The sequence below is a fragment of the Castanea sativa genome, chromosome 5, assembly GCF_040712315.1.
Source record: "Castanea sativa cultivar Marrone di Chiusa Pesio chromosome 5, ASM4071231v1".
Taxonomy (NCBI): Eukaryota; Viridiplantae; Streptophyta; class Magnoliopsida; order Fagales; family Fagaceae; genus Castanea; species Castanea sativa.
The window spans coordinates 68538720-68589471 of NC_134017.1; the positions used below are offsets into that span (position 1 = coordinate 68538720).

Below are 50752 nucleotides of genomic sequence, written 5' to 3' on the forward strand. Positions count from 1 at the left end.
AAAGTTAAATTTTCCCAATATTTTTTTTTATCCTTCACACACAAAATTTCCCACACGCATTAACTTTTTTTTTTTTCCAAAATTTTCATTTGAAGCTCTTGCTCCTTTGACTTGTACATCGCCATGGCTTTTAGATAAAGAGAGTCAATCTTGTACCAGAGGCCATACCAGTTTGGCCAAAGAAACGGAATATTTCCGTATCGATTAATATCGCTGTACCATTTTAGATTTACCGCTATTATATATATATATATATATATATATATATATATATATATTCATAACCAAAACTCATACTTGTAATTTATTAAAAAGTTTAAATCTATAAATCTTTATTTCATTTAATATGTCAATCTCTAGTTAAAATTTCAACTAGGTAATATTTATAATAATGGGAAATTGATGCTCCTACTTCTTTAATAATAATAATAATAATAATAATAATAATAATATCACAGTCAGTAAAGTTTGATAGATAATTACAAAAACTTTTTTCACTTATTAAAAGTTAAAATGCTGTTTGAAACTTCTTTGTTGAAAAAAAAAAAATCAAATTTGAATTCTCAAAATTTTACAACAATTCACATGACTGTGTCAGGAGGGCACACCACCACAAGTCACAAACAAAAAGCAAACCTCCTTTACTTTTAGTTTTTTACTATTAAAAGTCACAACAAAACAAACAACTATAGCCTTTAGAAATAAAAAACTTAAAAACTAAGAGAGACAGACGGATGGAGGGATAGGCGTGAAGAAGAAGAAGAATGGCTGGTCACTCTTGGAACAGTGCTAGCAATGAAGGTATTATGGGTTTCATTTTTTTTTTCTTTTACCGTTGATCACTTAATTTACATTTTTCTTGTAGTCCCTAAAATTCATTATTTTACTACTTAAGCTTTATTATTATTATTATTATTAAAGAAAACTCTAATTATATAGTCTTATAAAAAAAAACTCTACAGAACAAGCTTTCCCCCTAGATTTTTTTTCTTCCCGCACAAATTTTCCCCCAATTTATCATTTCCCACTTTTTTTTTTTTTTTTCTCTCTTTTGTTCATTCAGCATGTTTCTTTTCCTTCTTTCTTTTCATTTCCCACGTCTCTCTCCCATCACAAATCTTCTCTCCCCTCACGCCACCACCCCTAACCATTGATTTGCTCTCTCTCCCCTCACGCCAGAGTCACAATCCCCAGCCACCACCAACTTGTAAAGCCCCTCATAGCCCAATTGATTTCAGGTTGTTCAGGTAAGCTGAAAAATAGTGTTTTCATCTTCTCTGAAACATACCCTAATACTTTTCATTTCAACTTTTGTTTATTCTCATGATCATTATCAACTATCAATTACCGTAGATTTATATGTTGTGCTTTTATTTTATTTTTATTATCAATGCCATAACATACAAAGTTTAACAATATTATCTTTTGTTGTTTGATGTTTAGAGTGCCCACATGTTGTTTGTCAAAAGTTCTGTGAATAAACCTATGCCGTTTACTTTCAAATGTACCGTGAATATTTTGCTTCTTGTAAGAACTTGTGATGGCAACTTTTTGACTTTACCATTTTTTACTACCTCACTCTGCCCGAGTACATTAAGTTTGGCAATAATTAAAGATGTTGAACAAGTTTGGAAAAAAAAAAAAAAAACTGAAGCTTGATCTATAATGGGATCGATTTCAATTGATACCTTAGGATACTAGCAGTATGCCTCATATATCAACTTCTCATTTTGGCAATGCCCAACAGGCAAATGCCCACTCTTTCCTCTTATTGATAATTCACTATTTCTCAAATTTGTAAAGAGTCTTAATAACTTCATCAATGTTTAATCATACTGTCAAAGAAAAGAAGCTTTGGATTTCAAACTTTATCAAAGTTTCAAAACTTTTTCAAAGTTCCAAACTTTATCAAGGTTTCAAGCTTTGCAAATCTCATCTTTAGCCTGATTTCAAAAGGAATGAAAGCAAATTTACACAAATAGCATTTTTTCCCCATAAGCACAAGCTTAAAGTCTTCGGTTCTTCCCAATTGTTTGTTACTTTCTGATCAGTTCAATAAATTGGATGAAAAGTGAGCAAGCTTTTTATGTATATTTGAATTTCATTAGCACTTGTCACTTTTAAAATCATGTAGACCATAAGGGTGATGTTTCCTTTTAGGAAATTGTATGTACTGTGAGCCCGGGCTTGTTGAGCTCTAGGCCTTGATCTTAAGGCACAATACATGATCATGCACCCGTTGGGCCTTAGGTCTTAATCTGAACACCCTTTCAGGCCTAACATTAGCCCAACTACCGAATCGGGCCCCTCCTTTCTTGAACATCAATGTGAGATCATGCTGATCAATTGCACATCGAATGGGAAATGCACTTACTGAGAATATCTTGTATTCTCGGCAGGCGCAGTATTGCCTTGGAGAATATCGCTGCCGGGCAACCTTTTGGTGGCTGGAACCAATTCCAATGCCACTACCACTGTTCTCAACAGAGCATCTTCTTATCAAAAGCGATGATACCTAACCCTACCCACACGAGTGAGGTCAGGAAGCAATCATAACCACCCTTACTCATCTGAGGCTATAAATAGAGGAACAGAAGGAGAGGAGAGGGTTGGCAAGTGGGAGGGGAGAATAGAGTGAAAAAGGGTGTGTTTCAAGAGAACTGAGGGACTGTGAGAAGGAAAGGGTTCATTTGAATTAGGAAGTGCTTTCGGGTTGCCTGGCAAAGTATCACTTGTAGTAGGAAACTCTCAAGCCCACTGCACAAATAAGTTGTAAGCCCGAATACAGGCCCGTCTAATTTAAAGCCTCTTTGGGTACGCACAATTGGTGCCATTTGTGGGAATCTCTTACGAAGCTGTGGTTCTGCCGAGACTCACGCAGGGAAAATGTCCAAAAGTCAGTCAGGAAGTTATGCTGAAAGTGGTTCTGGGAGATCTTCTCAGGGATCAACTTGGTGAGAAAGAAGGCAAAAGAGGCGTGAAGATAGGCAGCATGAGGAGAAGGGAGAGCAGTCTGGCCTTAAAGAAGGGTTGTTTCAAACGCATCAGACGTTGTTGCGTGCTTCGGGACATCATCGTTTTGACGAAAGGGACGAGGAGCTCAAACGCTTGTGTAGGATGGTGAAAGATTTGGAGTTGGAAGTAAGGGGTAGGTATTGGAGAAGAGAGGAGCTTGAGGAAGCGTCGGCCAGAGTGGGCGAACGCAATGTAGTAGGCTCCTACCAATCTGGTTCCCATCGACATCGGGATCGTTCATGGGAGTATGCGGATCGGGACTCAACTTCCCCAGAAGAGCAACGACCTTGGAATGTTGTTATGGATGCTATGAGCTAAGCGTTACGCAGAGTTGCTCGTTCACCGTTCTCGGGGGACATTGAACGGGGCCCCATGCCGAGTAGATTCGCACGGCCTTCGTTTAATTCTTATGACGAGAAAACAGACCCGGTGGAGTATGTAAGCCATTATATCCAGATGATGTCTTTGCACACTCATAATGATGCACTAATGTGTAAGGTATTTCCATCGAGTCTCAAGCCCACCACTCTGAGATGGTTCAATGGGTTGAGGAAAGACTCAATTCACAATTTCACCAAGCTGATTCAGGAGTTTGGCGTATGGTTATGACCTGCAGCTGGGTGCCGTAGCTAGTAGACATGCTGCTATCAACGAAAATGGGGGTCGGGGAAACCCTTCGCAATTACACTAGCCGGTATTGGGAGTTGTACAATGAGATCAGCGGGGGTAACGAAAAAATTGCCGCGAGTACTTTTCAATTAGGATTACCTGAGGACTTCGAGTTGCGAGATTCGTTGACAAGGAGACCTCCTGAGGATATAAGGCAATTGATGAGACACATTGAAGAATATAAGAGGTTAGAGGATGACCGACAGCAGAACAATGGCAAAGCTCTGATCATGAGTCAGCCTCGGCAGGGTGGTTTTCAATGAAGGCTCTGAAGGGATTTAATGGTTCGGGAGCCGGGTGCACAAGTAGGGGAAGTGAATGTGACATTCAAAGAGTCGATGCACAAAATTGTTGATTGAATAAAAAATGAGCCATACTTTCGGTGGTCGAACAAGATGGGAGGTGACCCGTCAAGGAGAAATCAAAACTTGTATTGCACTTACCATAAAGACAAGGGGCATACCACTGAACAATGCAGGGTGTTGAAAGATCATCTAGAGCAGCTGGTTAAAGCAGGTTATCTGAAAGAGTTTGTGGTAGACTCGAGAAATCAGGATGCCGGGCTGGGAACTCGACCTCGAGGAAATCCTCTCCCACCCCCATTAGGAGTAATAAAGGTCATCCACGCAGCTTCAAAGGGTACCGTGGTGTCTGGAAGGAGAGGGGTATTGATCGTGGTGCCGGTAGAAGGTTGCCCAAACAAGTGACCCTTTGAGAAAAAGATGAAACTCACTCGGGAACCCATTGCCTTCAATGACGATGACCTGGAAGGAACAATCTAGCCGCATGACGATGCTTTGGTGGTCACGGCTCAGATAAATGGCTTAATAGTGAAGAGGGTATTGATAGATCAAGGGAGTGGCGCTGAAGTGATGTATCCCGACCTATTCAAGGGGTTCAGATTAAAGAACGAAGATCTCTCTAAATATGACACACCCTTGGTGGGGTTTGATGGCCGGACGGTGACCCTAGATGGGTAGATTTCACTTCCCATAAATATGGAGGGCAAGGAAGTAATGGTGACATTCATAGTGGTCACCTCATTTTCACTATATACAGCAATTCTTGGAAGATCGTGGATTCATGCAATGGGGGTGGTTCCATCCACCCTGCATGTGAAGGTCAAGTTTCGCACCAAGCAAGGTATTGCCATAGTAAGGGGAAACCAGCAAATGGCCAGGTAGTGCTTGGTGGCCGCTATCAATCAGAGATCAAACAGAAGGAACCAGCTAAAGAGGCTCCCTCATAGCAATTACAAGAACCCTAGGAGGAGATAGGGGCTTATGGTGCCGAGGATCCAATAAAGGTAAAGATATTGTCAGACGATGACAAGAGTTTCCAGATATGAGCAAGTATGAAGGACAAGGATAGCGCGGGGATGCTATTGTTCCTTGTATAGAATGTGAATGTGTTTGCTTGGAGCCCATACGAGGTACCCAAGGTAGACTCTGAATTCATAGTCCACAAGCTTAACGTGGACCTGTTATTCCCTCCCAAGAAGCAGAAGCCGAGGAGATCAGCTAAGGAGCATGTCGAAGCCGTTAGGAAAGAGGTCAAGAAGTTAAAGGAGGCAAGGTCAATAAAGGAGGTTTTATTTCTGGAACGACTAGCAAATACCGTAGTGGTAAAGAAGAAGAATAGCAAATAGAGGGTGTGTGTCGATTTTACTGACCTAAACTGAGCATGCCCAAAAGATTCATTCCCTATGCTGAAGATTGATCAGCTGGTGGATGCCACGTATGGGCACTTGAGGATGAGCTTTTTGGATGCTTTCCAAGGTTACCATAAAATTGCCTTAGTGGTCGAGGACCAGGAGAAGACAACGTTTAATTCTTTTAATGTCTCCTGATGCCAATTACCACTATACAATGATGCCATTTGGGCTAAAGAATGCTAGAGTCACTTATCAACGGATGATGAAGAGAATGTTCAGAGATAAGATTGGGCATATGGTCGAGGTATACATTGATGATATGGTGGTTAAGAGCAAACAGGAGACACAACATATTAATGATCTTAACGAGGTGTTTATGGTGCTCCAACAACACAAGCTGCGCCTCAATGCTGACAAGTGCGCTTTTGGAGTGGGGGCTGGCAAATTCCTTGAGTATCTAATCACTAACCGAGGAATAGAAGTTAACCCTGATTAGATTAAAGCCGTGAAGTGTCTCAAGTCACCGGGCAACCTGAAGGAAGTCTAAGTATTGACCAGCATGTTAGCAGCCCTTAACTGATTTATTTCCAAGTTTACTGATCGTTGTCGTCCATTCTACCAGCTTTTGAAGAAGTGGAAGGGATTCTGGTGGAACAAGGATTGTGAAGAGGCTTTCCAATACCTAAAGGAATATCTAATATGAGCGCCTATGTTGACAGCCCCCGAACCTGGTAAAGACTTATTCATGTATCTCTCTGTGTCCGAACATGCCGTAAGTGCCGTGCTCCTTAGGAATCAGGGGGCTCAACAGCCAGTATACTATGTCAGCAAGACCTTGGTGGATGTCGAGACGAGGTACTTTCCTCTGGAGAAGTTGGTATTAGCACTAGTGCATGCCATAAGGAAGTTGCCCCATTATTTTCAAGCCTACACCATTTATGTGCTAACTGGATATCCTCTGCAGTCATTACTGAAGAGATCTGATTTTACGGGCAGAATAACTAAATGGGGGACTAGGCTAGGCTCTTTTGACATTAGGTATAGACCAAGAAGTTTGGTGAAGGGTCAAGTCCTAGCCGATTTTGTTGCAGAGTTCTCCCTGAGGAAGCAGACAGAACTGGTTTGCCATGTGGAGGTTCACCCATGGAAGGTGTTTATGGACGGTGCATCCAAAGCCATGGGAGCTGGAGCTGGAATTGTCATCATTACCCCGGAAGGTATAAGATTAGAACATTCCTTTAGGTTGGTTTTTAGGGCTTTTAACAACGAAGCCGAGTACGAAGCCCTAATTGCTGGGTTAAGAGGTGTACTAGATTTAGGTGCTCGGGAGGTTGAAGTCTACTCGGATTCTTGGTTGGTGGTTAATCAGGTACAAGGTAGTTTTGAAGCCAGGGATCCTCAGATGATGGAGTACTTACAGTTGGTAAAGCAAATTATGAATAAGTTTCTGAAAGCATAGGTGTTTCAAGTGGCTAGGGGGAAGAACCGACATGCTGACTCTTTGGTCACTTTGGCGTCATCATTAATCGAAGAAGTACCTCGATTAATCAAAATGGAGTTGGTGGCAGAATCGAGTATTAACGTGGGGGCAGGTGTTTCGATGATAGCTATATACAAGCCGTGCTGGATGGATCCAATTGTTAACTTTTTAGCCAAGGATCAAGTGCCAGTTGATGAAAAAGAAGCAGGCAAGGTGCGCAGGGTAGCTGCTCAGTATTGGTTATCAGCCGACCGAAAGTTGTACCGGAGGTCGACCAAAATTTGTACCGAAGGTCTTTCGAAGGGCCATATCTTCAGTGCTTGCATCCTGATAAAGTTGATGAGCTCCTGACCGAACTCCATGAAGGAGTGTGCGGCAGTCATGTTGAGGGACGTTCATTGGCACACCGAGCAATGACCTAGGGATTTTGGTGCCCACAAATGCAGAAGGATGCTGTTGAATATGTACGGAAGTGTGTGTAGTGTTAGAAACACGCCCCATTGATTCATCAGCCAGTAGGAAGTCTAAATCCTATCAGTAGTCCATGCTCCTTTACACAGTGAGGGCTGGACATTGTTGGCCCATTTCCCTGAGCAATAAGAAATCGCAGGTTTATTATAGTGGCCGTTGACTACATCACTAAGTGGGTGGAGGCTGAGGCATTAGCTAAAATTCAGGACGTAAATGTGAAGAAATTTGTTTGAAGAAGCATAGTGACAAGATTTGGGGTACCCGAATCCCTGGTATTTGATAATGAGCTGCAATTTGATAGCAAAGCTTTCCGCAAGTTCTGTAGTGATCTTGGTCTTAAAAATCGATATTTCATCCTCGCGTATCCGCACAGTAACGGTCAAGCTGAGGCCACTAACAAAGCAATCGTGAACGGGTTAAAGAAGAGATTGGAGGGCACTAAGGGTAAGTGGGTTGAAGAGTTGTGGGCATACCAGACAACTCCCAGAAGGTCCATGGGTGAAACTCCATTTTCTCTTACATATAGGGCGGAAGCAATCATACTGGCCGAAATGAATTTATGCAGTGCTTGGGCTAGAAGCTTTGTCCCCACCGAGAACGACGAATTGATGGCGGAGGACCCTACAGAATTACCGCCAGTGCCGGTGTGGGAGCGTACTATTTGGAAGACTTAGACGAAAGACCACTCCCCCAGCCATGGAACGTTCACAATTTGAAAAAGTTTTACCATTAACCACCAGCGCACAAGAGTATGAATTGAGTATTATGTCGTATATTCGCAATATTAAATATAAGGGCAGTATTTATTCATGCAAGTGTATTTTTACTATGGTTCTATTGTTATTAATTTGTTAACCCTGGCCAGGAAATGCAAAAAGGACTAAGTGTATCCACCCTAAGGACGGAAGCTTGTTCCTGGTTCGATCCTTATCATCGAACAAGTGGAAACCTTAATGCTAAAATTTCTCTAAGGACAAAAGCCTGCTCCCGGTTTAATTCTAATCACTAAGCAAGGCGGAAAACTTAAATCCAATATTCTAAGGACGGAAACCTGTTTCCGGTTCGATCCTTATCACCGAACAAGTGGAAACCTTAATGCTAAAATTTCTCTAAGGACAGAAGCTTGCTCCCGGTTTAATTCTAATCATCGAGCATGGCGAAAACCTTAAATCAAATATTCTAAGGATGGAAGCATGTTCCCAATTTGATCATTATCACCAAACAGGTGGAAACCTTAATGCTAAAATTTCTCTAAGGACAGAAGCCTAATCTCGGTTTTATTCTAATCATCGAGCTGGGTAAAAACCTTAAATCCAATATTCTAAGGATGGAAGCATGTTCCCAGTTCGATCATTATCACCAAACAGATGGAAATCTTAATGCTAAAATTTCTCTAATGATAGAAGCCTACTCCTGGTTTAATTCTAATCACAGAGCAGGGCGGAAATCTTAAATTCAAAATTCTAAGGATGGAAGCCTGTTCCTGGTTCGATCATTATCATCGAAGAGGTGGAAACCTTAATGCTAAAATTTCTCTAAGGACAGAAGCCTGCTCCCGGTTTATTTCTAATCACCGAGCAGGACGGAAACCTTAAATCCAATATTCTAAGGACAGAAGCTTGTTCCCGGTTTGATTATTATCACTGAACAGGTGGAAACCTTAATGCTAAAATTTCTCTAAGGACAGAAGCCTACTCCCGGTTTAATTATAATCACTGAGCATGGTGGAAACCTTAAATCCAGTATTCTAAGGACGAAAGCCTGTTCCCGGTTCGATCAATATCACTGAACAGGTGGAAACCTTAATACTAAAATTTCTCTAAGGACAGAAGCCTGATCCTAGTTTAATTCTAATCACCAAGCTTGGCAGAAACCTTAAATCCAATATTCTAAGGACGGAAGCCTGTTCTCGGTTTGATCATTATCACTGAGCAGGTGATAACCTTAATGCTAACATTTCTTTAAGGACAGAAACCTACTCCCGATTTAATTCTAATCACCGAGCAAGGCAGAAACCTTAAATCCAATATTTTAAGGACAGAAACCTACATTCGATTCGATCCTAATCACTGGGCAGGTAGAATCCACTATGCTAAAATTCACTAAGGGCAGAAATCTTACATTAAATCGCCACTGAGCAGCCGTCGAATGGATCGCGATAGCCCGCCTTTTCAAGGACAAGTGGAAGGGTACTGCCTGTCACCACTTATGGCAAAGTAATGTGACACAAGTAATCACAAAGACACACCAAGTTATTTATAAATGTAGCAAAAATAGATGTCCAGTCACCGTTCTAAGATGACTATCCAAACAAAGCCAAACAAACGCAAAGATAAAATGTAAATGAGTGTTTTGTCACCATACCCCAATGACCATAGGTAAATCCGAGAATAAGAAAAATAAACGATAAAAAAATAAAGTAGGAATCCAAAAACATGGTGAAAGAGTCAACATTCTTTAGGCTTGGGTGGCAGGGTCAGTGGACTGGGACAAGGCGGTGTCCTCGACAGTTCGGGGTGGGGCATCTTCAACTGGCTGGTTAACGGTGAATGATTGTGCTTGAATTTCATCGGCAAATGGAGTCCTGAGTTGCGCGGTGTTAGGGGTGCAAAAGATCTCAAGATCAACCAACTCCAAGTGAGTGTTGATCTTGCACACCAGCTCCCTCATACTCGGGGTGTCCTCCCCATCAGCGGCGCCAGACTGACTTTGGATGGGTGGAGGAGGTGGGGGGAAAGGAATCTATTCAGGAAGCCTCAACGGAGAATCATCGAGCACTCCTAGGGCTTGCAGCGTGGCCATCCATCCTTCCTCAAATCCATGCTACCAAGCCTCATGAACGATGGGCTCCACAGAATTCTCCGCGTCTGCAAAACCATTGTTATACCAATTTTCCTCACAAGCCTCCAAGGCCACCTTTAAGTCGGCAATCTCGTCAGCCTGCGCTAGGTTTAAGCTCTCTGCCTCAACCAGCTTGAGCCCCGTACCCCCCAGCTTGACATTCAACTCCGTCAACCTTTTTTTCGCTAGCGCTCAGGCCTTCTCGGACTCTTGGGCTCTCTTCTCGGCCGTTTCGGCCGCTTTGCCCTTGTCCTTAGTGATGGCAATAGCAACGTCTTTCAAGGCTTTCTCTCACTCAGCATCCTCGGCAGTTTCTTTTAGTCGCTCATCAAGAACGTAAGCCAGTTGCGCGGCGTGACAATGCAATAACAAACATAAAAACAAAGAAAGTAAACATAAAAACGAACAAAATATGAACGCATCTATGTGACGAGAGAAGGGTAAGGTGGTACATTACCGCTATAGTATGCCATTGCAGCCGGTTGGTAAGCGACTCGTCAGCCCTACCCGAGTAGAAATGTACATCCTCAGGCAGGAGGAGACCCTGTGCTAGGCTCCAAGCAACTCGTCCGCCTTCTCCTTGCGCCCATGTTTGGACGGTGGTGGTCACTAGAATGGGCTTGTTTCTGAGCCTGAAGACAGCTTGCCATCCCGCTTCTTGTCGGGAGGAGGATGCCATATGAGAGCCAATCTGAGTGGTCGACCGCGTGTCATTGGTTGGTTCCTGGATAGGAACTCTATCAGAGGGCCGTGGAGGTGTGGCTCGCAAGGGAGCCTCGCCTAAGACTCGGGGCTGTTGCTCAGTGGTTTGCTGCCTCTTACGTGAACAGACCGGAGGGGGAGGAGTTTGACTTCTACCTTATTGTTGCTGCGTGGCAAGACGAGCGCCGAGCAAGAAACGTCCAATGGTCAACGTTCGTCTTGACACCATCTTTGCTTCACCTTGGTCGGTCTTGGCTTCGGATGAATGAACGGACTTGGCTACTTGCTCGGCTGGACCACCTGGGACTTGGGCTGGAGGCTCTTCAACAGGTCTATGGACGACGCGATTTTGGGAGACTAGCTCCCTTGAAGCGTCCCTAATCGATTCCAAGGATTCAACTTTGACTAAGCGGGGATTGAGTTCCCGAGCTTCACCAACTGTTAGACAAGGGAGAAAGAGGTAGGGATGCTGTACGTCTATGTATGATAGCAAGGGGCTATCCACTAATAACGCTTGACCGAAGGGCTGCTAGGTAGTGTACCCGAGAGTACAACCGAGTATGAGATATGACTCTCGGAGTTGTCCGTCGGAGTGCACAAAAATCTCTGACCGAAGCACAAAGTTGAGGTCCTTCACGTGTACGACCCTGAGGTCTGGTCTAAATCTTTTACTGTCTGCATCAAAACATGAAAAAGGTTCATTAGTATAGGACTGGAAAAGCTAGTTTAAAGAAAACATAGGCTTTAAAACAATTAAGGGCATTTCAGTACCGACCAATGTCACTCGGCGAAGTTAGACAGGGGAGCTGCCTGGCAAGCCAATTACCGCTAACCTGAACAAACTCTCTCGCATAATTTCTGTTAGAATTGGGCAAGCATGATATAAGCTGTACCCGTACATCCCTAACTTTTAAATAATAATCCGACCTAATGTTACCACACAAACTATACATAAAGTTTATGTTGTGGTGGTTTAAGTGAAGCCCATAGATTTGGTTCAGTCTACTGACACAACTTACAACTCGATAAAAATTGGGGGGAAGCTGGTTGGGACATAAACCATAGAACCTAAGGGTGCTGATTATGAGAGGGTCTACAGGAAATCTGACCCATCCCTCTAGGATGGCCATTAAAGGGAAGAGCACAACATTAAGACTAGAGCGTCTGTGAAGAGCAATATCACTCTCATGACAATAGGCGATATCAACGTCTCTTGGGACATCGTCGACCGCTCTGAAGTTGGCCAAAGACGCTTCGGAGGTGAGAAGATATGAATAACCCATTCCTAATACTTGGGGGATGAAAAGAAATCTAAGAAAAGAATGAGGAAAGAGAGAGGAAGACTTACTGGGGCTCTAGGAGATAATGCTCTTGGAAGGAGTATCAACACACAGGAGGAATATGCTCGGCAAAGAGAAATTTAGAGAATAAGAGAAGAAAAAAGTACACTAAAGGAGAGAAAGAGAATATTTATAGTATGGGAGTATTTAATGAAGTCCATGTGAGAGAATCTTTCTAAATTCTCTTTGTAACCTCCACACGCGTGACCTCAGTTCACGAAACGTCAGGTTATTAAGACGGTTAGACATGAAAGCCTAGCGTAACGCACCTTTTAAGAAAGCATTAATGATCATCTCGTCCGCTCAAGAACTAACGGTTGGGATTCTCAAGAATTCACCAACGCCAGCCACGTAGTCCTTGATTCGTTCCCAATAGCTGGGCAAGAATCAAGGGGGGGCTATTGTACATACTGTGAGCCTGGGCTCGTTGAGCTTTGGGCCCTAACCTTAAGACACAATACACAATCATGCGCTCGTTGGGCCTTAGGTCTTAATTCGAACACCCTTTCAGGCCCAACAAGAGCCCAACTATCGAATCGGGCCCCTCCTTTCTTGAACATCAATGTGAGATCACATCGATCAGTTGCATATCGACCGGGAAATGCACTTGCCGAGAACATCCTGTGTTCTTGACACGCGCGGTATTGCCTTGGGGAATATAACTGCCGGGCAACCTTTTAGTGGCTGGAACCAATTCCAATGCCACTACCATTGTTCTCAATATAGCGTCTTCTTATCAAAAGCGATGATACCTGATGATGCAAAGAAAATCAGTAGGCTAGATGCTTCGGACTTGGAAGGACCACTTGCTTTCTTGATGGCCTGAAAGACAAAGAAAAAATGATCAAAGGTGACCGGGATCGCCGGCCAAGAACCCTCCGATGGAAAAGTTAGTTCTCTCCCTGTATTTTTGGAATTCCAACTTTTTGGGAATCATAAAAAACTTACCTTTCATTGGTCTAAACGGGTGTTTATATAGTGTCCTAAGAGCAGTTATTGGAATTGTAACCTCTCCTAGATTTGAGGAGGTCGGGGGTTCATGGATAACTCCCACAACTGTTTAGGAGTTACATCTTCTCATACAACGGTCACCGGAAGTTATGCGTAAATCACGGAGTGGAAAAATGTACTTAGTAAGTCTAAGTGTAAAGGTCTCGTCCAGGGGTCTTCATGTGGACAAATTCTTTCAAGGCGGGGATGTGCGCCTCCCTTGGACGAGTGATGTAGGTTTGTCCCTGTCCAAGAACGACCATGCGCGTTAGACTCGTCTTGATGCTGCCTTCTGGACGGATGGCTGATGGTGTGATGACCATGGACGGTCTGGGTTATCTTCATCCCTATCAGTTGCCCCCTCGTTCAGGGGACATACAACATATTACCAAACTTTAGGACGATTTTTTTTAAGAAGCGTGCCACGTGTCACCATTTCATAGGGGGTTGGTTATGTCGACTTACTTTCTCGAGGCAGATGCCACGTGTCACTTTCTCATCGATTTCGTCATTGCGATTACCGAGACTTTTCCTCCTATAAATAGTGGTTTCCCTCTCATGCCCTTCTCACTTTTTCAGATTTTCTGTTTTGACACTCTCATCCGTCGCCTCGTCTAGAAGTATTCTCTGCGTCCTTAGTATCTCTCATCTAGAGCCAGGTACTCCCCTTACTCTAACTCTTAAGCTTTTCTTTCTAAGTGTTAGGACGTCTTCAATGGCTTCCTGTTCGTCTAGCAACAGTGTAGTCAAGGCCATAGACGAGTATCACGATTCTTCTAGTTATAGTACCTCCAGTGGTGACAGTAGTAGTAGTGGTCACACAACAGAGGAATACACCTCTGGTGTTCCTGGAATTCCCGTCGAGACCCTTCAGGAGAATATTAGGACGAGGATAGCCTCGGGGGCTGATACCTCGACAAGCACCCCACTGTCCTCCCCTTTGGACGAAGAAGAAACAGTATATAGTTGTGCCATTGAAATCCCTTCCAAGACGGACGAGAGGAGGTTGGACGCTCTTAGGAGCTGGTTCCAAATCCCAGACGATCTAAACCCTAGGTTAGCCGTCCGAGGGGAATGGTGTTGTCAACCCCGTTTTGGGATAGGTGTCTACGAAGCTTACCTGTTAGGGGGGCTTAGATTTCCTTTAAATGCCTTCGTTAGGGAATTACTCACTAGGCTAGGCTTGGGAGTGTGTCAACTTAACCCCAACGCGTGGAGACTTATTGTCTCTATGCAAGTCTTATGGAGGGAGGTATTTGATGGGAACCGTCCTATCACCATGGACGAGTTCCTATATTGTTATAAACCCTCCGAGATAAGTCAATCTTTAGGCTTTTATCAGTTTACAGCTAGGGGCAATGACTGTAGATTGATTAAGTCTTTGCCTTTGTCTGACAAAAACTGGAAGACAGAATTTTTCTTTGTCTCTGGTTTCTGGGCGGGGCGTCCTATCGAGATTGGTAGAGATGCATTTGCCCCTTACACTGGAGAATTAGGGAACCTTCGTCCAGAAGGTATGTTATGTTTTTTCCTTCGTTTTTTGTTTTTTTGTTTTTTTGTTTTGTCATATTTCATACAGTGGTCTAACCTTAGTTTCTCTCTTCCTGTTTCAGCTGTTGGACATCCCTCTTTGAGCAAGTTCCACCGTGATCGCGTCCACAGGGCTCGTCTACACCCCGAGAGAGATTTTCACTCGTTGGTGACCCTTCAACGCCTACACAGGTGGGGACTTGGCCCTGATCCGTCTGTTGAAACCCTAGCGCACGAACAAAACGTCCGTAGACGTGAGTGCTTTTTGTTAAAGACATGTATTTTTTTATTTTTTTATTATTATTTATTCATTTGTAGGTATATGTGTTCACGTTTTTTTTTTCTTTTTCCAGAAATGGCAACCATGAAGGGGAATAAGGGAAATGAGGTAATTGACGAGGCAGCTAAACCTGAAGTTCAAACCTAGCCTCGTCCTGGTGCTGGAGACAAGAGGAAAAGCTTATCCAAGCACTTGGACTTGGCTAGCCTGCCCAGTCGTCGGGGAAATAAGGCCAAGCATGGGTCATCCAGGCTCGAAACTGCTAGGCCTGATCCTCCTTCCTCCCAGCCGTCCGTCCCAGTCGCCGACATCGACTCGTCTACGCCTGTCAGCGTCACTCCGTCCAAGTCCCCTGCCCCTGATTCGTCCCAGCCTCCTCAAAGGATTTCTACAAATTTGCTGGAGAATGAGGATTTGGCTTGGGAACGATTCCAAGAGGCTGTGAAAGGCGAGGACGTGGCTGCGTGCTACGACATTATTTTTATCTCTTGAACCCTTTTATCTTCCATGTGGGCAATGTCAAAGTTCATAGCTGTGTCCAGGCAGGCCAAAAAGATGGACAGGACGAGGATCCTTCTAGGAAAGAGAATAGAAGAGATCAAGAACGACTACAGGACTTGGGCTGAGGTGGCAAACAAGGCCAAGGACGAGGCTGAGGAGTTGAAGGCTTTGGTGGGGGAGCTGAAATTTGACGCTGCCAAGAAGGACGACCGTCTCGACCTTCTTCAAAAGAAGAATGACGAGCTGAATCTTCTTCTTAAGAAAGCTAAAGACGAGGCAGGGGAGGAATTCAAAGCATCCAAAGAGTTCACTGACCTGCTGGACATGAACTACGCAGCAGGATTTGAGGATTTTAGGATGGACGCTATAGACAACTTTCCTGGAGTTGACTTTAGCACCATTAAACTCAACCTTGGCGCTGCTACAAGTTCTCGCATTCACACAGGCTCAGACGATGTCAACATCGAGGACGACGCTTCCACCAAACCAACCCAGGACGACCCCAACATTGATGCCCCCCCCTCTTGAAGAATTTTTTTTTTTTTATAACTAGTGTTATTGTTGTTTGGCTCTCTTCTTTCTTTTTTTCTTTTTTAAAATTTAAAATGTATTCAAGTACAATTACCTCGTCTAGAGTGTTCTGGACGAGTTTATTAACAATTGCCTTTTAATGCTTATTTTATAAGGGTTTTTGGACGGTGGTCGTCTACCCTCTTTAGACTAAAGAATATTTTCTTTATTTGTTACCTATTGTATGGACGAGCTTATACATTGTTATCATTTATGCAATTGTCTTTTAAATAATGTTCAAAGTGTTGAATGATCATCTACACGATTTCTTTATGGACGACCCACTTGGGACGATAATGATGACTGCATTACTTTTGCTTTTCCTTTAGGCAATTATTACTCGTCTTCTCGCAAGGAGTTCATAACGTTTATGTTTTACTCGTCTTGACTAGCTACTCGTCTTTGAAATGCTATGCCTTAATGCCTACTTTCTTTCTTAGACGAGTGGGCCTTAGCCTTTTCTTTTTGCTTTATACTCATTTAAAGGAAATCTTGGACGAGCATGCCTTAACTTTTTTCTCTTTGCTTTATCCTTATTTCAAGGAATGCTTGGATGAGTATGCCTTAGCTTATTTCTCTCTGCTTTATCCTTATTTAAAGGAAAGCCTTGGACGAGTATGCCTTAGCTTATTTCTCTCTGCTTTATCCTTATTTAAAGGAAAGCATTGGACGAGTATTTCTGCGTCCGAAGATTTCTATTCGTCTTAGGCTTTTGCCCCTTCTGTGGGTATTATTATGGAAACTAGACCTATGCATCAAATACATAAGAAATCCAAACCATATTATTACATGAACATTGTTCACAAACGTGGCACATGCTTATAAGCTAGTGCCTTATTAAAATACTTAAGAAAAATACATAACCTCATCTTTCATAAGCTGGTCTGTAAGCGGTGCAAAATTTTAAGAACTAGTGCACTTTTTATTCATAACACACCATAATAGTAGTAAGAACACAACAGTAAGTATAAGTGAACATAGGTTATAGCTGTAACTTTGCTATTGATTTCCCTCGTCCCTGCTCATTACTGATAGTACCTCCTTAGGTGTTCCACATTCCAGGGATGTTCTAACTTCCGTCTGTCCAGAGCTTCCAGGTAGTAAGACCCCTGCCTCTTGTAGTTAATTACCCTGTAGGGTCCTTCCCAATTAGGTCCTAATTTTCCATGAGTTGGGTTCCTGGTTGCCAAGGAGACTCTTTTGAGAACAAGGTCCCCAACACTGAATTGCCTGGGTTTTACCATGGCGTCATGCTGCCTGGCCATAAAGTTCTTGTATCTTGTCGTCCTTTGCTCTGCGTCCATTCTTACCTCGTCGATAAGATCGAGGTCAAGATGGAGTTGCTCCGCGTTCTCTCTTTCCTGATACTTCATCACTCGGTGATTAGCCATATGAACTTCTGCCGGTATAACGGCTTCACTTCCGTAGGCTAACTTAAAGGGGGTTTCTCCTGTTGGGGTTCGTACAGTCGTCCTGTAGGCCCAAAGAACACCTGGTAGCTCGTCTGGCCAAATCCCTTTTGCCCCCTCGAGCCGAGTCTTGATGATTTTCAGCAGGGATCGATTCGCTACTTTTGCTTGTCCATTTGCCTGTGGATGAGAGGGCGAGGAATAGTGATTCTTGATCCCAAAATGATTGCAGAAGTCTCTGAAGGGTGCGTTGTCGAATTGACGTCCGTTATCCGATACTAATACCCTGGGTACTCCGAACCTACATAGAATATTCTTCCATACGAAATTTTTCACGTTTTGCTGAGTGATTGCTGTGAGGGGTTCGGCTTCTACCCACTTGGTAAAGTAATCGATTCCTACCACCAGAAACTTCATTTGCTTGGTTCCCATGGGGAAAGGGCCTAGGATATCCAGTCCCCACTGTGCGAAGGGCCATGGGGCCATCATTGGAGTCTGGTACTCTAACGGCTGCCTAGGTACATTGCTATAGCGCTAACACTGGTCACATACCTTGACATAGGCTTTAGCATCTGCCTGCATTGTAGGCCAGTAGTAGCCGGCACGAACGATCTTATGGACTAGCGACCTTGCTCCTGAATGATTTCCACATGCTCCTTCATGAACTTCCCTTAGAACATAGTTTGACTCGTCAAGAGCCAAGCACCTTAAGTAAGGTTGGGAAAAACCTCGCTTGTAGAACACTTCATTTGTGAGGACGTACTTGGCTGCCCTGACCCTTAACTTTCTTGCTTCATCCTTGTCTTCTGGAAGCCTTCCATCTTTGAGATAGATCACTATTGGACTCATCCAATTTTCTCCTCCTCCTATCTGCTGTATGTCAGGGATGTCTATGCTCGGCATATATTGGATGTTGTTGCACTCGTCTGTAACTCCTGTTGAAGCTGCTTTTGCCAAGGCGTCTGCTTCCGCATTTTCCTCCCTGGGTAGTTGAACAAAACTTACAGCTGAAAATTTTCGTGCAAGCCGTTTCACTTTTTTGAGGTATTTCTTCATTCGATCTTCCTTAGTATCACACATTCCATTTACTTGGTTAATGACGAGCTGAGAATCTCCTCTGATTGTTACCGACTCCGCCCCTAAGGACTTAGCCAATTCCAATCCCTTGAGTAGAGCCTCGTACTCAGCCTCGTTGTTGGTAGTTTGATACTGTAGACGGGCTGCATACTCCAGCCTGTCACCCTCAGGGGACTTCAGTACAACCCCAATTCCTCCTGCATACAGTGTGGACGATCCGTCGACATTAATCACCCATTTTTCAACACTTTCGTCCTTGTCCAGCTCATCCTGGCTGGGGGTGAACTCTGTGATGAAATCTGCTAATGCCTGCGCCTTTATCGCACTCCTTGGAATGTATTTGATATCGAATTCGCTAAGTACAACAGCCCACTTTATTAGCCGCAGCTTCCAACTTGTTCATTGCCTCCTTTATGGGGTGGTCTGTCAGGACGTTGATGATGTGAGCTTGGTGGAAATAATGCCTCAGCTTCCTGAAAGTCGTGATCAATGCAAAGGCTAGCTTCTCTATCATCGGGTATCGTCCTTCTGCTCCTCTCATCGCACAGCTCATATAATAAATCGGTTTCTGGACTCTCCCCTCTTCTCTAACCAACGCTGAGCTTACTGCGTGCGGGGACACTGCCAAATACAAATACAACTCTTCCCCAGGTACAAATGGACTTAACAGCGGCGTTGTCATGAGATATGTCTTCAAGTCTTGGAAGACCCTTTGATACTCGTCCGTCTATTCAAATGCCTTCCTAAGGACTTTAAAGAAAGGTAAACACTTATCAGTAGCTTTCGAGACAAACCTGTTAAGGGCGGCGACCCGTCCAGTAAGAGACTGAACTTCCTTGATATTCTTTAGTGGTTCCATATTCAGTGTCGCCTGGATTTTGTCCGGATTTGCTTCAATTCCTCTGTGCGACACCATGAACCCCAAAAATTTTCCCGATGAAACTCGGAAAGCACACTTGCTTGGATTTAATTTCATGTTGTACCGCCGCAATGTATCAAAAGTCTCTTGAAGGTCGTCCAGATATTTATCCTCGTCCTGGCTCTTTACCAGCATGTCGTCTACATAAACCTCCACATTTCGCCCGATTTGAGGACGGAACATATGGTTAACCAGCCTTTGGTAAGTCGCCCCTGCGTTCTTCAAACCAAAGGGCATTACCTTGTAGCAATACAACCCTTGGCAGGTAATGAATGAGGTCTTCTCCTGATCCGCTTCATCCATCTGTATCTGGTTGTAACCTGAGAAGGCGTCCATGAAGCTAAGCACTCTGTGACCTGCCGTCGAGTCTACCAACTGGTCAATGCGTGGCAATGGGTAACTATCTTCGAGGAAAGCTTTGTTTAAATCAGTGAAGTCCACGCACATTCGCCACTTGCCGTTAGCTTTCTTGACCATGACCACGTTCGCCAACCAATCTGGATAATAAACTTCTCGGATGAACTCCGCGGCGACCAACTTCTGTACTTCTTCCTTAATGGCATTGTCTCGCTCAGGGGCGAAAATCCTTTTCTTCTGACGCACTGGTTTTGAATAGGGACACACGTTCAGGCTATGGGTAATGACACTCGGATCAATGCTAGGCATGTCCTCATGACTCCATGCAAAGACATTGAGGTTTTTCTTCAAAAACCGAACCAAAGCGTGTTTTGCCCCCTCTTCCATGCTCGCCCCAACTCTAGTAAACTTCTCAGGCTGGTTCTCGTCCAAAGGGACGTCTTCTAATACTTCAGTAGGCTCCGCCACGATCCTTCTCCCGTCTATACTCATTGCCTGCATGTGCTCGTCCATCGCCAGCATAGCTAAGTAGCATTCTCTGGCGGCCAACTGATCTCCTTGTACTTGGCCTACTCCGTGCTCGGTTGGAAATTTGATGGACAAGTGGTAAGTAGAGGTTACCACTTTCCAGCTATTCAAAGTTGGTATTCCAATAATTGCATTATATGACGATGCACAATCAACAACAAGAAAATTTACCTCCTTGGTTATCTGGTATGGATATGTTCCAACGACCACTGGTAATGTGATGGTGCCCACCAGTTGCACCTTCATTCCTCCGAATCCTACCAACGACGAATTCACTAGTCGAAGCTGATCTCGTCCTAGCCTCATTTGTTGGAATGCGGGGTAGTAAAGAATGTCTGCAGAGCTGCCATTGTCTATCAACACCCTCCTGGTCATGTAGTCAGAGATAAGTAGGGTGATGACTATCGGGTCATCGTGTGGGTGGTGAAGTCGTCCTGCTTCCTCGTCCGTGAACGTAACGGCCTGCCGGTCTACTTCCCTCGTCCTAGAAGGTCGTCCGGATAGCTGGATGTTCTGCACCACCTTCAGGTATGTCTTCCTTGACTTGGATGACTGCGCTGTCGAGTTTCCTCCTATAATTACCTTTATTTCTCCTAGTGGGGGACGTGATGATTCTTCCACCTTGGCTTTCATTTTCTCATCTCTTTGGTCTCGTCCAAGGAAGTTCCTCAGTTTTCCTTGTCTAATGAGATTTTCTATCTGCTGCTTCAAGTCAAAGCACTCGTCCGTATCATGCCCGTGGTCTCTGTGAAAGCGGCAGTACTTGCTCCTATTAAGCTTGTTAGGGTCTCCCTTCATTTTATCCGGCCACTTCAAGGACGAATCATCCTTGATCTGCATAAGAACCTGCTTTAGTGGCATAGTCAGGGGCGTGTATTGCTGATTCCTCACGGAGGAACTCGCCTTCTTACCATCCTTATCTTTCCTCTCGTCTACTCGAGCTTTCTTTGGACGAGGTCCCTGATCTAAATAACGATGGTGACCCGCTTCCGAGCGTTCTGCCCTTTTTCTTTTCTTAGCTATGATAGCGTCCTCAGCATTCATAAAATTCTAGGCCGAATGGACGAGCTCGGCCATAGTCTATGGTTCCTGCTCGTAGAGCTTATGAATGAACAAGTCAGAATTGACCCCATTGTGGAAAGCGGCCAGCAACAACTTGTCATCCTCTCGTCCACCGTCAAGGCCTCCCTATTAAACCGGGTGATAAAGGATCGCAACCTCTCGTTTTCCCCTTACTCTATAGTCAGCAAACTAGAAGAGGAACGTTTGTGGCGCTGGCCTCCAATGAAATTATTGACAAACAACTGACTCAACTCTTTAAATGATCCCACCGAGTTTGGGGGTATTTTACTGAACCACACCCGCGCTGGTCCCTTAAGTGTGGTGGGGAAAGCTCTACACATAATTTCGTCCGGGACACCTTGAAGGTGCATGGTCGTCTTGAACGTAGCAATATGACCGCACGGGTCACGATTTCCATCATACGAATCCAAAGAAGGCATTTTAAATTTTGGAGGTAGGGGGTGTGTTAATGGAAGCCGTGAAAGGGGAGTCCGTTCGATGAACCATATCATCCACTGGGTTCGCTCGCCTCATGTTTTCCCTTATCTTATCCATGGCTTTTCTCATCTGGTCCATTTCTTTTTCCAAGTGTGGCACTCTTCTTAAAGCAGTACCCCTTGTTAGATTTTCAGACTCGACATTTTCCCTTCCACCTTCCTGACTCAGTGCCTGTCCATCCACGTGCCCATCTTGGCGTTGCCTCCTGAAGTTGATCTCCCTATTCAACCCCTGATTCTGACGTGTCAGTTCTGCCATAGCGGTAGCCATGGATTGTATATGTTGAATAGAAGGCGGTTGCATGACAGGCGCTGGCCTGCGATCGCGAAGGGGATTACTAGATGCATCCCTACTCTCCTGGTGGCCTGGGCTGGTAGCCCTTGATCTTGTTCGAACCATTCAGCCTTTTGTCTGGGACAGAATAATCCTTGACAACAAAAACACAATAGAATAAAAAGAACAGTGAATAGTGTTTGTTTGCTCTTTCCCACAGACGACGCCAACCGATGATGCAAAGAAAATCAATAGGCTGGATGCTTCGGACTTGAAAGGACCACTTGCTTTCTTGATGGCCTAAAAGACAAAGAAAAACGATCAAAGGTGACCGGGATCACCGGCCAAGAACCTTCCGATGGCAAAGTTAGTTCTCTCCCTGTATTTTTGGAATTCCAACTTTTTGGGAATCGTAAAAAACGTACCTTTCATTGGTCTGAACGGGTGTTTATATAATGTCCTAGGAGCAGTTATTGGAATTGTAACCTTTCCTAGATTTGAGGAGGTCGGGGGTTCATGGATAACTCCCACAACCGTTTAGGAGTTATATCTTCTCATACAACGGTCACCGAAAGTTATGCGTAAATCACGGAGTGAAAAAATGTACTTAGTAATTCTAAATGTAAAGGTCTCGTCTAGGGGTCTTCATGTGGACAAATTCTTTCAAGGCGGGGATGTGCGCCTCCCTTGGACGAGTGATGTAGGTTTGTCCCCGTCCAAGGACGACCATGCGCGTTAGACTCGTCTTGATGCTGCCTTCTGGACGGACGACTGATGGTGTGATGACCATGGACGGTCTGGGTTATCTTCATCCCTATCAATACCTAACCCTACCCACACGAGTGAGGTCAGGAAGCAATCATAACCACCCCCTCTCATTTGAGGCTATAAATGGGGGAATAGAAGGAGAGGAGGGGGTTGGCAAGTGGGAGGGGAGAATAGAGTGAAAAAGGGTGTGTTTCGAGAGAACAGAGGGACTGTGAGAGGGAAAGGGTTCATTTGAATTAGGAAGTGCTTTCGGGTCGCCCAGCAAAGGATCACTCGTAGTAAGAAACTCTCAAGCCCACTACACAAATAAGTTGTGAGCCCAAATACAGGCCCGTCTAATTTAAAGCCTCTTTGGGTACGCATAGAGATAATTTCTTAACTATCCATCCTACTTGATGCTGCAAGCTACATGTAATTTATGCACACCACCTGTTTGACTCTCACTGAGATTTTAGGCTCTCTGATGTTCTTATGATTGCCTCTCTCTTGAATAAGACCATAGGAATTCGTTTTTCTTGAACCAAAATATTTAACTGATATCAATTTATGCAAACCACATGACATATTCCTTGTCCACCTTAATTTTTCTCCAATGTCTTTGCATTTGCTCGAATTGTTAATTGTGAGGACTTACCTTCTGGATTCTTATGGTTTTAGTGTCTTTGACTTATTGGCATTTCAATTTGGCTTACTTTTGATTTTCAGGGATAGTTATCCTTGCCAGAGGGTATAACTTCTGTGGTTGGCCTTATAGCAATGATGACAGATTATCATAATGTCATGGTGAGATTAAATTTATTATATCATTTATTCAACTGAGCTTGGCTGCTTTAATATTGATCTGGTATTGTAATATATTTATCAACGATATTGTAACACTTGACTGAAATTTGGCCTATTTTGGCATCATAATAGTAGATACAGTTAGTAGTTTGTTTATACATAATATCGGTACTGAATTGATAAGCCAAACACTGCAGTTCAAGATTGGGTGGTTGTATGAGTTCTAGAATGGAAGTTAAATAGATACTAGTGTGGCACACTATTTCTATACAAAGTTGTTAAGGTTTTAAAAGCCTAGTTATAAGTATTCTTGGGTTGGCACATGTTTTTAATTTGAGTTTTTATTTTATTAGTGTGGTGAAGGGCAATGATTTAGTTCTTTTATTTTCTGAATTTAGCAGCTGTTTATGTATTCATTTTTGGAGATTCTAGAAGCTAAAGTATTGTCTGTATTGTACTGTTGCAGTACTAGGAGCCTCTACATCTAGGCTCAAAAGTGAAAAAGATTTTCAACATAGGTGAATTGGGGGTGGGGGGGCCTATGAAGAGAGATTATTTTCTACTTTATTCTCAGAACTAGCAGTAGTGATGAGGAAAATAGTATTTGTACTAATTTGTCTTCCCCTTTAGAGAGAGTTTATGCTGTGTAAGTATATGTTTACTTATGTTGAAAATGTTGAGGCTTTTTCATTATAAATATTTGGCCATGTTTGTTTTACAAATGCAAACATTAAAACACTTAGCAAAGGCTAGGTGATGGGCCTACCAATTGCCTAGGCAGTTGCCAAGTGACATAAAATTTAAGGATTTTGCCTTTGATTAGAGTTTCAAACCTCTCTCTAGTTAGTTTCTTCTCCTTAAAATTCTATCTCAATGTTTGTGTGTTTTTTCTTAAAGAATTCATTATCTATTGTTTTGTTTGGATTCCAAGCTACTATTTCAGTATCGGGTTAGTTCATATTTGTGAGGGTTATGACAGTTTATGACTAGTTGTAATTATAATTGATAGTGGATATTTGTTATGGCAAAGAAATTAAAAAGATTAAATATAATGGAGAAGACTACTAGTAAGGCATTGCTGGTTTTCAATCTATTTGTTATGGCAATTGTCATTGACCAAATGGGAGCTACTATGCATGTTTCTAAGGTGTATAATGGTGTGTTTTATAATTCTAAATTAACAATGGGCCTCAAATAGGCTGTGTGCCCTATTTGTGCTTGTTCAGTCTTATATCTATGCATGTGGGCTAGTGTAACAGTGTTATGTTATATGAAATAAAAAGTGTACTTTAGCTATGTTAAGTCTTCTACACTTTCAATAAATTAGGACCCTGACTCATGGGGTTCCTACACTTTACTTACGTATCAACTCTTAATTGGATTTCAAATTTACTCATTACATAAAAGCTATAAATGTTGCTAGGATCGAGGACAAATCAACCTGGACTAGCTTGACTGTAAGTATTATAATTTTTTTTTTTTTTGGGGGATGTCCGCAAATCCTTGCATTGTGTTTATGGCATGGGACCATTTGGGTACTAATAAAGCTTATCACTACTCAAATTCACAATTCTTAAATTCACAAGTATAATCAATAATGGGTCACAAGGCTTCAATAAACTGGGCTGATATAAGGTGAAGATCCTTGCACCTAATTTTGTTAGGCCGAAAACCACCTCTGTTTTGCTTTACGGCATGAAAAAGATTTGTGTGCTGTTCTACACTACCATTATTATGTTTTATTGTAGCTCACTAGGTGTCTTTAATAATGCCTTGTTTTCAATTTGCATTACGTCAATATCTTGAAACTTAAATGGACACTTCCTTTTTCTAATTTGAACACCATGTACGTGCCTCTTTTTTCACAGATTGGGGCAGTTGGTGTCCTTTGTTGCTGGGAATTTTGTTAATAAAAGTTAAAATTTTAGAGGCAAATGCTATTTTTCAAAGGATTAAAAATAGTACATTCTTTGGAATGACTCTTATCTTAAGAGAAAGTTACAAAGATTGTTTTTTATACTTTATCGACTACAATTTTAACTTATATGATGTACTTATTATGGTATTTAAGTTCCAATCCTTAAATATAAGGTGGTGACTGGTAAGTGATGTTTTATTTATTTTTCTGAACACGAGTGTTAAGAATTTTTTGATAATTTGGACTAAAATCGGAGTGTAGGAATTTTGAACTTGAGATTTTGAGGATCTAATGAGGCCTTAAGTGAGGTTTTATTAAGTTATGGTAAAAAAGAGGGTGCGAAATTCTTTCATTTCAATGAATTTAAGCTTTTACCTTTTAATTTCAATTTTCAAGCCAAGCTTGGATTGAACTTAAATATTAAGCTCGATAAGTTCTTAGTGTGAGTTTGGATAGAGTTGAAAGCAAATTTCGGCTGCTCTACAAGTACAGAATTCAAAAAAAAAAAACTTTAAAACTGGGTCTCACACAGTACTATTCATATTTAAAAATTATTTTGCTATAATATTTTCAATTTTCAATTTTCAGCAATAAGCGGTATTTAAATAGACTTTTAGAATCGTTATATAGCACTTACAAAGTCAATCTAGCCCGAAAACAGGCCTTAAAAAAAGTGTTTTTATATTTTCCTCCCTTTCCTTTCTTAATTGATATAAATAAATAAATAATAAAATAAGGAAGAGTTTATTAATTGAAATAGGAACGGGAACAGGCCCAAAGAGTCAATTGGGCCAAATGGAGAACTGAAAGAGGGAAAAATGAGGTCAGGCAAATGAACCAGTTTTAGGCCTAAGCATTTGGCTCGACGTTCAGGTTGACTCAGGCCCAATTTTACCTATTTAATGCGCGCCCAGCCCTGATCTAAGTCCACAATAAAACTAATAAAACGTTGAAAACTATTTCCAATATTTTCCTCCAACATTGTCCGTTTTTCATAGTGGAAAATTACATACTCACATAATGAAAATGAGAGGTACTACGTCTATAATATTTTTCACAATAAATTATAGGTGATTAGTTGTTATTAATTCAAATTTGAACATAACACTAAGATTAATTTTTTGCTCCAACAATAACAACCCGTAACAACCTGCTATTTAAGATTTGTTTTAAAAATGTTGTGGAAATGTTGTGGACATATCATTTCTCAGGTGAAAATGCTTTTTCTCCAACATTTTCCTTCTCTCAGGGAGAAAATTTTCATACTCATTTGGTGAAAATACTTTTCACCCAACTATTTCCAATGTTTTCCTTCTTTCATGGAGGAAATTGCATACTCACTCAATGAAAATATTTTTCTACTATAAACTTAGGTTAAATTTAAATTTTTATTTATCTCCAAGTTTAATAGTTTACAATTTCATTTCTTGTAAAATTTTCAAGGTATTAATTTTTTCATTTTTTCCATTTGTATTTCTTTTTTCTAAAAATAAAAATAGAAATGTAAGAGCATCACATTTCCTATTTTAGGGTAAGACCCCAATCTAGGACGAAAAGCTTAGAAAACACTCCCTCATCAAACTCCCCGTTGGTTCCCCATTTTAGGAAAATGCTAATGTGCTTCCCATAATTCAAGGAAATGTTATTCATTCCCCAAAAAGTAGTACTCCTTCGTCTTAATCTGTTTGTCCTGTTTCAAAAATCCAACTTTTTAAGGGAAACATAATTTCTTGTCTTGTTTTCTATATAAAAATGTATAATTTTTCAAAATTACCCTTAAATAAATTTATCAAAAATGGTTTTGGAAATATAGTAGGGGTATAATAGGAACATTATTATATTTATAGTTTTTAATTTTAGAAATAGGACAATATTTTTGGACATCCCATAATGAAATAAAGGATAAAAAAAAATTGGAACGGGGGAGTGTATTTTTTATATCTTGATTATGGAATTAAAGAAAAGTGAGAGAAATTACAGAGAATGAATGAAGAGAAAAGTAGGTTCTTATCCTAAAATAAAGAAAAAAAATTAAAAACTTTATGATAATGCCTAAGTAGTTTAATAATGGTAAAAGGATTGTGAGGCCCCAAAGTTGAACAGGGCAAGCCCACTTGGAGCAATGAGGTTTGTCCTGTTCTACCAGGCCAATGCAATATATTTGTAAGAGAGTGGATCAAACAACAAGGAAGGGCTTAGTCCGAGTATAAGAATAAGGAAAATGGGCCAGACTTGATGAAATAAGTAGATCAATATGCTATAATTAGTTTACCCGAGGAGGCCAAGGTTACACACATAAATACACTATTCATCTTCTTCTTCTTCTTCTCTCTCTCTCTTTCTCTATCTCTCTTTTCAATGAATGCCTGCCCCTCTATTTCTAGATATTTCTTCCCTTTATATACTCTTCTCTACTTCCCATCTTGACTCCTCATCTTTACCTAACAAGATTCTTATCATAACATCTGTCCTTTCCAACATATGCCGTAGGTGGTAGGAGTTGCTTAGCTGTGTATCACACTATTCAAGTCACTTTCCTATCAATGCAGCTGATAAAGCTGTTGCCAACCATTTAATGCGGAGACTACAGGCTACTCCAAGCTAGAGACTTCACCTACCACCACCAATTCTCTCATTTGACCTTTCCTTTTTTCTCACTTAGAACGCCCCAGTGCCCTTCGTCTTATCTTTTCCTCTCCTAAGGCGGTTTTCCTTCTCGGGCCCATGGTATCCCACAACAGTATCGTGACCCTTCGTCTTCATCCTCGGTCCTCGGGTATCCACAAGGATGTTAGTAAAAAGGAGAAATGTTATGTCTACAACATTTTCACAACAAATTATAAATAGCAAGTTGTTATTGGTTGTTATGGGTGAGCAAAAAAGTAATTTGAATCATGGATTCAAATTATAACCAATAACAACTTACCACGTATGATTTGTTGTGAAAATCTTATAGACGTAATACTTCTCAAATAAAGAGTAGTAATCCTTTTAGCCATAACCTAACATTTTTCCCATCCATCATGACAGATTGAAATGTTGAGATAATTTACAATAAATTTAACAACAAATGGACTGCAAGATAAGATTGTTTCCTATTAAAATTTTTGTCTATAAAATTTTAACTTTTAAATAAAGGATGAAAATAAAACTTAAAACAAATGCATGAAATTTTTAGGGATGGCAATGGGTGGAATAAGGGGAACCTCATCCCCACCCTCTCCCCTTTTTTGGGTGAGATAAACTTACACTAGATGGGAACATGACAAGTTGGGGGCAAGGTGAGTTTGAGGTCTATTATCATCTCTAATGAGGTGGCTTCAATATTTATGAGGTAAAGTGGGAAGAGTAAAAGTAAGTGTTTTAGAGAAGTAATGCTACAGACACAATAATGTACAATAGTTAAGTTTGTAAGTTTTTACTAATTGTTATTAGGACCTATCACTGACATCATTTTTTTATCTACCAAATACCAATAACAACTTGCAATATTGAAAATTGTAAATTGTAAATTGTTTTTGGCTGAGGTTAGATTTATTGAATATAATATATACAACAAAATAAATTATAATATCGGGTATGTATAAAAAAAAATTAAAGTGAATACATACATAACTTAAATATATATCAAACCAAATACATATACACACACTTAAGGCGTGACTGGGTGTGCAAAACACGTCCTCATCCCATCACTCCTTTCAGAGTTAAAACCCACACAAGATAGAGTAGGACATGAAAGAATTGAGGTAAACGAAGAATTTTGGCCATCCCTAGAATTTATTAGTGCAAAATAAGTACAAATTTTATGTTATTATTTATCGTTTCAAAAAAATAAAGTTATTTTTAATGGCTCATTAGAAATTAATAGATATGAAAATAGATTCTAATTAATACCTAACTACAATAGGAACCAAATTTACCTAAAAATGATTTAAAACACCTAAAAAGAAGGAAATAAATACCTTGAACCTAAAATAATGATAATTAAATAAAAATACCAAAATTAATGAATTATAAAAATTAAATTGTAGATTCTGTCTTACATCTATAACAAAGCTACAAAAGTAAATCATAGTCATAATTTGAGTGCAAGTATAGTAATCTTAATTATGTAATTTTAATTTGTCTATTTTTAGTTTAGGATTTTGTATCATAAATGCTATTCAATGAGTTTGTTGTAACATACAAATCTTAGTAGTGAAGATATAAACGTTAAGGGCTTTCTACTACGGATGTATGCATTTAATTTTGAAACACATTAATCTCTCTCACTCGTAGGCTGATGTCAGTCCAAAGCACATTGCACATTATGGCCTAGAATATAATAGTTGCAACCTCTCAGAAGCTCAGACCAAAAAATGAAGAATAAGTACTGTAGGGACATTGGGCCCAGTAATTTATAAAGGATGGCCCAACAAAGTCTATTGGGCTAAAAACCCAATCCGAGGATATCAAACAATCTAGGAGTACATTAGTGTACCTCATAAAGAAAATACCAGGTAAATATGTGATAAAAGAGTGAACAATTGCGTCCGAGGAAGATATTAGTCCTCGGATATTAAAGCCGAGGTCATAGGAAGGAGGTTTAATATCCCCAAAGCTATGTTATAAACAATCTTATGGCTACGGGAAGATACAGTACACGTGGAAGACAGTAGAAGAGCGGTGGAATATCTAAGGTAAAGCTGCTACCACCGCCCACACATTAAAAACTCTGCAATTGATATACTGACTGCATTAATGGAGGAAGGAGACCTGAGCATGAGGTTTGGAACTTGGTCCCTGATCCTAGAGGAATTCGGGGAAATTTGATGGGACAAGTATCCAAAGCTAGCGTTATAACCATAAGGTGGAGGATGATAAAGGGGAGAAGAAGGAGTATAAATAAGGAAAAAGACCTTCGGAAGAAGGGAGGCTCTTTCTTTGGAGAAGAAAGACAATAGTATATGATAATCTAATGATCTATAATTGTAATCACCCTTGAGAAGCAATACTATAAACTATCCTCGGATTGTGTCCAAGGAAGAGTTTTTTATTCATATTCTTATAGTTAATTCCTTGTTTGTGCCATTGGGCCCGAGGCTCGTTTATTTTTTGTTGTTTGAACCACCCTCAAAATCTAGATTTCAAGCTCACTCTCTATAAATTTATTGCAAAAGGCCTTTCAAGCCCATTCCCATTTAATTGTGGATTGAAGGTTCGACTTGTGTCCTTACAAGTACATAAACCCTTCAACCATTAATTGCGTGTGTAAGCTTGTAACCACACATCCTCAAACCAAAAGAATTAAGAATAAATAAGTATATAATTAAAACCTTAAACTATACACCTGTATAAGGGTTTTTGGACAGACAATATGTCGAACAAGTGGCTAGAATAATAATAATTATCATAAATGAGAATGCAGTCTTGTGCTGGAGAATTTGTACCGAAGGGCTGGAGCAGTAGTAATTAAATTTTTTTTTTGTTGCACTTTCCATCAAGCCAGCCTGTTGGTTCAATATGTAGCCAATAAAAAATATTTTTCCTTCCTTTAGTTTTTTTTTTTTTTTTGAGAAGAATATTTTTCCACTCTAAACTTAGGTTAATGTTGGATTTTTATTTATCTCCGAGTATAATAGTTTACCATTTCATTTCTTCTAAAATTTAAAAGGTATTGATTTTGTCATTCTATCCATTTGTATTTCTTTTTTCTCAAAATTAAAATAGTAATCTAAGAGCCTCACATTTCCTATTTTAGGGTAAGACCCCAATCTAGGATGAAAAGCTCAAAAAACACTCTCTCATCAGACTCCCTACTAATTCCCCATTTTAGGAAAATGCTAACGTACTTTCCTTAATATTGAAATGTTATTCATTCTCCAAAACTAGTAATTTTTTTTGTCTTAATTATGTAATTAAAGAAAAGAAAAGTAAGAGAAATTATAGAGAATGAATGAAGAGAAAAGTAGGTTCTTATCCTAAAATAAAGAAAATTTTTAAAAACTTGATGCTAATGCTTAAGTAGTCTAAAAATAGTAAATTATACACTCCACAAGTATAAGTGCTTGTAGGTGTAGGGGGTAAGGGTCGATGTTCAAGTCTCCAGGAGAGAGCTTCACACACATATATACTTAGATTAGGCTAGAGTAGAAATTCTATCTTGTATAAAAAAATAAAAAAATAAAAATGGTAAAGAGGATGTTAGTAAAGAGGAGAAATGCTAGTTTTCACAACAATTTCACAACAAAACTTAAGTGGCAGGTTATTATTAGTTGTTATTAATAGGCAAAAAAATAATTTAAGTTGTAAATTCAAATTATAACCAATAACAACTTTCCATCTATGATTTATTGTGAAAGTATTATGAAAATATTGTGGACGTAACACTTCTCAAATAAAGAGTGGTAATCCTTTTAGCCATAACCTAACATTGTGCCCATCCATCGTGATAGATTGAAAAGTTGAGATGATTTACGATAAATTTAACAACAAATGGACTGCAAGATAAGATTGTTACGTATTAAAATTTTTATTAACAATATTTTAACTTTTAAATAAAGGATGAAAATAAAACTTAAAACAAATGCATGAATTTATTAGGGATGACAATGGGTGGAATAAGGGGTGCCCTATCCCCATCCCTCCCTTTTTTAGGGTGAGGAAAACTTACACTAGATGGGAGCACGACAAGTTGGGTGCATAGTGAGTTTGAGGTATTTTGTCATCTCTAGTAAGGTGGCTTCAATATTAATGAGGTAGAGTTGGAAGAGTAAAAGTAAGTTTTTTAGGGAAGTAATGCATGCTACACACAATAATTTACAATAATTGAGTTAGTAAGTTTTTATTGATTGTTATTAGAGCCTACCATTGACATCATTTTTTAGCTCTACCAAATAAGCAAATACTTAAAAGCAATAACAACTTGCAATATTGACAATTGTAAATTTTTTTCACTAATGCTAGACTTATTGAATATAATATATACAACATAATAAATTATAATATAGGATAAAATAATTAAAATGAATGCATTACTAACTTAAATATATATCAAACCAAATATATATATACCCACATACACACATTCGAGGCATGATTGCATGTGCCAAACCCGTCCTCATCCTATCACTCCTTTCAAAGTGAAACCCACACAAGATAAATTAGGACATGATGAATTGAGTGGACGAAGAATTTTGGCCATCCCTAGAATTTATTAGTGCAAAAGAAGTACAACATTATTTTATTGTTTATCATTTCAACAACAAAAAGAAAAAAAGTTATTGTTACTGGTTTTTATATGTAAAACACAAGATTTGTCTCCACTTTATTTGACTCATGCATGATATATTCTAATATAAAATTTTAAAAATTCATTCATTGATTAATGAATAGCTTACTCAAGAGTTTTTGAACTCAATTGGTGTTTTATAATATTTCCAACAATGGCGTCTAGGATCTTTTCTGGAGACCTGAACTCCGGCTCTTGCCCTTCACACCCTACAAGCATTTATACTTGTGGAGTAACCACCACATCAACGGTGAACAGTGGTTATTATTATAAAAGTTGAAAACTATAACATTTTAACAAACATTAATTTGCACTACATCTAATATCCATGGAAGATAGTGACTAGTATCTAGTGAGGTTCATGTTACAGTAGTTTTAGTAGTAGCAGTTGTTGTATGAAACTTAAGGTTGGGCAGCAATGGAACAAGCGATTCTAATTACCATGGTGGACCATGAGAACTTCTTGAACTGGTTTGATTGTCGTGTGCTCGCTGGAATGGCATTCCAACAACTGCGTGGAGAGAATAATTTGAGGTTGGGGCCAACAAACAACAGGAAGAAACCAAAAATTTGTACGAAGATATATATCGATTTTCCAGTTACTTAGAAAAAGAAAACAAAAAAAAGTTGCCATAGTATTACATACGTAGGGTCATGCTGTGCATGATATGGAGACAACTTGCTAGTTGTCACTTATCATTGTGGTCACAGGCATGGAAGTTCGAAGAGGTGGGGACCCTCTAGCATGACGAGAACAAAGAAAACACATCTGCTTTACTAAATATAAATCTCACTCTTATCAAGTTGTTTTCTTTTTATTCTTATGAGAAAACCATAGCTAATATCACGGTATCTTTTCTTCCCCAAGTGGCCAACAAGCCACTTCTTTTTCATTTTAATTACCCCATGGCTGAGGTAGGTCCTCATGCTTTGACCAAACAATTTAGTGATGGGAGAGATATTACAAAATTACTATAAAGTCTTTCAAACTGATATATCGTTGAATACTGATGAGTAAATTAACATTAATTTATTAATTTTTAGTATTTTTCCAAAAACATACATTGTTGTGAGTGGGTAACGCTAGGGAGTAAAGACTGCATTTTCACAATTGGTTTGTTAGGTTAGAGCAACATCACTTTCATATGGGTTCTTACTGACACTGCTTTTATTATACACCAATCACAATGATTCATGTTAATAGTTATAAAGATATTGCAGCCTTATAGAGAAAGCAATGCTCTTGCCCAAAACTTTGAAAATGATGCATCTATTAACTATAGAAGTCTGTGTAACATGTCACTGAGTCTATATATGATTTTGTTTATCTATACCTATTTATACGGATGCTGGAAAAATAGTAAAACAAAAGTTTGTTTCCTGTATGCGTACCAGAAGCACATAGCCTGTGTTTGCTTCAAACTTTTACTTATTCGATTTTTGTTTTTTCCTTTCTTGGAATAGCATATATGAAATATCCAATTGGAATTTCCAAGAATAGGCTTACCGTGCAATTTGAGAACGTGGAAATATTGAAGGAACTCTAGTCATTGATAAGATTTTCATACTTGGCATACATGCATTCCACGTATCATTGTAGACTGTATATATATAAGAGGATTTACAAATGAGAGAGAATGACAAGAAGTAAAGAGCATCCTTCAGTAAATGAATTATTGTCCTCACTTTGGTTGTCATATACTAATCAATTAAACAAGGGTGATACATGCTCTCTTAATTAATAGCTGGCATAAAGGGATAATATGCTCTATGAAAACAAAATACATCCATTCAGAATATAGGGACAAAAATGATGAATTGAATTATGAAAAAGGAGGCAGCTATGCATAAGGTGCTCTATGAACAACTCTAATTTTTTTTTAACACTTGCTGATAACAAATGGGTGCATTCTTTTTATGATTACACTTAATCAAACAATTTTTTTTTTAAAACGAATGAGAATGTAGTTCTCTTAAGTCTTCTGTTTAAGAATGTGACGCAATTGAGATTTCTGGCTTTCAATTTTCACTTCCAGAAGCTTGGCCTTTGTGTTATGTTTTTGGATGCCTCGTGGCCACTCTATGCGTCCTTTCATCCCTCGAGTAATGTGTGGATTGGCCAAGTCAGGTGCACTGTGTTGTGCCACTGTATCCTGGCATCTGGGCTCACCTTCAGCTGACCCTCTACATGGAGAAGCTTTCCTGACACTAGAAACTGTCCCATTTGAAAGCCTTCGATTACCCCCATCTATCGAAATCTTATAGAATTCACCATTACTGGGGTGTGATTTCCAGATATTCGATACTGGAGATGCCTTCTGCTTTATTTGCTTATCAGATAGTAAGCAAACCTCACTGATTTCTGGACCAAGAGATTCTTGATTAGTGTTTTCATCACATTCAATTCGGCTCTCCAAAACATTTTTTTCTTGGTTGAACCTATTAATTGAGGTTTCACTACCTTCAAGTGAGCAAATGCAACCCTGATCCTCAGCATGGCTAGTACTTTCCCCACCTCTGATATCTTCTTCTAGACCACTGTTATAATCAAAAACATGATTTGAATGTTTCAGCACTAAATTTTTGTCAGAGGCATCATTATTAAGACTCAAGGTGTAGATTTTTGAAGCACGCCCAGTGCGACTGTAATTTAAACATGGTTCAATCTCCTTTTCATTAGCTTCACATTCACTGAGACGTTCAATCTCCTTGATATCTTCAATATTCATTGATTTAATTGCCTGCATGATCAACTCAGCTTCCCTTAATTCCATGACATTCAGGTTAGAACTTCTGGACCCCAGGAAAGTCTCAAGGTCTGTTATCAGCTTGTTCATCTGAAAATATCTTTCTTCAAGAGCAAGCTTTGCATCAACTAGCTTCATTTGGACATGTTCTTCACGCCAAACCTCAGCCATCTGCCACATCTTCCTCTCTTCTTCCACTTCCTCACAAACTTTCTTGTATTCTCTCTTCAATCCCTCAACAATGGCCTCATCTTCTCCAATTTGCTTAGCTAGTTCATTACAAACTTCCTCCATTAGCTCTCGACGCCTTTTTTCTTCCTCATAATTTTGCATGATCTGCATTGCAGATAACTTGGCATTGGCAATCTGATTGACCAATTTGGAACTGAGAATTTCCATCTTCTGACGATTCTTCCTTTCCCTGCCTAATTCATTCTTTAAGTCATCCACATCTACAAGAATTTTTGCACGTTCTCTGCTCTGCCATGAAATCCTTTCCTCTTCAACCTTCCTCAGCAAGTGTTCAACTTTTTTCTTCGAGCACTTCACTTCATCTTCAAGCTCACAAATTCTTGATCTAGCACATATTAGTTCTGCTTGCAGAACAGAAACAATAGAGATAGAAGCATTGTCTTGATTTTCAAGAAGCTTTATGTGGCTGTTAAACTGGTAGACCTTGTCAATCTCTTTTGAACACCTAGGTTCCCACTTTGTTGCCCCCTCCATTGAACATTTGGGATATTGCAAAGAAGATTCAGGCTGGGAAGGATGTAGTTTGAAGATGAAGATCAAAGATTAGGTCAGAAAATATTAAAAACAAAGAGAATGAGAGAGGCATTATCAGAATAGCATGTTATTTTTCCATTTCTGAGACAAATTAGATCAAATGACCAGCTAAAGCCATGACCTCATTATCGTGACATTCTCTATACAGTTCACATATTCTCTATGGTAAAAAGAAAATATCCAAGGTATATATGATCATCTCAAAGAAAGGTCATGCTAGTTTATACACACCTAGACCGCACTTCATCTCCACCCGTCATGACTAAACTAGTTCTCTCTCCCCAAACATTTATGAACAGTTGCAAACTAGAATAACCCAGAGAAAGAAAAAGACTTACCTTATACTGGATTCCTTTTTTTGGATGAGAGACAGGTAGGGATCTTTGTAACTGCAACTGATCCTTTATTTCCGGACCATAGTCCCTGCTTTTCCGGTGATGGGTAAACTTGATCTTTACACATCCAATACCAGGCTGCATTGCAGGGAAGAATGTGACAAGGATTTTAAATTCACAAATGTTACAATTTTATTGATATCACAGTTGCACACCATGATCCATGTATAAACAATAGTTTAATCCACTCCATCTGTACTTTAGGCAACTACCTCCAAAATATATATACAATATTTAAGTGCATCACCTAAATTTGAATGATTATCTATTTATTTAATTAAAAAAAGGACAAAATATGAATTAAGTTGATGTGAATGATAGATGAATCGTTGATTTAATCTTTCACTTTATTGGCTACTAACTATAAATTCCATTACATGTGCTTTAGGGCTTGTTTCTACTTTCTAGTCTTGCCAACTTTGACACCTCCTCTTACCCAACTACTGAAATCCTGTCCTGATAGTTGCTGTTGTCAATTAATATCAGTATACTATTTTTTTTTCTCAGTAATTTATCGATCTCTATTATTCTATCCTATCCAAAACCATACCTCGCCTCCTTAATTAACATGTAATTTTTTATTACTTCTCCTACCATATCCAAAATTATACTCTCATAATATTTTATATATATATATATATATATATATATATTAATTCTACCAATGTTATTTTAGGCAATCCTTTACCTTTTCAATTCATTTAAATTGAATCAAATCAACCTTTCTCACTAGTGTATTATTAATAACAAAAATGATATAGAATCAAAGTTAATTGATTTAATTCTCATCAAAGCAAGCACAGTTTGGTCTATGGGAAATTAAAAGAAGAGAAAAGAAAATACAAAATTCCAACATTGTATTTTTTTTTTTTTTATAATTTTTTTTCGAATTTGTAACAATAACTCAGCTCAATTAAGCCAACATTTGTACTAGTGTCGACAAAGAGGGAGTTTTGTTTTATTTTTCATTAACATTAACATGAACATACAGAGTCAGATGGCAGTATCATTATATCTTATGTTGCACTTGGTTTTCACCAACCACAAATTCAGTTTTTTTACAAACCCAAATTAAAACAAAACCCAAAGTTTCAAACTTTATTTATTTATTTTAAAGACAGTACTCTCCCGTTGAAAATACAGTAATAGCGAAATTCATAAAAGTTACCTGCTGACAGTGAGGATCACCGAGCAATCGCCAGAGACCGGCGGCGAGTTTTCTGGCGGGGGCTTGGACTCTGCCTCGTTGAAATAGCTCGGAGACGAGCTTCGTGTGGTGGTGGTGGTGGTGGTGTTGGTAGTTAAAGGCAAGGTCGTTTTTGTTGTCTTCGAACTTCCAGGACGAGCGAGGAGTAGTGGGTGGTGGAGGTCCGAGCTTGCGAAACCGGTTAGAATTCTTGGGTTTGCGGCGGCGGCGGAGGAGACGAGGAACCGCCGGCGAGTGGTGGTGGGACCCACCTGTGAAGCTCATGGTGTGGAATAATCATCAGCCATTACTGAAAATGAGAGAGAGAGAGAGAGAGAGAAAGAGGTACAAATACAGATAGTACAGAACAGTGCAATAAAAAGAGAAAGCGAGTTCAAGTTTTTTCGGGGATATTGTGGAAAGCAGGTACAAAGTTATATATATAGTTGCACTTCTACAGTCTACTACTCTCTCTTTTGCTGTCTTTAATTTTGCCAGGTGTGAGTGTGTGTCTTTTTTAATTAGCTTCACCTGTTCGTGTGTTTTTTTATTTAAAACTGACACTCGGTTCTTTTAAGTTATAACCACGTTGTAAACAACATAGCATTCTGTCCTAGCTGTTGGATTTCTTGGGTGTAGGACATCTACTACTCACATCCATTTAAACAACTTACATCTACTACTCACATCCATTTAAACAACTTATTCAAATCCTTTTAAGATAGAATGCTATGTTGTTTAACTAAAATTAGGGACAGTAACAATAAGAGTAATGCTATAGACACATAAAATGCACAATTTTGTGCCACGACTAACCACGTGGCGAGTTATGAATGGTGGAAGAATTTCTCTACGTGGTAAGCAGGGATGGAACCAGGATTCAAACTTAGGAGGGCCAAAGTTCTTTATTCTTAGATTTAAAAAAATTGAAATATCAATACTAGAGGTTGACAAAGTTGCATTATTAGCATTTATTTATTAATTATTATTTGAATTTTTCCTTTTGAAAAAAATTTAATAATAGGATTTTATAATAAAGAGTTTTGCAAGTCAATTGACACGTTTTAATATTTTCAAAGTCTAATTAATGTGTGGATGAAGCGATCAATATGTGGCATAGGACATGTCTCTATGGCTTTGAGGGTGAAGTCATTTGAGAGGAGCATAGAGCTCTCAAGTGAGAGGGAGAAATTGGGTAAAGCTTATTGGGTTTTTGTGTTTTTTTTTTTTTTTTTGCTAGGATTTGTAATTGATTTGTTGTTATTGTTTTTGCTTAGATTGGATTTATGATTTGTTCAAAGATTTTTCTTATTATCTGGATATGTGCATTTTTTTTTTTTTTTAGATTTTACTTATTATTTATTTGTTGGATTTCTTGGGTCAATTTGTAAAGTTTTTGGGGAGGGGGACCAAGTATATAATTTTAAGAGCTTTAATTAAAAAAAAATTTTGTTAATAAACATACTAGTATATTTTGTTTTCAAAGGTTGGGGGGGGGGGGGGGGGGGCATAGGTCCTCTCTGCCCTTGAGTAGTTCCATCCTTGGTGGTGAGTTGTGGCACAAAATTGTGCATTTTTATGTGCCCATAGCATTACTCCACGAGGGCCGTGAACGACAAAAAAGACAATGTTTGGAAGAGGGGATGGGTTTCCGATGTTGGTTAGTATGGTTATCGACGGATGTTTTTTGATTTCTTTGAACATTGAACTGGCTAACATATTTATAAATTTCCCCCATTTTTTTCACTCCCTGTCTATTTTACACACATTCCTTTTCATTTTCTAGTTCTCCCCACTCAAATCAGCCTTTTACCCTTGTCAATATCTACAACATTGTTAAAGATCAAGAGGTAGGAGACTTGAAGGACAACATCACCAGAAATCGATACCTTCTCATGCTCTCACAATGTAACAATGGTCTGTGTTTTAAGGATTCTAATGATGTTGGTGTGGCTCAAAAACCCCCCTCCAACATCGGCCGCATCAAATCTTGTTTAGCCCTAACTAACGTAGTCCATATATTATTAATTTTACTTACACAAAAAACTAAAATTTTTATAACAAAATTTACTGTATCTATGGTTCTATCTTAAAATATTGTTTAAGGTAGTGTAGATGTATTTACTAATACTTAAATTGAGATAAATAATATTTTAAAGTTTTAGATTTTTTCAAATCCATCCTGTTCATCCCAAATTACGAGCGAGGTTGGTATATGTTTAAGCTTTTCAAAAGGAAAGTCTATGGGCATAACTAAATGTCACAACATTTTTTACATGACATTTTTTTTTCATGGTAGGTTCTAGTATAATATTTTATTATTTTATTTTGAACTAAGAGGAACTAATATCTTTGCTGCTATAAACTCCATGAAAAAGTCTGGTGGCACAACAAAAGGCATAACTTGTGCCACAACTTGCCCATGTGGCGAGTTGTGGTTGGTGGAGGGCTGTCTCCACATGGACCCACCATCACCCCTCTACCAACCACAACTCACCACATGGGCGAGTTGTGGCACAAGTTGTGCCTTTTGTTGTGGCATTAGAAGTTCTCAAACTCCATTGAAGTACTCTGAACTGATGGTTGCTATTGTCAATGATTGTGCGTTAACATTAGCTTAAATAGTTGGTTTTTTTTTTACTATTTAATTCATTTTGCTATTATTTATAGGTTTTATTACATTTTTTGTACTATTTATAAATCTCATTGTATTATTTCAGTTACTTTTTAACTTTATTTACATTACTTTTAGCAAAAAGTTTTCAGTTTTAATTAAATAAGTTGTTCCTAAATGGACACTTAATATCAGTATATTATTTTGTTTCTCAAATTTAAAAAGAAAAAAAAAAAAGGAAACAAAGTTTACTACTATTTTTGTGTGTATTTTTATAAATATAGTAAAATCTAGGAACTTTATAAGTTCAAGGTTTTTTTTAGGGGATTTATAAGTTCAAGTACATTAGCTCGTTTCTTTTCTATTTAAGAAAAAAAAAAGATACATTAGCTTAAATAGCATGTCTTAGAGCATCTCCAAAAGTATCGGCAAACACAAAATCATATTTATTTTAGAGATTCTAACCATAAAATAGTCATCCAATAGCTTTTTTAAAACTCAAAAAGTTTTTTGCTAATGAACAGTCATTCTCTAAACTTGATGTGCTAATGTTCATTAGCAAAAGAATAAAACTGAATAAAAAAAATTAGCAAAGATTGGAGCAGGGATGGGGGTATGGGGATACGTGTGTTAAAAAAAAATGAAGAAATAATATTTAAATGGGATAGAGAAATGATCAAGAATCTGTTGAAAAATGTATTTGAAAAACTAGGTAAGTAAAAAGTAAATGTCACTATTTATTGTCCAAACAGTAAAAAAATATAGAGAAGCTGCTGGAAATGCTCTTATAACCCCTTTGTAATTATTTTTCCTTCTTCTACAATCTAGAATATTAAATATCAATTGAAACTCCTGCAAATCCATTATACAATTTTATACAAACTATTTTTATTTAGTACATTTTAAGGGTATCCGTACTGGTTTATTGGCCAATAACATATCTTTGATTAGAAGTTAGAACACCACTTCATTCTTCCAAACCATTCACACCTTAGATTATGAATGGGGCGGGCATATGGGATGTTCTTTCGGAATTTTATTTTTAATTACTTACTATTAACATGTCTTCCCTTGTTATCACTTAACTCAACTAATTAAGTAATTATTCGGCACTCCTCAATCCATGCTCGTTCATTTCACAAAATTATGCATCCCATTAATTAAATTTATATTAGGGAGTCTACTATATTCATATGAATACAAAATATAACTTGATCTTAAAGTATATAAAATAAGTTGAATGTTATGCCAGATTTATATGTAGTGGCAGAGCCAATTTAGGGGATAACACTAATTAATTAAAAGATAAAGTTGAAAATAGAATTGATTTTATAATTTTTTTATTATTGTAAGCAATAAAAAATAAAAAAAAAGTATAATTGTCACATAATGTATAAGTATATAATGTGTAAACGACATTTAATTTTTCCATGCTTAATGAGAGAGAGAGAGAGAGAGAGAGAGAGAGAGAGAGAGAAGTGTTTTACGGAGACTAATGTAATAGATATGTACACCCACACTTATACACACACTCAAGAAGGGTGATAATGGATGAATTGTTCGGAGTATACATATGAGTGAAGTCTCATATTGAATAATAATAAGAAGAATAAGGTTAATATAACATAGTTGAGCTCAAACTCATTGGGCTTAGACATTTTTGTGTTAAGTGTATCTCTATATGTATATTCACTACTCAAAAATATAATTGGAGCAGAGACTGTATATCACACAAGGCAATCCCATAAAGTTAACACAAACGATCTTAGGAAAAAAAAAAAAAAAAAACTCCAACAAAGGAGTATTGCCAATGGTGCTAGAGAATGGTGAGGTGTGAGGTTCCCATGGGTACAAAACATGCGGAGTTGATATGTGAGGGCTCATGAATGATGCACTAGTGAAGGAAAAAGCCACAAAGAGTCAAAGAGTCACATGGAACACTGCATGGTGATCAAATGTGAAATCCTAATCCTAGGTGTTAACATGTATAATGTTGTGGGCTTTAGGCCCAACTAGTTTACTTGTATAGCACTCTTACTTATTTAACACTCTTACTTATTTAACACTCTTACTTGTACTACACTCATATTTACTTATACTGCACTCATATGCCTCCTATATAAAGGCACTCATGTATATTATTTCGGTGAGAAATACAATACAATTATTCAGTATTTCTAACATAGTATTAGACCCACTACTCTAACCTTTTCTTAGCAGTCTTGTCTTTATTGGTGTAACTCCATTCTTAATATTACTTCCGTTGTCACAACAACTACTACAGTCTTTCACCGTTGAACCTTCGAGTCTTCCAGACATCATTCTCAGGTTCCGGACTTGTAGCAGCCGCCGTTGAGGAGTTCGAACACTGCAAAGACCACTGCCTTTTCCGGCACCGCCGTGAATATTGCTCCGATAAATTTTCCGAAGGTACCACGAAGATCGTCTTGCTCCGATCTACCTATCCGTGAAAACCTCACAGTCATCGGAGCCTCCACGCACCCTCACGCGCTACCTAAAGCTTCTGCACTAAAGATCACGCGCCCATGCGCCGAATCACTTTCTCACATGCCGCCAGGTGCCTCCACGCGCTGCCACACGCCAGACCTGCTCCTACTGACATCAGCCTTAGGTGACGTCATCACTGCCACGTCATCGCTAACGTCATCCTCTAGCGCGTTGCTGACATCACCCGCCATGTCATCGTTGACTGTTGACCGTTGACCGTTGACTTTTTTTTCAAAGTTGACTTTTTGCAGTCCAGGTTCTCCTTACTCAGTTTTTCGCGTAAATTTCATTTTTGCAATCCATTTTTGCATATTTTGCTTCTAAATGAAGAATAAGGACAGGTCTCCTTCCTTTTGTAATAATCGTCGCCGACAATCCAACAAACGTTTTTGCAATTTTTGCAAATGTTTTTGCCATAATATTGAGACTTGCTATCAGCGCAATAAATCAGCTATTTCAATTTCTGCTGCCACTATTGCTAACATTGAGAATGTCCAACCAATGGCTCCCGTCTCTGCACAGTCTAAGTCTTCAGGTCACACTTTCACCATGTCTACAGATGACCTTAAAAACATCATCGCCAATGTCATTCGTATGGTTGGTAATGCATCTTATTCCTCTTCTCTCTCAGCTTTATCCAGTATGTTTCATTCCTCTTGGCTTATGGATTCTGCTTGTTGCAATCACATGACACCTCACTCGTCCTTATTTTCTGAACTTAAACCTGCACCACACCCTCTTACTATTCGCACAACAAATGGTTCCACAATGTGTGGCCATAATATAGGTTCCTTTTCAACCTTCAACCTCTCAGTTTCTGGAGTCTTTAATGTTCCTGACCTTTCTTACAATTATTTTTCTGTGGGACAATTAGCTGAGTTGGGTTATCGAATTATATTTGATTATTCTAGGTGTATAGTGCAGGATTCAAGGACGGGACAGGAGCTAGGGACCGGTCCTAGAGTTGGGCGTATGTTTCCCGTGGACAACTTTTGTCTTCCACTTATTGCTCCTGTTTCTATTGCCGCAGTTGCTGCAGTTTCTTCTATTCCTTCCCTTGCACTTTGGCATGCTCGTCTTGGTCACACATCTTCTTCTCGTGCACAACAATTGGCTTCTAGAGGTTTGTTAGGTTCAGTGTCTACAGAAAATTTTGATTGTGTTTCATGTCAGTTAGGAAAACAACCAGCTTTGCCTTTCAATACTAGTGAATCAATATCCACTGATATCTTTGACCTTATTCATTCTGATGTTTGGGGACCTTCCTCTGTCTCTAGTATTGGTGGATCTCGATATTTTGTTGTCTTTGTTGATAATTACCCTTGCTATAGCTAGATTTTTAATATGAAACATTGTTCTAAATTATTGCAAGAATTTTCTAATTTTGCAAAAATGGTTGAAACTCAATTTTCCAAACGTATCAAAAATTTTCGATCTGATAATGTTCTTGAGTACACTCAATATGCTTTCCAAGCTGTTTTGCATTCCTATGGCACTGTTCATCAACTAACTTGTCTAGGTACCTCTCAGCAAAATGGTAGAGCCGAACGAAAACTTCATCATATTCTTGACACTGTTCGTGCTCTCCTTCTCTCTGCCAAAGTTCTTGCTCCTTTTTGGGGCGAAGCTGCTCTTCATGCTGTTCATGCTATTAATCGCATTCCCAATCCTGTCATCCAAAATCAAACTCCGTATGAGCACCATTTTGGGTCACCTCCAGACTATCACCACCTTCGCTCATTCGGCTCTGCTTGTTTCGTTCTTCTTCAGCCATATGAGCATAACAAACTTGAGCCTAGGTCAAGACTTTGTTGTTTTCTTGGCTATGGCGAAACTCAAAAGGGGTATCGGTGTTATGATCCTATTTCTCATCGTCTTCGTATCTCCCGTAATGTTGTCTTTTGGGAACATCTCCTCTTTGTTGAGCTCTCTCACTTCCGTGCTTTTCTATCTTCCTCTTCTGTCTTAGATCTATTTCTAGATGAGACACATATTCCTTCTGTAGCTGCTCCTGACCCTCCTATGGCTGATCCTGATCCTCCTGTAGCTGCTCCTGATTCTCCTATTGACTTCTCTGTCTAACCACCAGATATCCTTGATCCATTTCCTAGTTCCCCCTTTAATGAACAGGTGGAAGATGAACAGGTTGAAGACAAGCTACCCAACCCTGATCTTGGGTCCCTTGCTCCTGCTCCGCCTGAAGATCATGCACAAGACATTCCACATCGTCACTCAACTCGGGTAAGGTCCATTCCTGCACATTTACTTGACTATCATTGTTACACTGCCCTTGCTACATTGCACGAGCCTCACACCTATTGTGAGGCTTCCACTGACCCTTTATGGCAAATTGCAATGAAAGATGAACTTGATGCATTATCTAAAAACCATACTTGGGACTTGGTCACTCTCCCCCCCGGGAAATCTGTGGTTGGTTGTAAATGGATCTACAAGATTAAGACTCGCTCTAATGAATCCATTGAGCTCTACAAAGCTTGTCTTGTTGCAAAAGGTTTTACACAGGAGTATGAGATTGATTATGAAGAGACCTTTGCTTGGGTTGCTCGTATCTCATTTGTTCGTGCCCTCTTAGCTGTTGCTGCTGCCAGTAAATGGGATCTTTTCCAAATGGATGTCAAAAATGCATTCCTTAATGGGAATTTAAGTGAAGAAGTTTATATGCAACCTCCTCCTAGTCTCTCTGTTGAATCAAATAAGGTTTGTCATCTTCGACGTGCACTTTATAGCCTTAAACAAGCTCCACGAGCTTAATTTTCCAAATTCAGCTCTACCATCTCTCACTTGGGTTACATGGCCAGTCATTATGATTCTGCCTTATTTCTTCGTCGCACTAACAAATGCACTATTTTACTTCTCCTGTATGTGGATGATATGATCATAACTGGTGATGACCTCAGTGGCATTCAAGAACTTAAGGATTTTCTCAGTCAGCAGTTTGAGACGAAAGATCTTGAACATCTTAGCTACTTCTTGGATCTTGAAATCACTCATTCTACAGATGGACTTTACATTACTTAAGCCAAGTATGCCTCTGAACTCTTGTCTCGAGTTGGACTCACTGATAGCAAGACTGTTGACACTCCAGTTGAGTTTAATGCGCATTTGACTCCCTCAGGGGGGAAACCATTGTCTAAGCCCTCTCTTTACAGATGCTTAGTTGGCAGCCTAGTTTATCTCACTGTTACTCGTCCAGACATTTCCTATGTTGTTCACCAGGTGAGCCAGTATCTGTCTGCTCCACGATCGACTCACTATGCTGCTGTTCTGCGCATTCTTCGGTACCTAAAGGGCACTCTCTTCCATGGTATTTTCTACTCTGCTTAGTCTCCTCTTATTCTCCGTGCATTTTCGGATGCTGATTGGGCAGGAGATCCCACTGACCGCAGGTCCACCACTGGTTATTGCTTTCTTCTTGGTTCTTCTCTGATTTCTTGGCAAAGTAAGAAACAAACTCATGTGGCCCGTTCCAGTACTGAAGCAGAATATCGTGCCCTTACTGATACCACATCTGAGCTTCTTTGGCTACGATGACTTCTCAAAGACTTAGGTTTGTCTACAACCTCTACTACTCCTCTTTATTATGACAACAAAAGTGCCATTCATATTACTCACAATGATGTTTTCTATGAACGGACTAAACACATCGAGATCGATTGTCATTTTATCCGTTATCATCTTGTCCATGGTGCTCTCAAGCTAATATCAGTCTCCTCTATAGATCAACTTGCAGATATCTTCACCAAGTCACATCCTACGAGACGCCTTTGTACTTTAGTTGACAACCTCAAGTTGGTCTCACATCCACCTTGAGTTTGAGGGGGGCTGTTAACATGTATAATGTTGTGGGCTTTAGGCTCAACTAGTTTACTTGTATAGCACTCTTACTTATATAACACTCTTACTTGTACTACACTCATATTTACTTGTACTGCACTCATATGCTTCCTATATAAAGGCACTCATGTATATTCTTTCAGTGAGAAATACAATAAAATTATTTAGTATTTCTAACACTAGGTTAATCGGTTGTTGGGCCTTCAAACCCATTTAAGAAATACTGGTTCACCAGCATGCAGTACTGCTAGCAAAAAAAAAAAGGTTTACTTTAATAGCCTTCAATTCTTACAAAATTGTTCTTTTTTTTTTTTTGGGTTCTAATCGTGCATTGTAAGAAAACATTTTACATTATTATAAGTTGTAACTTTGTAAGATTGTTTTTTGAAGTTATTAATTTAATTTAATTTTTTGATGTGATTGTTTTCAATGTTTTGAATAGATTTATATACTGGGCTTCATCTTTTTTTCATTTTTTTTGAAATGGCTTCATCCTTTCTATGATAGTGACATGAGAATAGTAAATAGTTATTGTGATGAGTGTTGACAAGGAAATGTGACACTCTGGGTCAACTGGAGGTTGGGCCTTAAATTTCATTTAAGCGTTTCTGCTACGACTTCTGAAAATAAAAGGTATGCAGTGCTACCTTGAATAGAATTGAAAGAGTTTGTTAAAAATGGAAGCTATCAAATTTTATGAATCTAAACGTTGTACACCTAAATACATTTCTGCCATTACTTCTAAAAAGTTTTTTCTTAAATTTCATTTAAGCGTTTCTGCTACGACTTCTGAAAATAAAAGGTATGCAGTGCTACCTTGAATAGAATTAAAAGAGTTTGTTAAAAATGGAAGCTATCAAATTTTATGAATCTAAACGTTGTACACCTAAATACATTTCTGCCATTACTTCTAAAAGATTAAAAAAACATATTACGACCTGCAACATTGTATAGCACATATGAAGTGGGGCCTTGGGGTTTTTTAATTCTTGATGACATGCTTCTTAGGTCAGGTAATGGTAATACTAGCAACCATGTGAACTAGAGCCTTGGGATTCTTAAATCTTTGAATCTGACCTAAATGCATTGTCGGAAACTAGTGTGTTTGGTTGGATAGGTAAGTGAGAGAGAGAAAAAAAAAGTTTGAGAGATGGATTGATAAATTTTATTGTTTGGTAGAGTATAAAAGTGGAGACTGAAAAAAAAAAAATAGAAAAGGAAAAATATATGATTATTTTCTATAAAACTGGATTACTAAAAACACTTAACAAATATGGTATTGGAATCGTGTTTCTTTTTTTGGGCAAAATATATTTTTAACTATTACAAATATAGGATTTGTAGGTGGTCATAGGTTGCTTAAGAGGTTCATGAGACATCTTCCTCACAATATGTGAAATCACGTGTGGAAACTCATGTTATGAGAAATTTCTTATAAAACTGTCTTATAAAATTATATTTTTGCTTAGAAGGATTTAAATTAATGACACCATCAATTCTCATATTTGGGTATGATCTAAATACATTCTCTAACAATTATCAATCTTTCAAAAGTTATCACCTGATTCTCAAATGACTCAAATCTCTCTTCTTCTTCTTTCCCACAACGTACACAGACACATTAGAAGTTCTAATTGAAAAGGAAACTAGAGTTTTAATTGAAAAGGAAACTCCAATGTCATATAATCCGAAAACAAACAAAGAATATCTAAAATCATATAAATAAGGCGAATCACAATCAAAGTCGTTTAAATTGTTCAAAAATCTATCTTCATACTTTACCAAATGCTCCAAAATTACAACTGTCGATTCAATTTTAATAGCAATGAGGTACCATTTCTAATCCTCTCAAATTAGAGGAAAATGCCTTACATGGGTGAATTGACAATTTTATCCCTCTAACTTTGATTTGTTTTCAATTCAATGTTTTAAGTTTTTTTGTTTTTTATTTCAGTTATTTAACTTTCATTCATTTTTTAATATGGTTCTCATGTCCGCCTTTATCTAATTTTTATCTGTTTTCTTTGTACTGGAGGAACTAGAAGGAATAATTAAATTCAAAATTTATTAAAGTTAAATGATTAAATTGAAAAATAAGACATTTTAAAAAAAGTGTTAAAAAATCTTAATTCAATATCTTTTCAAAATTTTCAACATAATAAGTTTTATTGAGGTACTATCTTTCATATAAAATTGAATAAGTTATTTATTATTAAGTAATTAAAATCTATAAATTTTTATCTTTACAAATTGAATTTAAATCAAGTTTTTCCATAATATATTTTTGAGTTTCTTATGAGATAATTTTTTCTTTATTGACTCCCAACTATTTGAACCGTAAATAGCAACAAAGTAATGCACCAATGAAGAATTATTTGGGAAACTACCATTCTAGTCAATCTCTAAAAACACTCAATTTTCTTTTTAACTGATAACGCATGTGACTTTACACTCTTTCCTATTTCAAAAATCAACAAAATACTTCAAAATAAGAAAATAACAATAAATTGAAGGAAACAATATATGATAGCTCTACTCAGAGTGATGTTGATTCAATGATAATGGTGAGGTGGTCTACTCCTGTTTTGGATCTATATAAGGTTAATTGGGCTATTAATTATAAATCATCTCGATAATTTATGGGTCTTGGTATGGTTCACAGGCTAGTAATTGGAGCAAAGTCGATCAAGAAACAGAGTTTTGGTACAAGGCTTAGCTCATATATATAGGGTGCTTTGGACACTATTCGTTTCTGTCTATATATTTCAGTCTTCGATTTTTATTATGAATGGGATGATAAGGAATCATTGATGGCTTCTTATGGTTGTTTGCTGGAAGAGTTTTATAGTGTGTCTACATCACATCTGCAACTAACACATAATCAAAACAGGGAAGCAATTCCTCCAACCAAACGCATGGATCTGCACGTCTGTAAAATAAAATGAAGACAATTTACAAGCCACATTATTACAACCAGATGGAGTAAAAAAAAAAAAAAACATAGAACAAGATCTAACATTACACATGAGAGCCATTTAATTGACAAACATCACAGCCCATGGATCTCGACGTGCTTGTCAAAGTCAAAGTGTCAAACCCAAGATTTTCAGGCTAACCCCCATTTTTTGGGGTTCTTAGCAACAATCACAAGTAAAATGTGTTACTTGTGTGGACGCTTGGATGTTGTGTGTCTGGGTGAGTATTTTTATTTGTTTTTCCAATTTTTAGGAGTCGCCACAAAATATTGATTTTTAAGGTGTGATCGGTCACTTATGTCTAACTCATTTTATTATTAACTAAAAGTATATATATATAGGCAAATGTCTTGAACCAAATATATGAATTTGAAAATTCGGTTATGTGTGGAAAAGATATTAGGCACCCTATGATGGCCATCCTAATAATAGTAACATGTTTTGAAAATATTTCTAATTTTTAATATTTAAGTAGTGACACAAACATTTGGCAATTGGCTATTTAAAAAGACTTTGTTTTGGAACTATGCAAGTAGACATGCTTAGATTACATATTTATTTGGAAACGTTAAATTGCTTGTTCAAAGGCTAACCTCACTCCATATCATGGCAACAAGCCCATATTTGCAATTTATCCAAGAATCTTTCTCATGCAAAAAGATACAAGGAGACAACAAGGATTAATGAACATAATGGTTAAATTCTTATAAAGTGTAAAAGTATCGTCATTTGACAATTTTATGAATGTCGAAAGAAACCCTTTTTTTATTATAGTGGA

The 50752-nt window shown here is 38.8% G+C and overlaps 1 protein-coding gene and 1 long non-coding RNA gene across 2 annotated transcripts; one reads left to right on the forward strand and one right to left on the reverse strand.

Moving 5' to 3' along the window:
- The first annotated feature begins 960 nt into the window (after positions 1–960).
- Positions 961–23986, forward strand: LOC142636979 (uncharacterized). Its single transcript, XR_012844452.1, has 2 exons — positions 961–1247; positions 23640–23986. It is a non-coding gene; the product is annotated as an uncharacterized LOC142636979 (long non-coding RNA).
- Positions 23987–34709: 10723 nt separating this feature from the next.
- LOC142633749 (uncharacterized) lies at positions 34710–38434 on the reverse strand. The gene is made up of 3 exons (XM_075808004.1): positions 38005–38434; positions 36780–36914; positions 34710–36414 (listed from the first exon to the last, which is right to left on the reverse strand). The coding sequence occupies exons 1-3, from the start codon at positions 38305–38307 to the stop codon at positions 34882–34884; spliced, it is 1971 nt and encodes a 656-aa protein (XP_075664119.1). The 5' UTR covers positions 38308–38434; the 3' UTR covers positions 34710–34881.
- Between the last annotated feature and the right edge of the window lie 12318 nt (positions 38435–50752).

Coding starts and splice junctions, on each gene's coding strand:
- LOC142633749 (XM_075808004.1), bottom strand. CDS start 38,307: ATGAGCTTCACAGGTGGGTCCCACCACCACTCGCCGGCGGTTCCTCGT. Junction 36,915..38,004: donor GTGATCCTCACTGTCAGCAG/GTAACTTTTATG, acceptor CCTGCAATGCAG/CCTGGTATTGGATGTGTAAA. Junction 36,415..36,779: donor AAAAAGGAATCCAGTATAAG/GTAAGTCTTTTT, acceptor CATCCTTCCCAG/CCTGAATCTTCTTTGCAATA.